At 42.2% G+C, this 72,089-nt stretch overlaps 1 protein-coding gene across 1 annotated transcript; it reads right to left on the bottom strand.

Moving 5' to 3' along the window:
- Nucleotides 1-28,562: 28,562 nt before the first annotated feature.
- SNCA (synuclein alpha) lies at nt 28,563-71,523 on the bottom strand. Its single transcript, XM_083179111.1, has 6 exons — nt 71,124-71,523; nt 69,840-69,985; nt 59,862-59,903; nt 56,772-56,917; nt 36,567-36,641; nt 28,563-32,201 (listed from the first exon to the last, which is right to left on the bottom strand). The coding sequence occupies exons 2-6, from the start codon at nt 69,958-69,960 to the stop codon at nt 32,172-32,174; spliced, it is 414 nt and encodes a 137-aa protein (XP_083035237.1). The 5' UTR covers nt 69,961-69,985; nt 71,124-71,523; the 3' UTR covers nt 28,563-32,171.
- Between the last annotated feature and the right edge of the window lie 566 nt (nt 71,524-72,089).

Raw genomic sequence — 72,089 nt, 5'->3', positions numbered from 1 at the left:
ATCCCCTTATCCCTGCCCCCTTTTCCGGGTTGGCAGTGCCATTGCCACAGCAGGTCCTGATTTGAAGATTGGCAAAGTTGGGAGGTATGCTATGTTGCTATGTTACATACTGTATGTAATAGGATCCATCTCCCTAGACAAACTTATTCTGCAATAGAGATAGCTATATTTATTTATTTAATATAAAGTATATATTCTTCAGGCTAAGTAACATTTTACATAAAATGTGGCTGTAGGAAGTATACTGTATGTCATAGCAATACAAATGAAGAACAGGTTGAGGAAAGGAAAGATTCTTGTACACTCAGGGTTATAAAAATAATAGGCGCAGTAGATGTCATTGCCATGGGGCCTGGAGGTTTAGGGCGCCCATCTCCAGTACACTCAACAGATGTATGCAAATTTGCAAAATGAATCTGTTCCTGACATGTATACGGCTGCAGGCGGCGTACGCTGCATTTTAGAAGACATATTACCGATCAGCTATTGTTGGTAGCTGAAAGATAACATACTGTCTATATTCACTATTCAGTCAGGAATACATGTCTTCATTCCTCTTTCTTAACTGTTACTTGTCTGCACTAATCTAGTCTGGCTTTTGTCTGCATAAGGCACACATTTCCTTCATAGAGTGGGGAGAAGCGGTATATGAGAAGATGATACTGCTAATACTGTACCTACCTATGGCCGTATTAAGGGCCTAATTGCCCTGGAGCTGGAAACGTTCAAGGGCCTATTATGAGAAGGGAAGGAAGTGAGGCCAATGTCATGTAGGCATGTAGAACCAGGGCCCTTGAGGGGGGTGGGGCTCGGGTTTGCTGGAGGGGCCCAGGTCCTCTCTCCCCAGCTCAGCACATGCTGTTCAGTACCGTGTGCTGAGCTGAAGAGAGAGAACTGCCGCAGCAGCTTGTCATCTCTATCTCTCTTGTTTATTTATTTTTTTCATGGGGACATAGCCATGCTCCTTCTGGAGGCTGCACCCCCATGGTAGCCATACCTCCTCCTTAATTTACTGGGGCCCAGCCAAACTGCTCGTCCCCCAGTGTAGAATCCATACACTATATGCCCCAAATGTCTATATATATATATATATATATATATATTGTCAATACCTAATTTCTCCCAGCATTTAATTTCCATAAATCATGATTATAATCATGCCCACTAAATTAATATAGTCTGAGATAAATATTATTCATATCTCATAAGTAAGGAAAAGATCGAATATTAGTTTACATATTTTTAGATATCACATAATGTCATGTTTGGACTCAAAATGTGCGAAATTATAATAACTGTCAGATGACAGTTATTAGAATTCCATATGATATTGCACACACATGTTATTACAAATCATAAGTTCACATAAGATTTAAAATACAGTAACAGAGGGGCGTGTCTATAAGCTAATGAAAGGAGGTGAATGAATGGTTCTCTGGAAAGCAGCTAAGCCAGTCATCAGATACTGTAAACAAAAGCTAGTGATACCAGGGGGAAGACAATAGGATCAACCCCTCCCCCTAGAAAGTTTTCTTGAGGAGTAAAAATACAGCTTTAGTTAGTTGTTTTTGGAACCTGAGCTAGACAAGATGCAGTGCAACAGTCCTGGAGAAAGATTGGACACATGGCTTTGAGTAACGTATAAACTTGTAGGACTTGATTGTATTGTGTACTAGGACCCCGGTTACGTAATATGGATTATGCTAGAGAGTTATATAATAGTTAACTTCCATTTTTAGTTGTCCATAGAGATAAACACATGTGCATAGGCCCAGCGTATGTTTACCGATGGTTTGGACAAAGAAAGCTTCTGTCTGTAGTTAAGAATGATTCATGGATTGTATTGTGGTTCACAATAGCTATATAGCAGCAGCAGTCGGTAGATATACATATGGGTATGTGTAGCTGTTATGATTTGTGAGCAAGGATATGTTTAAATTGGTAGAGATAGCTGTGTACGTTTACATGTGGACAAAGTGTAGGCCTAGAATCAATTGTAGACATGTGCTCAGGCTCAGGCCTGCAGTGTGGCTTTTGTGTAGTTAATCGGTTAACATTGATGTGTGGACTGGCCCTTGTGTGTCCTAGTTTTGATTGCAAAGGAGTTTTGTAGTATATTGTATGGACTATATTGTATGAAAGGCAGTGAGGTGTTCTCAAAGGGACGCAGGAATCTGAACGCATGTGTAAGGCTATGCGTGAGCAAGTATAGACTCTTTGTATTGAAGCGTGTGAATGCTTTGTGTGTGTTGTATAGCATGATGCTCGGATGGTGTGTGTGTATCGACATGTGATGTGAGTATGATATAACAAGGCCATAGATTGTATAGCGCCTGTTAGGTGTTCTGTACAGAGAAGTACATTGTAGCTTAAATGATATTCAATTGTGTATGCTGCAGGTAAAGTGTGTTTGGTGGAAGTGCAAGTTATATGATAGTTGTGAGTATTGCATGATGCAAGCTAGAGGTTAAATTTGGAATAAATGTTGTGGAAAGGAATTATGAACATACAGTCAGTACATGTGATTGCCAGGCGGAAGTTATTAGTCTTTTGTTAAGGTTTCCTTTGTGTGCCATGTAGTGGAAGCTAAGATGGCCGACAGTTACCATAAGATGTTTGAATGCCATGCGGCGGTATTCTAAAATGGCGGACACAAAGACTTGGTATCACAAAATGGCTGCTTCTTCATAAGCCACGCCCCCTCCCAGCACTGTAATACACATACACATTATTTAACACTGAGGTTAGCTTTAATTAAGGATGCTGGAATATATAAACGTTATCATGTATAAATACCTGTATTGTTATATTTTGTAATCCATGATACAGTTTCATCAGTTTACATTCATAAATAATATTCGTTGGTTATAAATCTGGACATTCAATTATTGGTTGCGTGCGAAATGAATAAATTAGATAGACTTTGCATATATAAATAAATGTACTTCAATAGATGGGGCCTCAGTCCGGGGATTAAGCATTTGACGATGTGCAGATATGCGCAGGGTTGCGAATATCGGCAGGTGTGGGATCATCTACCAGAAAGGAAGAAAAAGTTTTTTTTTATTTTTTTTCTGGTGCATTTTGTGTGTTTCCATATTACTGCCGGTTAGGGGCCTGTGTTGGATCTGTAGTATTACAAAGCTCTAATTTGAACTTTGGGACAAAAGGAAAAACATTTATTTATATTTAAATATCAAGATGCAATTCTATAAGTAAATATGTTTTAATAATTTGTTTTTTTTCTCATGTGATGGTATCTCCCTTTGATGTTTATCTTTTAAATAATAGTCAGATATGATTGGCAAGGGCTGTTTCAGGTTGAATTGTTTTTTTTTTTAAATTTGAATTGTTTTATAAGCAGTGCAAATTTTAAATAAATGCACATCTTTTATGAGTGCAGCAGAAGCGGATTATAAGGGAATAATGTATAGCCATAAATTGCAGGTATTTTACTGCAGACCATCTCAACCTGATAAAGCCATTGTATAATTGTATGTTGCAAAGAATTCTGGGTAAAACTGCTATTTCTACTAAATAAATTTATTTTATTTTTAGTATACCTTTCAACATATGGTAATGAGAATAATAGGACAGTGTTAAGAGTGTTTAATGGTAAACTTTCATTCCCATAATTGATAGGATTGAGTCTAAAGTATTTTAACTTTAGAAAGATAAAAGCAGAGAGAGATAAAATACCAGTCAATAGAAAAATCAGGTACAGTTAAAAAAAAAAAATCGACAAATTCCAAGCAGTATGAAATTTGAATGTTACTCTAAGGTATTAAAGTTGAAAATGAAACTAATGGTTATCAAGTATGATATATAACATTTTTCTTTTTTTATTTCAGGCTAAAAGACAGATTTTCTCCTAAGCATAATAACCTGCAAAGAAAGATTCCTTAAACTTTTAAAAGTGCCAGCCAGTGGGTATTTAGATGTAAATTAAGGTGTTGAGACAATAGATTGAACCTGGAAACCTAGACAAAGAACTTCTTTTAGAAAGGGGGCATTTTGAATAGAATTGATTTATTTGTTTTTTTTTTCTCTCAGCAGCAACTGTAGTATTGAATAGGCTCAATAGACAGAATATATCTTTTTGTAACTGTTATGATCTGTTACCCCAAATGCATAAGTGCATGAAAATTGGTAAGAGGTATTGTACTGTGTGGAGTTTGTACCTGTTAAGAGTAAAATTGCATTTGTTTTCCCATGTGAATATGAGATATCTACAGTATTGTAAGAGGTGTTAAATTCATAGTGCCATATCCGTGCTAACCACAAATGTTATAGAAAGAGTGTGCTATTGGGATTTCTTGAAGAGTTAAGTTAAATAGAAGTGCAAATAGGTTTGCAAAGTATACAAAAGAAGGCGAGACTCGGACACATGGGTGTCAACGTCTGCCGCTCATTGAGACACTGTTTACGTGACGGACGCATGTGCGGGCACATGTGATTGCCTAGGTACGCTGTACAGGTAAATGCCCAAGGATGGGTAGTGATACTTAATCGAGTGATAATTATAAATTCATACATATTGAGTAAGACTCCTGTTGAGTTACAAACAGGATTCTTTTACTATTGTTCAAAATTCAAGAAATTCAAATAGTATTGATTAAATTCCCATTGATAGTGAAGGGAACACTCGTGTGACATCCAGTAAGAAAGCTAACAGCCTAGGAAGATTTTCTGTACAGAAATATTTCAAGTTTAAGCATAAGACCGTAAGATGTATAGCGCCCAGTGTGAAACATAACTGAGGCGGACGGGTGTGGGATGGACACGACCCAAGCGCAGTGTAGTCCAGTGTAGGACAGGTCCAGTTAGGACAGAGTGTACGTGCCGACGTACACATAGGAACTGCCCCTTCAGTGGAATTGATTCCGCTAGGAGGGTACAAGAAGATATATCGGAACGCACTTGTTTCCGATTAGCTACTTTAGAAATCCGATTTTTGGGGGTATAGGAAAACAAGTTTGTTATACCCTGGAAAAATTGTGCCGCATCAAGCAAGTTGGCTAGAAGTTCGCTGCTAGTTGAGAGCTTGGTGATTGAGTATAATGCCTCGTATCCTTCGCACCTGCTTGACTGTGGGATGTTCTAGGAAGCTGTAGAAGTGAGTGTTTGGGGAGCTCTCAGATAAGTAATAACCCACCGATATCTATTAAGCTGTGAACGTTTATTCCTGTAATTATGGGTAATAACGGGTCACGCTGTGATAACGTGCATGTTAGGGAGGAAGCAAGCCAGCCAAAAGGAATGGCTGCTTTTATTAAGTGCTGTGGGCACGGTGAACGAGCAGTTGTTTGCCAAATGAAAAAGGAATACACAGGCAGCAAGTTTAGAATTTCCCAGTGTTGATAGCTTCGAACCGGATGAATTACACAATAAGAAGTGAAAAATAATGTCTGCTCTCATCAACGCGAGGTAAGAGGAGGCATAGTGTTTGTTTAAAACTGTGGTATAGGAAAATGTCAATAGGAAAAGTGATGACAAAGATGCAATTAGACTGTTAATGCGGAATAGCAATATACCCCCCATTCGTATATAATGGGACCAGTTATTTTAAAGTGTCTGATCTAATTGTGAAACCGACTAACCTATACCCTGTGTCAACTCCTTGTTAAGGATTAGTAAGTGTCGACGTAATGTTCCAGACAGCTGTCATCTCCGAGACGAGAGAAGTCAAATGTAAGGCGGAGTCAAACAGCCAGAGAGGATGAGGTTTGTTTTTCCCAAGTGGTAAGAGAAGGTACAGTTGACGCCAAATTGACAGCTGGAGAAGTAGGTATACTGGTTTCACACTGACTCAGGTAATAAGTATTAAGGTAACAAGATAATTTGAGAATGCCAAAAATTGTTTTTGTAATTAATTACATCCCCAGGTTAATAACTGCTGTAGGTATAGAGAAGCAGAGATGTCGCACAAATGAAGAACGGTAACTAGGAAGACGCCTAAACTTTCTTTCTCCCCTTTTAGCAAATAGATTAAAGATTTAAACGTAGTACACAATATGACAGCAAACACATGAAGGTTTAGACTATGGTAAGACATACAGGTATAGAACACGAGGAAAGGTAGAGAACAAGATAACATGTTCTACTCAAAGGAGTACTGCATACGATCCGCCCTCGGTACCAGGGTAACGACGTATAAGGAAATTTGGTTTTGAAACATGCTTGTTCATTACATGACATATAGTTCCCATGACACATATGTATGTAAACACATAGATATAGAGAAGTGGTAAAAGGTTAATAGCCACCTAGTGGTGACTTGTATGTGGTGTAATTGTCAGTCCAGGTTCTTAGGAATCAGGTAAGGAGATAAGGAAAAATGGAAGTTAATGGATAGTTTATACGTACTCTCTTTTGTTTGTTTGATTGTCATTGTTTGTTTTGATGGTTCGCAGAATCAGACATGTGTCGTGTAAGATGTCTAACGACTTGTTTTTCTTTGTGTTGTTTAGCTAAGCCAGAAAGAGCTGTGATTGGACCCGGTCAAATGTGACGCATTGAATTTGGAAACCCCTGTTGCTCCTAATTGCATGGAGAGCGTATGGACCTAACATTGAAAAAGTTTCATCCCCTAGACAACGATATATATATATTAGTGTTTTTAAATGAGATTTATAAATCTCCAGATATTGATAGTGTTAGGTCCAGATGTCAAGTAACTGATAGTCCCTAGTGATTAGACAGAAAAGAGGAAAAATGAGAGATTGAATATTCTGAATATCTCAGATTTCCTCTAGTCACATTTTTCCGAAGAAGAACACAGATTATTTGGCTCAGACAAGTGTATTTGTAATATATGGAGTGGTATAGAGGTTAAATTGAAAGAGGTTTGGTAGTACAGGGTAGAAATACCCTTAAATAAATTAGAGCGCCACCTAGTGTCAAAAGACAGTAAGGCGAGGGTTAAACTATAGCACTCTAGAGTGTAGAAGCTTCGCAGATGTGGGAGGCGGGATGTTTTTTCTAACGCTTGGGAAGTTCTTTCTGTTTATGTCTCTGCAGGGAAACAAGTCGACGACAGAACTATCGGAAGTCTACGAGTGGATCGGATGAAATACAAGAAGCCAAGGATGGTAGGGAAAATAGGTGAAAATGCAAAAGTATTGATACTTCTTTTTCCTACAGATGCAATGGAGAAGGAGAGATGAGCCCAGCCGTAGACAGACGATGGTCCTCGAGATGACGACTTGGATACCGACAGATGACTAGACAGGAACCCAGCTAGAAAGCCCCAAGAGCCGACGAAATACACAAACCGACCAAGAGAATGATGAACCCCAGACGACCCCACGTCGTGATGAGCAGAAGACCTACTAGAGACTTTCTTTGGCCCTTAGTTTTAATGTCAAGAGACACTAGGAATGACCCAAAAGGGCGTAGAAGGTTTTTTACCCTGGGACCCTATTCAGGTTTTTTAATCCCCTACTGCCCAAGGAGAAATGACTGTTCTCCACTCTTTCAGGAAATCTTTATAATACTCTGTTAAATTGTTTTTTGTTATGTTGTTCATCCATGTTTACCCAGCATCCTTTGTAGGACATATGAAGGTTGTACAACCCTGTACACCCTGCGGTAGGTTACACAACACCTATGCAGGAACACTACACCCACCTAAACAGCTACACATACACTCCCCAAATGTATCATTCAGTCGTGTGTGTCTGGGCGATGGCCCTGCAACTATTGTGAGGTCATAGACTGGACATGCCGGCGTTAAGTAAATGCTCTCCCCCATTTATTATTAATCTCGGATTAAGCCATTGCGCAAAAATGATACATCCCCTTCTTTCTACACATACACATAAGTTCCACCCTTTAAAAATCTTTTTTTTTATCAATGAAAAATAATTTTTATGAAAAATATTGAAATTTTATGAATTATGAAAATGAATGCGGAAATTATGCATTATTAGTGTGACAGTTATTATAATCTGTCAAATGGGCGACTGTCAATACCTAATTTCTCCCAGCATTTAATTTCCATAAATCATGATTATAATCATGCCCACTAAATTAATATAGTCTGAGATAAATATTATTCATATCTCATAAGTAAGGAAAAGATCGAATATTAGTTTACATATTTTTAGATATCACATAATGTCATGTTTGGACTCAAAATGTGCGAAATTATAATAACTGTCAGATGACAGTTATTAGAATTCCATATGATATTGCACACACATGTTATTACAAATCATAAGTTCACATAAGATTTAAAATACAGTAACAGAGGGGCGTGTCTATAAGCTAATGAAAGGAGGTGAATGAATGGTTCTCTGGAAAGCAGCTAAGCCAGTCATCAGATACTGTAAACAAAAGCTAGTGATACCAGGGGGAAGACAATAGGATCAACCCCTCCCCCTAGAAAGTTTTCTTGAGGAGTAAAAATACAGCTTTAGTTAGTTGTTTTTGGAACCTGAGCTAGACAAGATGCAGTGCAACAGTCCTGGAGAAAGATTGGACACATGGCTTTGAGTAACGTATAAACTTGTAGGACTTGATTGTATTGTGTACTAGGACCCCGGTTACGTAATATGGATTATGCTAGAGAGTTATATAATAGTTAACTTCCATTTTTAGTTGTCCATAGAGATAAACACATGTGCATAGGCCCAGCGTATGTTTACCGATGGTTTGGACAAAGAAAGCTTCTGTCTGTAGTTAAGAATGATTCATGGATTGTATTGTGGTTCACAATAGCTATATAGCAGCAGCAGTCGGTAGATATACATATGGGTATGTGTAGCTGTTATGATTTGTGAGCAAGGATATGTTTAAATTGGTAGAGATAGCTGTGTACGTTTACATGTGGACAAAGTGTAGGCCTAGAATCAATTGTAGACATGTGCTCAGGCTCAGGCCTGCAGTGTGGCTTTTGTGTAGTTAATCGGTTAACATTGATGTGTGGACTGGCCCTTGTGTGTCCTAGTTTTGATTGCAAAGGAGTTTTGTAGTATATTGTATGGACTATATTGTATGAAAGGCAGTGAGGTGTTCTCAAAGGGACGCAGGAATCTGAACGCATGTGTAAGGCTATGCGTGAGCAAGTATAGACTCTTTGTATTGAAGCGTGTGAATGCTTTGTGTGTGTTGTATAGCATGATGCTCGGATGGTGTGTGTGTATCGACATGTGATGTGAGTATGATATAACAAGGCCATAGATTGTATAGCGCCTGTTAGGTGTTCTGTACAGAGAAGTACATTGTAGCTTAAATGATATTCAATTGTGTATGCTGCAGGTAAAGTGTGTTTGGTGGAAGTGCAAGTTATATGATAGTTGTGAGTATTGCATGATGCAAGCTAGAGGTTAAATTTGGAATAAATGTTGTGGAAAGGAATTATGAACATACAGTCAGTACATGTGATTGCCAGGCGGAAGTTATTAGTCTTTTGTTAAGGTTTCCTTTGTGTGCCATGTAGTGGAAGCTAAGATGGCCGACAGTTACCATAAGATGTTTGAATGCCATGCGGCGGTATTCTAAAATGGCGGACACAAAGACTTGGTATCACAAAATGGCTGCTTCTTCATAAGCCACGCCCCCTCCCAGCACTGTAATACACATACACATTATTTAACACTGAGGTTAGCTTTAATTAAGGATGCTGGAATATATAAACGTTATCATGTATAAATACCTGTATTGTTATATTTTGTAATCCATGATACAGTTTCATCAGTTTACATTCATAAATAATATTCGTTGGTTATAAATCTGGACATTCAATTATTGGTTGCGTGCGAAATGAATAAATTAGATAGACTTTGCATATATAAATAAATGTACTTCAATAATATATATATATATATATATATATATATATATATGTGTGTACAAAAATTGCATAAATGTGTAAAACAGGAATGCAGTTTTAATACTTCTGATGTATGGCCAACCATGTGGGCAGCTGGTGTCTTTTCCGGTGATCATCATTCTGTCATGATGATGGGCCTATTTTAATGTGGAGGCCTGGAGCTGAAGCCCCATCCACCCCATTGTTAATCTGGCCCTGCATCTACCCCTACGCATATTGCCAGACTTACTTTAATAATAGCAGATAAAAGTAAGAGGTTACTATAAAAGTGCTTCAGCCATTAGTTAAACAAGGGCTCAATTGGGAAGGTGGGTTGGTTGGCCTAGATGTTGGGGTGGAAGCATCAGCAGGGGAGTCTCTATCAGAGCAAGGATTAGATTCATAATGTAAATCATTCTCTATGCAGCCGTTTCCACTTACACATTCACAGACCATGAACCATTGGAATGTGTGACCAGTTAATGAGCAAAAAGAAGCCAGCAGACTCCAAGAAGGAAATTTACTAAGATGGGAGTACTATTTCACATGAAAAATTACTATGAGCAACTGAAATTTTGGGGTGTGGCCTGCTAGAAAGGGGTCATGGCTGACAATTTGCATCATTGCACTATGACATGCCCCTGTTTTGCCGCTGTGGGGGCATGGCCCAGAGGCTCGTGAGCTTCTAGCCATGCCCCCAGCCCCTCTGGCTGTGTGAATAGACAGCGTCTATACACCGCTGCTCACCGGGTGACAGGGGGGACTCTCAACTGCTCCACCCACGCCGCAGGATGCGGTAATGTTCCCAAATACTGGGACATACCCGCAGAAAGTGGGACAGTTTGGAGGTATGAATAAGTCGTTTCTGATTGGTTGCCCATTGCAACATCCCACGTGAAATAGAACTCCCATTTTAGTATATCCTCCCCCCCTCCAACCTCTTCCTGTGACTCCACTCTTAAATCAATCACATGAAATTAAATGAAATAAGAAACCACAACTCAGGTAATGTTCTCCTCTAGGAGTAGTTTTATTTCAAATTTGCCATTATTCCATTATTCCAAATTTGTCTTATATTTATGGTCTTTCCCCTTCTGTATCTAAAAAGAAAGAGAAAAAAGTATGTCCCTTGGTGTGGTGCACCTGAATTTAATTAAGAATTAACTTTTATTAGATAATGATAAAATAGGCTGCGAAATATAAAAGGAGAAGAGAAACACATTAAACATCGAACATCGAGTGAAGTAATGACAAAGACAACGGTGTTTTAAAATAAGGTGGCAAGCAGGTGGTACACTGTGATAACCACTATTAATTCCCAATGTTTTATCAGTTGTGAGTGTGTTTCACTGTGAGATTTGTTTTTCAGACGTGTTCCCTTTAATAAAGGCTATGTAGCCTGGGATTTGTCTGTGTAGCTTTGAAACTTTATTTTGTTTCTTTTTCGCTACTGAGGAGATTGGATACACATTTATTGTAAGTGCTAGATTGCCACACTTTATGTATTAATTGGGTAATGATGAATTTACTCCAACTGGTACTTTAAATGCAGAGGGGTAAATAGGTTATAGCAAATAGAATTCCCTTTTTTCCCTTGGCTTAACCCACTATTGACACCAGGCTGCAATATGAAATGTAGCCAAAGGGGTAGCTTAGATTGTGCTTCCAAAACTTGCAAAACACTTGCAGAGTGGACATTGTGAACCCTATCATATGTTAAAATTGTAAATTATTGTGATTGATGTGTTATTTGAGATAGAAACTCTACAGAGGAGAATAGGCACGGGATACGAGTGGCTAACGCCGCATCTAGTGCGAGCGTGTAGCACCATGCAGAGTGAGAGAGGGAGGGAGACAGCGTGCTAACAGCGCTGAGAACTGTGTCTCAAACACATCGTGCCTGGACTCAGTTACCGGCTGCAAGACTGCTCATTAGATCACGGCTTGCAATCATCCCGGTATTAAGACACTGAACAGTGAAAGGATTATACTTCACTAACCAGGAAAATCACTGTGATTAATAACTTAAATAAGGATTGATATTTACCTGTTAAATACTATGCGCTACCTGTCTGCCAATTACTTGGTAATAAATCCCCACAAAAAAACCCTTACAGACGGCTAACGCCACAACTACTGGGATCTCTCACTGAATGAGATGCCCTATATTACTCTTAGCCACTAACTGTGATGTGTGGCAGTTTTGGTAGCACAATCTAAGCTACCCCTTTGGCTACATTTCATATTGCAGCCTGGTGTCAATAGTGGGTTAAGCCAAGGGAAAAAGGGAATTTTTTTTGCTATAACCTATTTACCCATCTGCATTTAAAGTACCAGTTGGAGTAAAGTGTGGCAATCTAGCACTTACAATAAATGTGTATCCAATCTCCTCAGTAGCGAAAAAGAAACAAAATAAAAAGTTTCAAAGTTACACAGATAAATCCCAGGCTACATAGCCTTTATTAAAAGGAACACGTCTGAAAAACAAATCTCACAGTGAAACACACTCACAACTGATAAAACATTGGGAATTAATAGTGGTTATCACAGTGTACCACCTGCTCGCCACCTTATTTTAAAACACCGTTGTCTTTGTCATTACTTCACTCGATGTTCGATGTTTAATGTGTTTCTCTTCTCCTTTTATATTTCGCAGCCTATTTTATCATTATCTAATAAAAGTTAATTCTTAATTAAATTCAGGTGCACCACACCAAGGGACATACTTTTTTCTCTTTCTTTTTGTATCAAATATCATATGTCCAGAGGTTGCACACCTTCGTAAAAGATAGACATTTTGTCATATTCTAATAAGAGGGTCCATCTTTTTGTCATTATCATCATTTAATATTTTGGGTCCTGTGCGATTGGCAAAATACCCCCTCCCCTCCCCCCCCCTTTTTTGTCGCCCTTCTGTATCTAACCTCATATTACTTACGTATTTACCTGAGTTTCACGGCCCTTGTCTGTTTCTGTCATATACATGCAAACTATAGTCAACAGGTCTGGATGGAGGCATAGTGGTTAGTAAAAATATACTGTATGCTGTAGCTGTGCTTTGGGATAAAATTGACTACAGTATTTGTATGCTGGAGAGTTTAGGCTTTAAGTTACACAGGGCAGTGATTCATTATCCTACGCAAAGAGCTTTATAACGTGTAGGCAGGGGCGAATTTAGGGGTCAGGCCGCCCCTAGGCACAACATTTTTGTCCGTCCCCCCTCCTATTTTAATGTAATCATATATGTATATACAATGTTATTTATATATTTCATTAAAATTTAACTGTAGCCCACCTTAATATTTTTTTAAGCACTCTGGACTGCTCACAATGGGACCCGGAGGGAGGGAGGCACTTATTAGTACATTGTTTTACAGCACAGTGTTTCTCACTCTCCGTCAGTCTCTCTCACACTGTGACTGACTGAGCGCAGGGAGGATCTGCGCGCAGCTCAGCTGCTGGATACACAGCAGCCAATAGACTGTGTGTGTGTAGAGTAGCCAATGGGCGGGCGCCGGCAGGAATGAGTCTGAGACATTTACGGATGCACAGGGGGACCGTCGGACCAAGCCACTAAGTGGTGATGTAATGTGCATGGCACAGCGGGTGGGCAGTGGCGGGTGACAAGCGGCGTTGCCGCCTACACATGATAATTCATGTCTGCGGCGGCGGCGCTCGTCACTTGCTGCTACCCACCCGCTGTGCCATGCTGCTATTTAACAGAATGTCAGCCTGCCTGCCGCCCTTAATTGGTGCCGCCCTGAGGCCGGTGCCTCACGTGCCTAGGCACAAATCCGGCCCTGCGTGTAGGCACTGTATACTGTACATGAAGGTTAATATGGTTATGTTAGTACTATGTAATAGAACTTAGCATGTATTTAACTATTTGGGAAATTGGACAAGAAATGATGACCAGGCTTCTGGAAAACATTTCCTTTGTATTCACAGTGGAAAGGAAGAGGAAAGGGAGAAATAAACTGATTTACTGCAGCATATAACTGGAAAAATAAATCAGACAGGTGTTTGTGATGTGGGGAACTCTGGCCTTGTGTCTCCTGAATATTAGAACATACTGTTACAACTCATGTTTTCACTGAAGCTGAACTATTGTACGGACTGAATGCTTTCACAGAGGAAAAGCAGTGTTCTTGTGTGCTATCTGTATGATGATAGATGAGCCTGCTATCAGCAAAGTGACTCATTTCTCTTTTCAGTTGTCCTTTTCTATTCCATGGTTGATCCAGATAACAATTATTCCATTCAGTCATTGGTTAGCTATTTATTCAAATGATACTGTTTTTCTTATACTGTACATAGCAGTAATTAGTTACTAAAATACTGTTAATGTTTTATTTGTTTTATTCATTTTTGAATAAAAAAAAACAAAATGTATTTGTCATTATATATTAATTGTGCACATCTTTGCATCACCCATACTTCCATGCGTTCAGCAGCTCTGCAGCATATGCGTAATGTGGATTTACTGCATACATTTACTAACATGGGAGTTCTATTGAAGATGGGATGTTGCCCATAGCAACCAATCAGATTCTACTTCTTATTAATTTAGCACCTTCTAGAAAATAATAAATTTAATCTGGTTGTTATGGGAAACATCTCGTATTCATTAGATATCCTTGGGTGACATTTAATAGAATTCGAGTTTTTCGCAATATTTAAAATCGCACCATATCGCCACACATCGCACTTTTTTTTCGCATTTTTCCCTGGTAATCCGCATATTTAATGAAATGCGAGTTAGTGGGGAAAAATTACAACATGGTGCGATTTGTGGCGATTTTAAGTCATGAAAATGTGCACATTTCAAAACGTGCGATTTTTGGTAAAAAATAAAAATAAAAAACGGGGGGATAAAATGACTAGGGGTCCCCCATATTTTAAGAACCAGCCCCAGGCCCAACCAGCCAGCTGGGTAATGCCGCAGCCGGGGGGAGACTTTTTATACAGGTCCCCGGCTAAAGCATTCATCCCTACCGACCAGTCAGCCTGGCCAGGGGTCCTGGGGAAGTGGGGACCCCCCCAATAAAGGGGTTCCCCCCTCCAGGACTTACCTGGCCAGGCTGAAGCCCAGGCTGTCCTAGATGCCCCTGGGCGGTGGACATTGAGCTGACTAAAGTGTAAAAAAAAATAGAATAAAAAAAATAAAAAAAATATTGTCTTATACTGTGGAACTATGAGTCCCAGCAAGCCTCTCCCACATGCTGGGACTTGGAGAACCACAAGTCCCAGCATGTGGGGCATTAAAGGGCCCACTGGCACTTGTAGTTCCACAGTAAAAGAAATAGTTAAATAAACACACACTGACACACATGAAAAATAAAGGTTTAATACATAAATTACACATACACACTGATACTTACCTTTCTTGAGCCCATCGGTAGGTCCCTGGATCCATGGTCCAGGCTCCTGGGTCCAGGGTCCAGGATCCGAAGAAATCCATTTGGGGACATGTGGAAGGAAATCCTACTCACCAAGGTCCTCCGGCAAAGATCACATCCTCTTTGTTCCGACATAGAGCCTTATTCTAGTTCACTCTTTCTGACAAAATCCTTCTTAGATGGACAAAACCATGTGCACTACAGGTGGGGCAGATGTAACTTGTGCAGAGAGAATTAGATTTGGGTGGGGTTTTACTTCAAAGTGAGATCTATATTGCAGTGTAAATTAAAGCAGTCAGTATTTACCCTGCACAGAAACAAAATAACTCACCCAAATCTAAATCTCTCTGCACATGTTGCATCTGCCCCCCTGCAGTGCACATGGTTTTGTCCATCTAAGAATGATTTTGTCAGAAAGACTGAACTAGAATAAGGCACATAGTTCAGGTCTTCTGAAAATAAAAAATGCATAGGCATAGTAAATGCCAAACATAAGAATACACCCAAAACAATTGTATTTTAGTATGAAAATACGATTTTTTTTTTACGAATGTATCTTAGTAAATTTGGATTTGTAGCAAATTGCCAATCCAGCTAATTTTTGCTAGCCATGCTAAGCAATTCACAGGCTTGCACGTGGTTAGATTTCACTCTGGCAGGACAGACATACCTTATCACTAATTTACATAAAGTCCCAGAATGCCCTTTAATGCCCCAGATACAGGGACTTGCAGAGGAGGCTTTCTGGGACTTGATCAACAGCAGATCCCAATATAATTTTTTTTTAACTCTTTCTTTCTCTGTCGACATTCAGGACAAAAAACAGTGAAAAACCCTATGTCGACCTTTTGACTGTCAACCTAGAGCATTTCAACCTGTTTTGCTGTTTCTTAACATTGCTGGATTTAAACACATTGGGCCTGATTTAGACATGATCACTGCTGAGCGAATCAGCAGTGACCGGATATCAGATAGATGCCACCTAACTGTGCAGCATTTGTAACTTCTCCCCATGATTGTGTGGGATTTCTATGGGTTTACTCCCACAATCCAAAAATATACTGGTAGGTTATTTGGCTCCCAACAAAATTAACCCAAGAGTGAATGTGTGTGCATTTATATGTGGTAGGAAATATAGATTGTAAGCTCCACTGGGGCAGCGACTGATGTGAATGTTCAATTATTCTCTGTAAAGTGCTGCAGAATATGTGTGCGCTATATAAGAAAATGTTAATAAATAATAAATACAGCCATATCCGGCCAAGAGCAGATGTCAGACACCCTCCCCGAAAGCGCTTGGGCACTCCTGTGTTTTCCTAAGCATGCCGTGCACTCCCACTGTATACCCCCAGATGCCTACTTCCTGTTAATCACCTTGTGAAAGGCACACGCATTCCGCCCATACGAATGCAGTTCATGAATAATCGTCCACTGTGTGAATTCATTCTGCAGCAATCAGGTATGTACGGGCCCATTGCTCCCCTATTGTATTACTGTATCATTATTAGATGCTCAGTTGCCTACCCTTGTGGTAACAACTGACAAAGAAGGGCGAGCAGTGACAGTGGTAAAAACAAAAACAAAAAAAAACTAATTTTAATGCACAGACACCGTTAACATTTAATGTTTTTTTTCCCCACTCACCACATGTTTTTAAAGTTACTTAATCAATTGTCCTACTTTAGCTGCCTCATTGTACTGTTGCAATGTCTACCATACAGTACTTTCTGAAAGCCTTTGCCACTGGAGACATTGGTCTTCTTATTAACTTGCTTTAAAAAAATATTTTGATATGTTAAATAGAATATAATTCAAATGCAATATAAATGTATGTTTATTCGTCTAAATTGGATTTTGTTACGTTTATATGGTGGTGTGCAATTAAAAGCTCATCTACAGAATACATTTGTTGCTTGCAGTAGTCAACCCTCTGAAGACCCATGACAAGTGTTTTGTGTACAGTGATACTATAGTAGGGATGAAGAAAACAAAGTTAAAGAAATGTTCCCAGAATGAGTCATAAGCAATTTGATACTAACAAAATTGGCTACAATAAATTAGATGTTTCCTATCTGAGAACTAAAATATATAAATGACACATAAAAAGCAATTTGTATGCCATAATAACAATGCAATATGTTTGATAATAAAAAAAAAAAAGGTACTTGTTTCCTAGCACGGCGTCCACGATTTTCATTGTATGGCATCTTATGCATTGTATCGCATCGCGTGCCATTTAGCCGCATGCGATGCGATTTTGGCCCCCCTATACAATTTTTGGTACTTGTGTATTTTGGCGGCGCCCATCGCATCGCATACCATAACGCATGTGATGGTATGCGATGCGACGCGATTTCGTTGGTTAGTGTACGATGGCATACAATTTTCAAATTGTATGCCATTGTACATGGCATACAATGCCATACGATGCGATGCGATGCGATTAAACATTGTATAAGCACCCTAATGGGTGCTTATACAATGTTAAGCACCCTAATGGGTGCTTACAATGTTAAATACACCCCCACGCCACCCCCCCACTATAAACGTGAACCCGAAGCGTGGCGAGCGCAGCGGTACGCGTCCTACGACCTTTTCATACCCCCACTATCCACGTCGGCGTGGAGTTGAGTATAGATTAGTGTGGCGAGCGCAGCGGATACCTGTGAAGCCCGCGAAGGTACGCGTTTACCTGTCAAGGTATCCGCGTCCGCTCGCCATGCTTCGGGCTCGGTGGCTCGCTGTGCTCGCCACACTAATCTATTCTCAACTCCACGCCAACGTGGATAGTGGGGGTATGAAAAGGTTGTAGGACGGGTACCGACGCCCCTCGCGGGCTCGCTGCGCTCGCCGCGCTTCGGGTTCACGTTTATAGTGGGGGGGTGGCGTGGGGGTGCATTTAACATTGTAAGCACCCATTAGGGTGCTTATACGATTTTTAATCGTATAGGGGGTCAAAATCGCATCGCATCGCATGCCATACATGGCATGCGATGCGATACATTCATCGTACGATGCAGAAATCGGGCGCCGCCAAAATACACAAGTACCCAATTTTTAATTGTATAAGCACCGTAATGGGTGCTTACAATGTTAAATGCACCCCCACACCACCCCCACTATGAACGCCAACCCGAAGTGTGGCAAGAGCAGCGAGCCCGCGAGGGGTGGCGGTACGCATCCTCCCACCTTTTCATACCCCTACTATCCACGTCAGCATGGAGTTGAATTTAGATAGTGTGGCGAGCGCAGCGAGCCACCGAGTCCGAAGCGTGGCGAGCGGAAGCGTATTACTTTACATGTATTCCGCGACCCCTCGCGGGGCTCGCTGGGCTCGCCATACTTCGGGCTCGGCAGCACGCCACACTATCTAAGACCAACTCCATGCCGACGTGGATAGTGGTGGTATGAAAAGGTCGGAGGACGTGTACCGCTGCGCTCGCCACGCTTCGGGTTGCCGTTGATACTGGGGGTGGCGTGGGGGTGCTTTTAACATTGTAAGCACCCATTACAGTGCTTATACAATTTATAATCTTATAGGGGGGCCATTTAACATTGAAAACACCCATTTTAGGGTGCTTATACAATTTAAAATCGTATACCATTGTATATGGCATACAATGGCATACAATGCGATGGTATACGATTTTAAATTGTATAACATCGGGTGCCATCGCACAACATCGCATCGCATCACATACCATTGTAAGGCTTATGGTATGCAATGTGATGGTGCCGTGCTAGGAAACAAGTACCAAAAAATAAATAAATAACGGTGAAAGTTTGTACTGTCATGTTACCATTGATTATCTTACTTTGATGCTGCACATAAAGGTCCTGATTCAGAGTTGCTCACTAAGCAGCGCATGTGGCCGAAGGGAAATGAAATCATTCAATGGTCGCCGACCATTGAATTATTTCTCTTTCCTTCGGGAATAAAAGTCAGTAAAAACTGACTTTTATTTCTGCCACTATCGGAAGAAGACTGGGCGGGAGCTGATGTCATGTGCTGCGCTATAAAAGAAACTGTAAATAAGGGGAACGCCCAGCATTTTCATGTGGACGCCCATAAAATGCTGGCTGTTCCCCTCCAGCACCCCTCCCCTACCCATGTGAACACCTTGGCGAGTGTGATACTCACTGAAGGCGTTCGCATAGGGGGTCTGCACATGTGCCAAGCAGAATGAACCCCAAAGTTCCTGATTTATGGGTAAATGTAATAGCGTTCATGCAATGTAAATGGTTACAGCTTTAACAGAGTTGGTCCAGCATCAGGCACTATTACATATGTCCCTAGGGTACGAAGTACATCTGACTGCTGATGTGCTATAAAATGTGACTGGATTATGTGTTCTATGTAGCTTCTGCTTGCAATCCCCTAGGCCTGAGAGATGGATTGGGGGTATATTAGGCACAAGCCATGTTTCCGAGAGACATGTTCATATTCCTTGAGGTTTAACATAATGAGAATAGACTCATAAGGCCTTGAGTAAATACTTGCTACTGACGCATATGCGGAGACTCTTTATTCTGTAAACTTACCCCTTGCTTAATGCTACTGAGGCAGCATGGGGTATAAACGTCTTCTTGGACAGTGGGCTACAGTGTATTCGATTAAAGTAAAAGGATTGTTTTTGTGAAACTTCGAGATCCAGGAGACTCTGTTAAATATTTTCTGCTCATGTGGTATTATATGTCAAAATTCTTAATGTCCATATGGACATAATGCTAACAGCATTGACCATGTTGACATTTCTTGTATCAGGACTCATGAACTGTCAACATATCATCCCTGGTGGCCAAGTGGTGACTTACCTGCTCCTGATGACGGCAGCTTCTCCATCTGTGCATTACCGTTCCTGGCAGTCATATGATTTGGTGGAGTCATATGACAGAGCATTCCGGTGAGTGCACTGATATGCCTAATGCTTGTCATAACCATGCGTCTATTGCTTAATCCTACTTCATTCTCCATTGTAAACATGTCAACATTCTGAGGTTGTTGACATTTTGTCTGTTGACATTATACATATGTCACCATTGTAACTGTTAAAATTGTGGTGTTGGCACGAATGTTGATATTGTTTTGCTGAGCTACATTATATTGTCAGAATCGGATACCAATATGATAATTAGTGAAGTTTCAGACAATTCAGATTCAACATTAAAAAAAGACAAATCAATGTGCATCCAAGCTGTAATAGCAGCTATGCTGTACTAGAAGCCTGATTGTCATGGTGTTATTGGTGACTAGCTTTAACTATACAGTGCTTAGGAACAAGAAGTGAAAATCAAAGTTGTTGTGTTAAAATGCACAAGAGAGAAAAATGATGATTATATCACTAAAATAACCTTATTATAATAAAACACACTCAAACACACTAAAAAAAACCTCAAATTTTGATGAAAAAATGTATACAAAAAGTTGTTCCTCCAGGATTAGGGGCCCTGTGTTAGGAGCTGCACGGGCAGCGCCTCCGCTCGCCCGGCAGTCTCCTCCATTGTCGTCCCGGCGGTTGCCGGGTTACTACGACGCCGTCGCGTCACCGGCCGGGAGCTTCCGGCGGACGCTGACAGGCGTCAGGCAGCCTGGGGGCAACCTCTTCCTCCCCTGCCGCAGCGGTTGCCAAGGCGACGGGGGACGCCTGGCGGCCGCAGGGAGGAAGGGGTGTGCATGACGCCGCACGCAGCGTCAGGGTAGCGCATGGCGCGCTATTTAAACAGCCTGGCCGGGACACTCAGATGCCGGCTATAGTTCTTGCTTTGGTGTCTTGAGTGTTCCCGGTCCCAGGCTCCTACTCAGCGTTGGTTCCTGTACCCAGTGGCCTGTTCCTAGCTGCCTCCTAGGATCCTTGTCTGCTCCTGCACAGATTCCTTCGTGGTTCAGATAAGTGGGGAGATTCTCTCTCTCCCTGTCCCCTTACTCGTGATTTCTTTATTGTCTCAGCATATTGTGTATTGTTACACCTGTCAGCATTTTGTATTGGGTCCATCTTGTGTATTGTTACACCCGTCAGCATTTTCTCATTGTGTCAACATACTGTGTATTGTTACACCCGTCAGCATTTTCTCATTGTGTCAACATTCTGTGTATTGTTACACCCGTCAGCATTTTCTCATTGTGTCAAAATACTGTGTATTGTTACACTTGTCAGTTTGGTTTGTTAGATCAGCTTTGCTGTATTGTTACACCCGTTTGGTAACAGCATTTGCCTAGGGGGTTCCAGTTTAGAGTGCTATCCACTGGCACCCTCCTCCATAGGGCAGGGAAGTTCTCGCCTCTTGTTTGTAGCCAGCTTTCCCCTTGTTTACCTCTGGCCTTGGCGGCTGCGTTGTCACTAGTAAGACCAGGTGGCATCGGGGTGGGAGCCTGACTAACGGGCTCCCACGAACGCGGCTATTATTGGTGAAGGTTAGCTTAGCACGCGGCCGCCAACTCCAATAGGTGACAACGGAGTTAGGGGTGGCGAGATCTCCCGTGTTCCTAACATTATAGCCGGCCCATACTTCACCTAACTTTCAGTCTGCTGTCATGGATCCGGCCCAGCAGGCAGCTAGTCACGCTTTGGCGGGACAGATGCATACCCTGACACAAGAGCTCCAGAAATTGACCCTCCGGGTGAACTCACAAGAGGAACGGGTACAGGGGGTCTTATCCTCATCCAGAAACCCTGAACCCAAGTTGAGTCTCCCAGACCGGTTTTCCGGGGAGCGTTCCCAGTTTTTTAATTTTAGGGAGTCATGTAAGCTTTACTTCAAACTCCGCCCGGCCTCCTCCGGCTTGGAATCCCAGCGGGTGGGAATGGTTATCTCCCTGTTACAGGGGGACCCACAGACCTGGGCTTTCGGCCTTCCCGCAGGGTCCGAGGCCCTTACCTCTGTGAATGCCTTTTTCTCTGCCATGGGGTTGCTGTACGACGACCCGGACCGTGCTGCCTCAGCCAAAGCCAACCTGAGGGCACTACGGCAGGGTCAGGGTAATGCAGAGGCTTATTGTACCCAATTTAGGAGGTGGGCCATTGATTCAGGTTGGAATGACCCAGCACTCCGCAGCCAGTTTAGGATTGGTCTATCCGAAACCTTAAAGGATGCATTGGTTCACTATCCTACCCCGACCTCCCTTGATGAAATTATGGAATTAGCCATTAAGGTAGATCGGAGGTTCCGGGAACGCCAGAGGGAGAGGGAGAGGGAGTCCGGGATATTCCCCTCATCTTCACTGGGGGAAACCCCGGAGGTTGCTTGCGACGAACCCATGCAGATTGGGGCTACGCGTCTGTCAGCCACAGAAAAGAATCGCAGGAGACTGAAGGGTCTCTGTTTGTATTGTGGAGGTCAGGGCCACCGTGCGGTTGTCTGCCCGTTGAAGGCGGGAAAAGACAGGGCCTCAGTTTGTTTGGGGAGACTCACTTGGGCCTATCTTGTTTTACTCCCCTAGACTCGATAATTATTCAGGTTTCTGTCTCCTGTAATAACTGCACTGTCGATACCACTGCCTTTGTCGATTGCGGCGCGGCCGGCAATTTTATTGACAAGGGTCTGGCTCATTCGTTGGGGCTCGAGCCCATTCCCTTGGTCAATTCCTTGTCGGTTTGTGGCCTTGATGGTCAGTCACTCTCCAACGGCAGTGTTACCGCATGCACTCCTTCTCTTCAGCTTTCGGTGGGGGCTCTTCATTTGGAAGAGATTTCCTTCCTTTTGTTTCACTGTCCTCTCACGCCACTCGTCTTGGGGTTACCATGGCTTAGGAAGCACAATCCCAGTATTGATTGGACCACAGGAGAAATCACACGTTGGGGCTCCTCCTGTTCTGACCGTTGTCTCTCTCTTCCTCTTCGTCTTGTTCTTCCCGTTTTTTCTTCCATACCCGTACCCTACAGAGACTTTGCCGACGTGTTTTCCAAGAAGGAAGCAGATACGTTGCCCCCTCACCGTCCCTTTGATTGTGCCATAGACCTAGTCCCCCATGCCAGATTGCCCAAGGGTCGCCTATATGCCCTCTCAGCACCTGAATCCCAGGCCATGGATTCATACATAAGTGAGAGTCTTGAAAAAGGATTCATTCGTCCCTCTAAGTCTCCTGTAGGCGCAGGGTTTTTTTTTGTAGAAAAAAAAGATGGATCTTTACGTCCCTGTATAGACTATTGGGCCTTGAACAAGATTACCATAAAAAATTCCTACCCGTTACCACTCATCTCTGTTTTATTCGACCAAATCCGGGAGGCGATAGTCTTTTCCAAGATCGATCTCAGAGGAGCTTATAACCTCATCAGGATTAGAAAAGGAGATGAGTGGAAGACTGCCTTTAATACGCACTCAGGCCACTACGAGTATCTTGTAATGCCGTTTGGCTTAGCCAATGCTCCTGCAGTCTTTCAGGACTTTATCAATGAGGTTCTCCGACCTTACCTGGGGGTATTTGCTGTGGTTTACTTAGACGACATTTTGATTTTTTCCAAGTCACTTTCTGAACATCGGCAACACGTCCGCCTGATCCTTCAGAAGTTGCGTGAGAATCAACTATACGCCAAACTCGAAAAGTGCGAATTCGAAATTTCTCAAGTCTCATTTCTGGGCTATGTCATCTCTCCCAAGGGTTTTTCCATGGACCCCAGTAAGGTTCAGGCCATCATGTCTTGGGCTCGCCCTACCAACCTTAAAGCTATTCAAAGATTTTTAGGATTCTCTAATTATTATCGGAGATTCATCCGGTCTTTCTCGGACATTGTTGCCCCCATTGTAGAGTTGACTCGCAAAGGAGCTAATCCGGAAGTTTGGTCCCCACAGGCCATCGAATCCTTTTATAATCTAAAGAAAGCCTTTTGTTCAGCTCCCGTCTTACATCACCCGGACCCCAGAATTCCTTTTCTTGTGGAGGTTGACGCCTCAGATGTAGGGGCTGGAGCTGTCCTTTCCCAGAAGAACACTCAGGATCAGAAGATTCATCCTTGCGCCTTCTTCTCCCGCAAGTTCTCCACAGCCGAAAGGAACTATGATGTCGGGAATCGCGAATTGTTGGCCATTAAGTGGGCTTTCGAGGAGTGGCGTCACTGGCTTGAGGGGGCCAAACACGTCATCACCGTGATCACTGACCATAAAAACTTAGCCTACATCGAGTCGGCCAAACGGCTAAACCCACGACAAGCCCGGTGGGCATTGTTCTTTACCAGGTTCCAGTTTATTATTACATTCAGACCCGGCCCTAAAAATGTCAAAGCTGATGCGTTATCTCGCAGTTTCCAGACTTGTCAGAGCGCTGAACTGGAGGATGCACCCATTGTCCCGTCTTCTGTCATTTTTGCGGGTCTGACTCAGGACTTGGCCTCCCGTGTTCTGGCTTCTCAGCCTTCAGCCCCTCAGGGGACTCCACATAATCGCCTGTTTATCCCTAAACATCTTAGAGAATTGGTCCTCAAGGACTTCCATGCCAGTAGGGTCACGGGACATCCTGGCGTTACCAAGACCCTTGAGCACTTGTCCAGAGCGGTTTGGTGGCCCACCATGAAACAAGATGTCACTCAGTTTATCTCGTCTTGTCCTGTTTGTGCCCGACATAAGTCTTCCAGATTATCACCAGTGGGAACGCTACTGCCATTGTCCATTCCTGAAAGGCCGTGGTCCCATATTTCTATGGACTTTATTGTCGACCTTCCTCCATCTACTCGTTTTACCACCATTTGGGTCACGGTCGACCGCTTTAGCAAGATGGCTCATTTTACACCCTTGCGTAAACTTCCTACTGCCAAGGAATTGGCACAGCTCTTCATCTCTCATATTTTCAGACTCCATGGCCTTCCCTTGGATATAGTTTCAGACAGAGGATCTCAGTTTGTGGCCAGGTTCTGGAGAAGTTTTTGTTCTGGGTTAGGAATACAGGTCAGTCTTTCTTCCGGGTATCACCCACAGTCCAACGGACAGACCGAAAGGGTCAATCAGGCCCTGGAACAATATTTACGCTGCTTTGTCTCCAAATGTCAGAGCAATTGGGCTGAGCTGGTACCTCTGGCCGAGTTTGCTTATAACAACTCCTATCATGTGGCTTCCAAGAGCTCGCCTTTTCTGTGTAATTTCGGGTTCCATCCCAAATGCAACTCCTTTTCTGTTCCCAGGGATTCCTCTCAGCCACCTGTCTCCACGGTTTCCCTCCTTAGGAAGTCATGGCAGAAGGTTCATTTAGCTCTGAGACAGTCTTCTGCACGTTCTAAGATTTTTTTCGACAAGCATAGGAGACCATGTTTATTCCGAGTGGGGCAAAAGGTGTGGTTGTCAACTCGCCACATCAAGCTTCGCCAGAGATGCCAAAAATTAGGACCCAGGTTCATCGGTCCATTCCTGATCACGGCTCAGGTCAACCCGGTGGCGTTTAGGTTGCAGCTTCCCAGAGCACTGCGTATTAATAATGTCTTTCATTGTTCTCTTCTCAAGCCAGCCTCGATGGCTCCCCAATCAGGGCGTGCTCCGAACCGTAGACCAGTCCTCGTTCAAGGGCACAAAGAATTCGTAGTAGAGCAGATATTAGATTCCAAGGTCGTTCGGGGGCAACTTAAATTTTTGGTCCATTGGAAGGGGTTCGGAGAGGAGGAGAGGTCTTGGGTACCTGAGCGATTTTTACACGCGCCCAGACTCAAAGCAGAGTTCTTTAAGACCTTCCCGTTTAAACCTGGGTCTAAGGGTTCGGTGACCCCTCCTCAAGGGGGGGGTACTGTTAGGAGCTGCACGGGCAGCGCCTCCGCTCGCCCGGCAGTCTCCTCCATTGTCGTCCCGGCGGTTGCCGGGTTACTACGACGCCGTCGCGTCACCGGCCGGGAGCTTCCGGCGGACGCTGACAGGCGTCAGGCAGCCTGGGGGCAACCTCTTCCTCCCCTGCCGCAGCGGTTGCCAAGGCGACGGGGGACGCCTGGCGGCCGCAGGGAGGAAGGGGTGTGCATGACGCCGCACGCAGCGTCAGGGTAGCGCATGGCGCGCTATTTAAACAGCCTGGCCGGGACACTCAGATGCCGGCTATAGTTCTTGCTTTGGTGTCTTGAGTGTTCCCGGTCCCAGGCTCCTACTCAGCGTTGGTTCCTGTACCCAGTGGCCTGTTCCTAGCTGCCTCCTAGGATCCTTGTCTGCTCCTGCTACAGATTCCTTCGTGGTTCAGATAAGTGGGGAGATTCTCTCTCTCCCTGTCCCCTTACTCGTGATTTCTTTATTGTCTCAGCATATTGTGTATTGTTACACCTGTCAGCATTTTGTATTGGGTCCATCTTGTGTATTGTTACACCCGTCAGCATTTTCTCATTGTGTCAACATACTGTGTATTGTTACACCCGTCAGCATTTTCTCATTGTGTCAACATTCTGTGTATTGTTACACCCGTCAGCATTTTCTCATTGTGTCAACATACTGTGTATTGTTACACTTGTCAGTTTGGTTTGTTAGATCAGCTTTGCTGTATTGTTACACCCGTTTGGTAACAGCATTTGCCTAGGGGGTTCCAGTTTAGAGTGCTATCCACTGGCACCCTCCTCCATAGGGCAGGGAAGTTCTCGCCTCTTGTTTGTAGCCAGCTTTCCCCTTGTTTACCTCTGGCCTTGGCGGCTGCGTTGTCACTAGTAAGACCAGGTGGCATCGGGGTGGGAGCCTGACTAACGGGCTCCCACGAACGCGGCTATTATTGGTGAAGGTTAGCTTAGCACGCGGCCGCCAACTCCAATAGGTGACAACGGAGTTAGGGGTGGCGAGATCTCCCGTGTTCCTAACACCCTGATGCTAAAGCTTCATTAGTTTCATAGTAGATCTAACCATGCCTGCTGAGTTAGGTTCCATAAATTCCGGAAATGGACCTGTGGAATAATCAGCTTCAATGTTTGAGGACAATGAGAGCTAAACTACATTAACTTAAGCTTTGTTTAATCTCCAGCAGAGGGGAAGTCTAATATGGCCTATACATGTAGAGATAGATTTAGCAGTGCGTAACTACCTAATTTGTGCCCCCCCACCCACAAATTTTTGGGGCCTTAACAGGACCTTCTAACTTCCATCCAGACCCAATTTCCCCACCACCATCACCATAACAATTTACTGACCATTTGTCCCCTCCCCACTGGGCACCATAAAGTGTCACCTCAAGTCATGTGCTTCACGTTCCTAATGAGCAATCCACCACTTGTAACACGTTGCACAATGCATATGTCACTAATACCTCTTTCACATCGCAAATGCTGGGCCGCCCCTGGGATTTGGACCCCGTTCCAGCCTGGGAGCAAGCCGACATTTGCGATAAAGCATGCCCTGTCTGCACCCAACATATTGCATCACAGCGACGTGTCATACGGGGCAGGGGAGGAGGAGGAGTAGGCAGCACTGATGCTGCTTCCTCCATAGCAGTGAATAGGATTTGGGTCGCTCGACCTGGGATTCCTGTTCAGACTGCCAAGCAACCCAGTGTAAAACACAGCTATTTCCCGGCTTGGATTTCCGGGTTGCTGGACCCGGGGTATTGAAGATGGCTCTTTCGCACCACACACTCACCCAGGTGGACTGGGTCCACCCCGGATATTTGTGCGGTGTGTAAGGGGTATAATTCCCAACCATTTGCACTTAGTGTTCCCCAACCTGGAGCTTCCTGCATTCTACTTCATTATGTACCGTAAGTAAAGTCCCACATGGCATTATTAAAATAGCTGCTGTAACCTTAAATAATAGCAATGATATGTTCAGCTGTATATTGTAAGTGAACATCTCCTAGATTCCACTGTATAATAATATCCACACCACAGTGCACATTTCCCTGGCAGTACTATCAGATACATGGTGAGATAAGTAGGGGGTGGCTATTATGTAGGCAGGGGGCAGAGTTAAGTCTTTGCCCAAGGTGACAGAAAGCCTAGCTTCACCTCTGGATGTACAGGACAATGACAACTGAAACATTTTATTCATTAAATAAAATAATAAAACATTCCATGTGTTTTTTTTCATTATGAGGCTGTGGCTGGCTTTGCATTATGACAGGGTGACCACAGGTAATAGTCTAGTATCTTTATAAGAAAGGTGTGGCAGTCATAATGCATGCTGCTGCATGTGTACAGTACAGTATTTCAGTGTACAGTATATTAGTATTATATGATATATACCTGGATACCTGCAAGTACAAACACAGCAAGCTGCCAAGGACACAATTTTACATTTCCTTTTGGGATTTAAAATTACAGCCTACTGTGCAATGGATGAGACTCAAAATGCTGTCACAAAGATATATTGTAAAATACAACAATTTGCCTATTGTGTGAAATACTGGTGGTAACGTCTCACCTGCTTTACACATACTGTATCTACAATGCTAGTTTGTAATGAATTTCAGAAACCAGTTGATGCAACCACACTCATGACATTTATTTCTTTATATACAATGAATTACATAAATTGGTAAATTACAATAATGTACAGTATGATAAAATTAGTAATGCTTTTTTTTTCTTCTAAAACTGCTGTTTTTTTAATACTATATATATATATAATTTGTACTTTCAAAAGGATTGTGGCCTTTTTCCCATAATTATCTACTTAAAAAATAAATGTACACAATTTATTTAGTTTTCAGCAGTTACTAAGGAGCATTCCACCGAATAGTCTTTTATTTCATCATCCATTAACTGTATAATTCGCAACTAGCCATTTCATTCATTCTATATGTTATTTCTATGAATTTACGGCATAAGTGCTTGGAGAATTCATCTCTATGCAGTAAATCATTGGTTCTAATTCACATTTGTGGGTCACTGGTACAATCAGGAAGGCTTAGTGGTACTCGAGCTTGAGAGGCACAGGGGGGTCATGATGAAGACAGAGGCTAGTTATGTTACAGAGGGGGTTAGTGATGATGGAGACATAGGGGTTGTTCATGAGACTGGAGATATATAGGGATATATAGGGCGGGATGTATTAATATACATCGCCGCCCTTCGCCTGACAGCCACCGCGATGCTGCCACATATGTACTAACATATGCGGCTAGCATCGGGTTGCGGTGACGGAGACCCCCGCAATACCTGTGATGTGGTCTGCGGGGGTCTCCGTCACATCCCGGCGGCTGCCAGTGTCCCCCTGCGTCTCCTCCTCCCCACTGCAGCCGGATGTCCTCCCGGCTGTGACACCTGCTGGGGGAGGAGGAGATCAAAGGAAGACGGGAGGGGGGGCGCGCGTACGGCGGGCGGCAATAGAAGCCCATAGGCTTCCATAGGGTATCGCCACCCTCTGGGTGGCGATACCCTGCCAGGCGAAAACGGGGCGGACGGGTAACGGTAAATAGGAAAATGCGGTAAAACCCCCATTTTACCGCATTTTCCCTTTAGTACATCCCGCCCATAGAGAGGTTATAAAGCTGTCAAGAACCTGGATGGCATTTGGCTGGGAGAGTTATAGGTTGGCATGATGCTATAGAGAGACTGGGGGTCTAGATGTTGGGGAATTAGCAGATTCTTATCTCCAGGTGCCTGGCACAGTGTCTGATTGTTATCAGTTTCACTTTCCATTAGCTGGTACACGGTGCACTGGTCACATACGTTTTCAACTTTTTAGTTCAAAACACAAATCGCTCTGTGTTTCTATATGACTTGCAATGCATGCTCTGTTTGCATATCTTATATCAAAGTACAAAAAGTATGTGCAGGCATCTAGTTCAAATCACATGCTGTGTTAGCGTATAACATGCAATTTAAACTAGATGCAATGCAATCTAGCACAAAACACACACAGCACATATCGCACTATGTGTGGGCACCTTAAGTTCCAGCATGTGAGATGTAGGGACTCGGGAGGGTTTATATTGGGTAGATTGTGAAGACAGTGACAGGTTTGTGGAGAGTCTCTAGAATAAGTCTGTGGAGAAGGTAGGGAGAGCTCTGTGGAGGGGGGGAATGTGCTATGTAGAATAAATGTCACAAATATTTACATATTTATAAACGCATACCTTCTGCAAAGTGGTATTGGACCCTTTTCCATAATCAAGATTTGGTACTTGCCAAAAAAGGTGACAATCCCTAGTATATATAAATATTTAGATCTGGATTAATGAGAATAGGAAGGGGACATAGTTTTAAGCCACAGAACATTTTGGTTGTCTTTCATTTAGGAATTGAATTGATCATACACAGAACCACAATATGTCGATTTGTTTCAAATCATAACAAATATTCACTTAAATACAGTAACTTTTTGTAGGAAGTGCAGTAATATAAAATGTAGCTCTTTAAATTGTCGATTAGCACTTTGCTTTTGAGTTAAAAAAATTGCTCAAACTTTCCATTTAAAATAATTAGTTAATAACAACCTTTTACATACTGTAAGTACACACTAGGAAGAGATGGTTGAAGAAGAAAATCCATGACAAAATAAATTTGTTATTTTAACATTAATGTGAAAAATGTTATGCTTGTCTTCTTAACTATATTGGGCGATCCAGCTGAGCATGTTACTTATTAATCCTTTGTGATCCCTTGTCCATTTAAATGGATATTATTAAAAAATATATTGTGCAGAAGGGGAAATTTACTAAGATGGAAGTTCTATTTCACATGGGATGTTGCAATGAGCAACCAATTAAAAACTACTTCTTATTTATTTAGAACCTTCTAGAAGATAACAGATAGTATCTGATTGGTTGCCCATGGCAACATCCTCATTTCAAAAATTACCAAACCAGTTTTTTTTGCGGGTTACCTTTTTGGAACCATCTACTTCACCAGTGTCATCGCATGCAGAGGGTCATAAAGGGTTAATATGGCAAGCAATATTTTCTCATTTTGTACACAAACCTGTGGGGAGAAAAATGAGTGCATATACATTGCTGGGGAGTGCCATTTGACCTTTCTGAAAAGGCTCCAATCACAAGTCAACGATTGTTGAATTTCCTTCATAGAAGGCAAAACTACAAACATTGATAGAAATCTCCACAGGACACATGTAAAAATGTAATGCAAAATCATTAACTGGCTTGTAGCCAAATCATTTGTTAATAACAAATATATTTTAAAAATGGAAAGTTTTGGCTATTTCTCTTATGTGTTGTGATTAACACATACATGTTTTGATGAGGGATATGCTGATTGATTAACGCATAAGCATGGAATTATTAGTGCATGTTGTGGTAAGCGCATCATTTGTCCTTTTGTACTGTATGTACCACCTCTCTGCTGTTATACCTGACTATTCATGGGTTTATTAACCTTCTTCATATATTCATCTATTTGTTATTATGCATGATTTTATTCATGTACTTGTGGCTTGTATTGCTGGGCATTATAAATTAAGGGAGATGATGCTGATAATAGATTAATTAAAACATAGATTAATAACATATAAAATTGTTTTTTCTATCACCCATGTGTAGACCACTATCATTCAGCTTTAATATAACTGGGAGAGAGTCAGCGTTGTAATTAAACTGTGTCATTCTTAAATGTAATTTATATTGTCTAAAATGATTAAGAAATACAAACCAAAGAAAAACATGCCAGATTTCTAAATTAGTCGGTTGCATATTTCATGCTTATATCAGAATTACTGGATAGTTATAAACAGATCTCACGATACATAAGAAAGTAAATAACATTAAAAACATACAAAAGTATAGGAAAATAGAAACAGTACTAAAGCACTCAAGCAAAAATACATGTAGAAAGTAGGACATTTATAGACACTTAGGTGTTTTTGTTTATTTTTGTATTTTATTTGAAGCCACAACATCCATTGCACAAAATACCCCACTCATTGTTGATCATTTCAGTGTGTTGGAATCAGATAACCTGAAACAGAATCATGGTCAGTGATCCTTTTTTGTGTTGTATCACTTATGGAAGACTTCCATATACAGTTAAAAAATTAAAAAGTAAATAAAATCTGAGAACTTGGTACAGAGTACATTGAAATGTATTATGATCAGTAGATTAGTCTATGTTGGTGCCACTTGCCCACAATCTTCATGCTTCGGGATCGTAGTCTTGGTATTCCTAAACAAATCATAAAAATTCAGTAATATTACGTTACGGACAATAAAATGTTTGTGTCTTCGGCATAAATTACTTGTACATTATAGTCCTTCACTTTCTTTTGTATAAAAAATGTTTTTCAGAAGACTATGCTGAACACCAGAAAAGTTAATTGCTGCTCCGGTGCCAAATCTCTCTTTCTCTCTCTCTCTCTCTCTCTCTCTCTCTCTCTCTCTCTCTCTCTCTCTCTCTATACATTTTGACAAGCTTTTAACAAATATATTATAAATAACCATGACACCATAAACACACAAGACATAAAAATTGGTAAGCAAAATTGGCCAGATGATCAGTGAAACCATATATCCACCACTAAATGAAAATCACAATGTCAAAATGACATTCAGCACACTACAAATAAAAACTTTGGGGTTTAAAGGCTATCCGGTTTACATCAACCTTACATTTTTCTTATCTGATATGCCTTTTATAGCTTATGTGGCTTTTTACTTTCCTCGGTACTTGTTTCCTATCTGGGCGCCCGCTAAGTTAATTGCGCACCATGCTATTCTCCGTAGAGAAATCTGATCGCATCGCATCGTACACACACACGATATTGAACGATGCGATGCGATGCGATCCGATTCGATTTCCCATAGGAAACAATGTTAAATGGATCAATTTACCCAAATCAGCATAGGGAAGAATGGTAAATGGGCCAGAAACCCCAAAAAAACCCACAGAGCAGTGTAATGTCCCCCCAAAAGTAGTTGGCGCCACCCCGCCATCAACGTGAACCCGAAGCGTGGCGAGGACAGCGAGCCCGCGAGGGGCGGCGGTACGCGTCCTCCGACCTTTTCATGCCCTACTATCCACTAGGGCGTGGAGTGAGAATAGAATAGTGTGGCGAGCACAGCGAGCCACCGAGCCCGAAGCGTGGTGAGCGCAGCGAGCCCCGCGAGGGGACGCGGATACCTTCACAGGTAAACGCGTCCCTTCGCGGGCTTCCCAGGTGTCCGCGTCGCCATGGACACCTGGGAAGCCCGCGAGGGGACGCGTATAACTGTGAAGGTATCCGCGTACCCTCGCGGGGCTCGCTGCGCTCGCCACGCTTCGGGCTCGGTGGCTCGCTGCGCTCGCCACACTATTCTATTCTCACTCCACGCCCTAGTGGATAGTAGGGCATGAAAAGGTCGGAGGACGCGTACCGCCGCCCTTCGCGGGCCCGCTGCGCTCGCCACGCTTCGGGTTCACGTTGATGGCGGGGTGGCGTCAACTACTTTTGGGGGGACATTTCAATGTTCAGGGGTGTTTTTGGCCCATTTACTATTGTTCCTATGATAATTTGGCTAAATTGAGCCATTTCACATTGTTTCCTATGGGAAATCGAATCAGATCGCATCGCATCGCATCGCATCGTTCAATATCGTGTATGTGTACGATGCGATGCGATCCGATTTCATTACGGTGCCGTACGTAGAAAACCTGGGCGCCCAGATAGGAAACAAGTACCCTTTCCTTAATATGGACCTAAGGATCAGGGGTGCCGAGAGAGGGGGGGAGCAGGTACAATTTACCCGGGCCTGTCAGGGGGGGCCTGGTCTGGACACACAGGTTTTTTTTTTAATTTGGTGGCAAGTACCCCCAACATGACCCATTCCATTAGGTACAAAATGAGGTTGCGCTCCAGCACAGTCCAAAATTCAAAGAGGGGCAGTCACATCAACTGCCAGTGAGTCCAGGACAGTGATGCTTGGGGTGGCAGTATATGTGACCCCCCCCTTTTGAATATTGGACTGTGCTGCTGGCTTACATCTGTAATTGCCACTGGCAGGGAAGTCCAGGAACAGAGCATTTTGTACCTAATGAAATGGGCCATGTTGGAGGGTATGTGTAAATCCTTTGCAAAGAGCATGTAACCCCTGGCAGAGCATGTTAACCCCTGGCAGAGCATGTAAATCAGGGCAGACAGGTTAATCCCTGGCACAGAATGTTAACCCCTGGCAGAGCATGTTAACCCCTGGTAGAGCATGTTAACTTCTTAATATGCAATGAGCATTACGGTGTGTGGTATAACGTGTAATGAGCATTATGGCATGTGGTATAATATGTAATGGGTGTGTGACATGTGTAATAGACATTACAGTGTAAATTTTTGTACGTGTATCCACCTTGGAAGCAGTGGCGTAAAACCGGGTCCGCAGAGTGTGCGGGGATCTCCGTCCGTGGGTGCCCCAGGAAGTTGTTGTGTTGGCCCAGGATTTCTCTTGGCGGCCCTGCTAAGGATATATGGTTTGCCGTCGCTGGGTAAACAATATCTAGGTCTAGGCCAGTAATGGTCGACAGTGACTAGGTCAATACCTTGAAATGGTTGACATGGTTGAAATGGTTGACATAACCAAGGTCGACATTGACAAAAGGTTGACATGCATTATTCACATTTTTTACCACCCAAAAAGGCGGTCTTTCATATTTTACTATCCAACTGGGCATAGAAAGGGAATATAATAGTGTGCCAAGCACAGCGAGGCACTGTGCCTGAAGCATGGCGAGCGCACATGTCACACATTCATATATGGTGTCTATGATGACATACATTGACAGACACAAAACACCACAAAGAACTAATGTCGACCTTATATATGTCGACCACATCTATGTTGACCATAAGATTGTGTCATCCTTTTGTCAATTTTGACTTTGAGTATGTCGACCATTTCAAGGTGCTGACCTAGTCACTGTTGACTATTAGTGGTAGTCCTAGTGACTGTTGACCTAGACATTGTCTACCCAGTGACCGCAAACCGTATATCCTTAGGTCAGTATTGAGGAAAGAGATGTGCATTGTTGGCTCAACATTTTTGTCAGGAAATGACTCTGGGCATAATTCAGAGGTGTACATGTTGCCCATGTGTGACATATTGGAGCAATGTCTTGTTATTGCACTTGTGTCGAAGGGCCAGATGTATCAAGCTTCAAAAGTGATAACATGGAGAGTGATAAACAGCCAGCCAATCCTACCTGACATTTTTCAAACCCAGCCTGTAACATGACAGGTCGGAGCTGATTGGCTGACTATTTATCATTCTCTATTTTATCACTTTTTAAGTCACACCAAGCATGCATCCCAACTATGTCTACACAGAGTAACAGTTGCAATTTGATGTGATCTAATGATTGTAGACCTAGACATTGTCTACCATATATACCTTAACCAGGATATACATATCAAGTATTGTTTTAAATCTGTAATGGAAAGCATTAGTTGGCTTGTTAAAGCTGGCTTTTAAATTTTTGCAAAGAATTATGAATATCCTTTATTGAAGAACTAAATATTAACCAACTTGATTGCTATTAAAAATTGAATATTTTGCTTATAACCAATTTTTAATAAGGGTATATTTAGTTATCTAATAATTCAAAAGTCTGTCAGTAGAACAGTTTAGATAATGGTACATCTCCCTGGTGATCTCATTCTCTGAAATACTAGTTGTTGCCCATAATCAAATTCTATTATCTTCTAAAAGGTGTTACTGTATAAAAATAAGAAGTACTGTAGGTTCTGATTGGTTGCTATCACCAACATACCATCTTTAATAGAACTTCCATCTTAGTAAGTTTATCACATAATATGTTTGGAGTATGATTACTTGTGAAGAGAGCCAGTACCTTTCCACACAGAAATTGCCAGGATTAGAGGATCAGGAGTTTTAAACATGTTTAATGTCTCATATTCCAAGATGCAACCATCAGGGGAGGAGAGGATTGCCCCAATACATTGTAGATGCATGGGCCCCTTTAGGCTCAGAGTCAGAATTACAGTTCATGGTCTAAGCTCCCTTCTTGGATGTACAGTAGGTGAGTTGGCAGCAAGCAATTATTCTTATTGCTACAGTAGTGGCATTTATGACAACGGAAGGGAAAAAAATATTAGATCAAAAGCTGTAACCTGTTGAATATCAAACTGTTCTACTATTAAATGTCTAGGTCAGGGGTTCCCAAACTTTGTGGAATCATGGCACCCCAGAGTACTGTATCAGAAAGTTTTTCATGGCACCCTTGGACCAAAAATTTCTCATTAAGAAAGTCATAAAAAAAATATTAAGTTAATAGAATTGTGTTTATAGCTCATCCTTAGGGTCAATTATTTGGTAATTAACAATATTCACCTCTGTTTGTCCACAATTTGGCTATTAAGTTGGCCATAAACAACTTAAATTTGATCATGGACCACCAATCCAGGGCACCCCTGCAAGTCCTCCAAAGCACCCCAGGGTGCCACGGCACACAGTTTAGGAACCACTGGTCTAGTTGTTAGTTCTTCTGCATAGGAATTATCATGGATTATTTAAAACATGCAAGTAATATATAATATAAAACAGTTACCTGAGGGGGCATTTCATACGTCTCATCTGGATTCATATTGTCTGTATTTTCCTCTTGCCCATATCCTTCCTCATTCTGAATTAAAGATACAGAAAATGAAAATCAGTACTGCAACTAGTATAATCATTACAATGCAATCAGCAAATAAAAAGTGCTCAGAAGGGATCAGCAACACATTAGGGCTCATAAAGAGTATGATACACTTGCACATCATAAGTAAAATAGGAAAATACATCCAACTCAAAAAGAGAAGTATTTGCGGGAGACGTCAGGTATGACAGTCATACAAGTGTCTATACCATTACCTACACCCTTAAATTTTGTAGCAATGTGGCTTGAAAGTATAAGTAGTAAGTAGTAAATGTTAAAGATGCATTACTGATTTGTGTACAATTTAATAATGTAATAAGTGATACATAAACGCAAAAGACATGGTCTTGGCAGTTATTAACAAATGAATAAATAAATAAATAAAATTAAATGCACCTCCCCTTCAGTTGTGTCTTCTTTAAAGATTAATGGAAATTGAGAAGTTCAAAAGTATATAGTCATGTATACAGGATAACTGTAACGTAATAGAATATAGCTGCAACTCCAAATATGCAGAGGGTTAAATATGCAATCAGCCAATGTAAAGCAGCTGGATAGACACCAGTATAATTGCATATCATTGTACCAAACCTGCAAGACATAATCCTCCTAAATGAGGAATCCACAGATGCAAACACACTTGTTTATGTGGCAGGTATGTAAACATACACACATTGTAATTAAGTGCCTGCAGAGATGCACCCCTGGTCTTCCTCTTCAGTTAGAAGAAAGGAGATAGAAAGGCACTCCCTTTTTGTTGGGGCATGCTTGTAAAGAAAGTAGCAGAATATAAAATATATCTTTTATTATTCTAGGATAAAAATCATAAGGACCGTCACGCGTATCAAAAACGTTACAATGCACAAAAGCAAAAAAATTTTTTTTTTAAAAAGTCACATAAATAGAAGTATCAACATGGAGAAACACACAAAAGTTCACATAAGTCTGCTCCCACATGTAAGGAGACAATTCACTGGTCACTGGTCAGTTAAGGTGTAAGGTGGATCATAACCACCTTCGACTTAGTGATAAAAGAGCCGGCAACATATACAATAAATTATATGTCTCTGGAGAAAGCAATCAACATAATTTGCCTGTAAGTCAAAATGGTCAAAGTGGTTGATTGTACAGTTATACTGTATACCTGGCCTATAGCAATAAGACAACGAAAAAGACAAATACAAAATTGTCTACATTTTATTACTGTGACACATAGTGCCCGCAAAAAATACAATAATTGATTTACTCTTAGGTGTCTAAGGCAATCAATATAAATAACTTAGTGTAGGTAAGATAATCAGAGTTCAAGTTTATGCAAGTCGATAGATTGATAAGTGACATACAGCACCCACATGGGCTCTACGATGGCCGTTTGGTTGGGTTGCCTAAACTAGATTGAAGTATGAATTTGTTTCAGTGAATACAATAACAGGCATTACCATTAGTGCTGCAAGTATATCGCTCTGTTTTGTTCACCACAACTTTACTAAAGGTAATAGATGGTGGCATGGATACAGGAGGGCGGTGTGGACCCAGGGAGGTGCGCTGTACGCTACATAAGTTCCGTAGCATAATCGGTGGCCGCAAAGATGAAGAAGTTCCGTTAAAATCTATTTCTGCTTTGATCTGGAAGATCAAAGGCAATTCCATGCTGTTCTATGCAGCATTCCCCCTCCCTCCCCCCTCGTGCTGTCCGTCTCTCCCTCCCTCTTCTTTGATGCCGGCACCCGCCGGGTCCCAGCGGCCGTCAATATTGACGGCCGTCACATTGAAGCATCTGTTCGCCCCAATAGGGCTGGTATGCTGCTGATTTCCATGTGTTGTTATAAACATTGATGGGGAATGAGTGATAGTTCCCTGGAAGAGATAGCACTGATATGAGAGGGCTTACCACGAGCCATGTGGTTCCTAGGGGAATAGCCCAGAGGTAGAGAAAAGAATGGAGAGCTGCAAGGTGTGAGTAGTCCTGCTGTGCACAGCAGAGACACCAGATAGATTTCGCCTGTCGGCTTCCTCAGTATCTGTCCCCCCCAGTTGTAAGTTTTTCATGTTAACGATCCAGAAAAATCAGCTGAATGCATAAATCTGGATGCACAGAAATGTGAATGAATACACAAAGAGATTAGCTTATTCCCAATTCTATAGAGGTCCATTATGTTATGTTTCTTACACAGCACAATATTAGGGTAGAAGAGGTTTTTCGTGGCTGCAAAGAATATATTGGAGTTCAACAGAAATAAAAATATCCGAATCCTTTGATGTATATTTCAGTTCTCACATAGAGTATAGAAAGCAGGATTGTACATGTCAAGAATTCAGTAACTGCATTATACAGGATGGATTTGCAGTTAAAATATACATTTCCATATTCACACAATGTATTCATTGGATAAAGGAGATGGATAAATATTGAGTCAGTTGTATTATGTTCATTATTATTGGTCTTTATACATAGTAGGGTTTTTTTGTTGGGGTGGTAAAGCATGGCAAGCAGTGGCCATGGCAACAGATTTGTGTGCATTTAACAGTACTATGTGTAGTGATATAACTATTTCAGATGTATTAAATGAGGACAGACACCAAATTCTAGTTCCAAGTAGCCATGTTGTACAAGAACAGTTGAAACCAGGAAACCACAACCCCAACTCCCATGGCAGCACTGGGTGTGGGCAAATACATAAGATTGACATTACACAAACAGTAACCCACATACAGGTAGGTTAATTATTGAATGCACCAAACACTGACACTACTATCATATACTGTACTCCTTGATATTGGCATTTTGCTTACAATTAACACTCCTATTAGAGTGTCTCCCAATCAGCGCCGGGGATCACCAGAATGCCCCTGCTGGCTATTGGCAATGGAGAGACCCTCCACCTGACTGCGTGTGTCCCAGTTTATTGGCGGTGGGGTAAGGAAACCATGCCTTTCTCCTCTTCAGGGAGATTTGCAGGGTTGGGGGGGGGGGCTTTGGGCACTGATGGGGGAGCAGTGTGGAAGCAGCGGAGGGCAGCGATGGGCTCCGTCAGAAGGGGATGCACGAGCATCCCCTTTCGGTGGCTGGCGGTTGCCAATCCAACCACCTGACCCCCGCTCCATCTGTAACTTTGCATTCTTCTGCATTGCTTGTTTGTAGCTCAAGATCAAACATTGAGGGTCATCCAATTTCCAGTGGGAAATTACCTACCTAAAGTAATTGTCTCAAGTGGGGCTATCATTTAGCCCTGATAAACATTATTGCAACCAAAACATCACCAGTAAACTTCACTTCTGATGGCATTGCTAAATATTCTTGCAACAGTAGTATGCAGTATAACATCTGTACATGCAGCACAAGGAACCATAAAGTGGATGAACTACAGCAGCAGAAGGCCAAACCGGTCAGCTAAGAATATTAAACGAGGCTACATTGGGCACAGGATCACGAAAGCTAGACAGTTGTACCAATCCTCTATTGGCTAATTAAAGCAACACTTTAATAACAAAGCATATACTGTATCATTTAAAGCTGGTTACATAACCAGGACAATGAGTATAGTGCATGCCAATGGCTTCCAGTCCATATCTCAATTCAATGGAGAATTTGGTGAATTGGGAGATTGGCAGCATAAATGTGCAGCTAACAAACATTATATCAATATGGGCCTGATTCAGAGTGGCATGCATGTATAGTCCGCAGATGTGGCTGCATTTAATGCTTAGAAATAGATGTCGATCTTCATTGCTGTTCCGAGTTGGCTTTATCTGTGCAGCTGCACCTCCCTAAAGTAGACGTCAACACTTACCCTATACCTGCTGCAAGAGATCCATCTGAAATCAGACACATCTCTGTGCATGCTCACTTCTGAACAGCAATCCAATCCCAGCCCAATATGCAGTCACATGACAGCCCTCCAATCAGCTGCCACTGAGGGGGAAAAAAGGCCTGCTCAAGAGCTTGAATAATTGTCCTCCTCCTGAGAGAAATCCCAGTACCTTACAGTCCACCATCTTTTTATATATTTTATCCATTTGTGTATAAAATGTTTGGAATAAAAGAGAAAAATCAAGGAAACCTTTACATATCTGAAACTTTGTTTACCACCGTGAGTAAGGGTACACCACCCTATTGTGAAAAGAAACCTTGATATGCTTGTATAATCATTTTAATAGTGAGTCTTGGTACACCATCAGCAGATTCATCTTTATGAAATATTGAGATTGATAAAACCTTCCTACACATTTTGCCTTCTCTTTCTCACCCTATGAAATCCTGAGTGAGGAATGAGAAGAGACCTGATATCTACTAGTGAAGATCCATGACCTTTATCCAATGAAAGGGGAGTACTTTTAAAGGGGAGCACCCTATTTTAGATTATATTTACCTCTTGTATATGTTTAAAAAATGTACTTAGAGCAGGCTGGCTGGCAGGGCTGGGATGGGCAGGGCATGCCAGGTCAGGGCAGCTGGCAGCAGGAGACTGAAAGGAGGCAGCCCATTGCAGTTTACACTCACTGGGCACTCGGGTCCGACAGCGACGCCAGCGGCAGGCGGGTGGCGGCCTGCAGAGCAGACATTTGCAAGATGACATCATCATCTCACGAGCACGTCAGGGCATCTCCGCAGCGGCGGCGGTAAACGGGCTGGACCTAAGCCTTTTTAAGACACCCGGATTCTGGGAGAATCCCGGAATCCGGGAGACTGGAAAAGTCTCCGGGAGGGTTGCCACCACAAACGGGAGAATCCCGGAAATCCGGGAGAGGTGGCAACCCTATATATCCCCGGTTCATCTGTCACCTGCCTAACATTCTCTGCTAATACCTTCTCCAGATTTATCATTGGCTTCCTGGGTACAGCACAGGATACCTTAAACCATCAGTTCTCAGACCAAACTCTAAACTATCGATTCCCAGACCAAACCCTGAACCATCGGTTCCCAGTCCAAACCCTGATTCATTGGTTCCCAGACTGGCCCCATAACTATTGCTGCCCAGACCGTTAGCTGTACCATTACTTGCACCATCGGTTCTCCGACGTCACCACAATCATCGGCCTCTGACCAAAGCCGGAGACTATGGTTTATTTGCACAACCATCGATACAAAAAAGTCCCAGGATCAGCTGGGTAAACAGTGACTCTAACAGAGCGCCATGACCTGCTCATCATTTGCAGCAAAACCCATATCTCTTTGCAGGGGTACCTGGAGAAGACCACCAGTGGGTTTAGACTGTGTACAGAGTCTCCGCCAACACTCTCCCTAGCTGTGTTCTCAGTTTTCCAGTATCAAACATATGTGCCATTGCTACATCAAGCCCCCAATTTCAATTCCCAGAATCCTCCACTGGCCCACTGTTGACACAGCCAGGATCACCAGATACCCTAGCCCTGACACAGCCCAGATGTGTACAATTCTGAATCATTTGCAGAATTGTCGCTAATTCTCCTCAAAATGAACTTGCATGTACAGTATTTCTTATAGAGCCCCATTTATATTTTAAAAGCATAAAGCAAATATTCAATATATTTATTGCAACTAATGAGTGTTGGGACACTGGAAGTGACTGGACAACACAGACTTTTTTACAGACTTCATTCAGACCTGTTCACTAGGCTGCCTATACTCAACGAAGCGGTTCACTTCTGGGGTTTGCACATGCACATAAGTGCACATGTGCAAACCCCCCACGGACATGTGGCCAAATTCGCTACGAGCGGGTCTGAATCGGACCCTTTATTTCTTCCAAGACAGATGATAAAAGGTTTATGGAGTGTAAAAAGTTTAGAGCAAGGTCTAAAGTTGTTTGCACTTAAGCAGTTTCCTTATACTTGAACTTCATACTACTCAGTATACAAATAGAACCAGTATATACTGTATAATATTCTTAAAATAATATCACACATTTTTTCAAAAGATACGGTTTCAGTAGATATTTTATAGCATTTTGCGTGGATGCCTGTGTTTTGGTTTGGTTTTTACTTTTTAAGCATAAAAATAAACACCATTTAACAATTGCTAAAATCAATTATCAATGTTAGAGTTTAAATACACAATGATTATTAGTTTGGTGAATCAATTTGTTAGTGGTGGTCAAGGTTTTAAAATTATGCAATAAATTAACCCGTTAATTTTGGCTTAATTATGAGTTTCAGTTTTAAAAAAGCTGCTCAGATTTTTAGGCTGCATTCAGGAGCAGGCGGTATTTTCCCCTGCATTCATAAAAATGAATGCATTTACCCTCTTGCATGCAACATAGTGTATTCTCTAATTTCAATTATTTTGCTCCTGATTCAGACTCTCAGGGGTTTATTTAATAAGATGGGAGTTTTATTTAAGATGGGATGTTGCCAATAGAAACCAATATGAATCTACTTCTTATTTATTTAGCACCTTCTAGAACAGTGATTTTAAACCATTTTCAACTCACAGCACACCATACAAGATTTTAAAATTGCCAAGGCACACCATCAGACCCCCACAGGGAAAAACACTTTGGCCTACGCAGAAGAAAAAACAACTCATTGTCCTCCATATAAAAGAAAACAATCACACTGGTCCTCACAGGTAACTAAAATAAAATACATTGACCCTCATATGAAACCAAGAGACCAGTGAATAACATTTGAACTGGTGGTGGTGGAAATCTCTAGATCTGACGGCACACTTGGGAACAGCTCTTCACTGGCTCCCCATTCCTTTCCGAGTTCTCTTTAAACTCATCACCACCACCTACAAGGCTCTCTCCTCCTCCACCGCTCCTTACCTCTCTTCACTGATCTCTATCCACACTCCCTCCCATCCTCGTCGTTCCGCTGCCGACCGCCGCCTGACCTCTCACCTAATCACCTCCTCCCACTCCCGTGTCCAAGACTTCTCTCGTGCTGCCCTACTGCACTGGAACAACCTCCAGCCACCCATCAGGCTTTCTGATTCCCTTAGCTCCTTCAAGCGCTCCCTCAAAACCCACTTCTTCCAACTAGCCTATCCCTCCTCCTCATAACCTCTTTCGCTCCTCCTACCCCTCCATCCGTTCCCATCCGTTTCTACTTATCCTACTGTTTTTCGTTCGTCCACCCACCTCCTTTTAGTCTGTTAACTCTTATGAGTAGGGCCCTCCTTCCTCATGTACGGTACTCACCCTACCTCTTTACTTCACCAGTGCTCCTGCCCTGTTCTTCCCTTCCTCTACTTCATCTGCAGTCTCCTCGACAATTTCGACACCTACTTCAGAACTGATGCTGATCTTAGATCTACCAGCCATACCCCTATTTATGCTGTATTTTATCAACTCCCTGTACGTTTCCTTGTAACTTGTTTTTTGTTTGCTATGTACGGCGCTGCAGACACTTTGTGGCACCTTATAAATAAACAAACTCCTACTACTACTAAGGCACACTAGTGTACCACGGTACAGTGCTTAAAAAATATATTTTGAGGCAATAGATAAGATCTGATTGATTGCTATGGGCAACATCACATCTTCTCGGACCATAGGTAAGGAGATTTGCGGGTCCCGGCGGCGGCACATTTCAAGGGTAAGGAAGGCATGATTGGGGGGCAGATTGCTTTAGGGGGGGGGGGCATTTTGGTAATTTCTGGCAGGGGGGGGGGGGGTGCATGGCCACTGAACTACCCATCTTAGTAAATAAACCCTTCAGACTTAATCTATTACATAACTAAGCAGATAATATGCATCCTTTTGGAATTTGCACCTTAGATTATTTTTGAAAATTCTATCATTAATACGGCAACACATATTCCAGCCTAATTAATTGAATAGAGCAGGTGTCATCAGAATGTCACAGTCCATAAATGTCATAGTACAGAGACCTACAGAACCTTTTAATGTTTTCTCCATTGACCTTGTGAAATTAATAGCTGAAGGGAGTAAGATCCACCATATTAATTAGTCCTGGGATAAAGCAGGTAGGAGGGAGTAATAATTTATGCCAAACACTTGTCTACTTAATTACCCCAGCACTGGATATCTGCCAAGATAACAGGCGTCTTACATCCATAAACTGTTCATTTTTTGATAAGTAATTGGATTACCCTTTGAAGAAACAATAAAAAAAAGGCAAATGTAATGGTTCTTTGAAAATGCTTAAAAAATCTAGCTATCAAACATGAATGTGTCACTATTAATGTATACACTAACCAAAGATAATGCTGTATTGGACAATTAAAACATATGTATTTTTAATATGAACCTTTACTAATATCCTATTGTTGATGGCTCCATACTTTTAATTCGTAACCTGAAATGTATTGGTGCAATCTATGCAGTGCACATGAGCTAATGACTGATGGGGCAGCTTGCAGTTAGTGATAGGCTGAAATTCTGGTGTTGCAGTCACCTCATTACTAAACACCCAGCAAGGCTCACCCTATTAGCCACATGCACTACTCTGTTGCAGGAATTCTAGTTTGTCTACTATCTATGTGATATTAGCAGCTCAGAAGAGGACCTGGATGGGGACTCCAGCATTTCTAACCACAACTCTTTGTTTAGGGTAAGTAGTATGTTGAGTGTGGATTGGGTGAATAGGGCATGGAGGATGACATGATCTTTGGTAATAAGGGAGAAATGAAAGGCGAGGAGGCTGATTAATAACATATAATAAAAAGCAGTGACATGCAGTCAAGGTAGGCATGGGAGGCAAAGCCTCACCAGGCATACTCCAGTTTACTGCGGATTTTTGACTTTAAACATTATTAGAATAATACAAAGAATATATTTATAACTTTTTTAAATATCATCTTTGTATTATTTTAATGTTTTCATTTAAAACTCACCATATTTGGAGCCCTCTGCTGGATATACAGGAACTGTCTGGGGGGGCGAGATGTATTATGCCTGGAAAAGTTATAAAATGGAGGGTGATAACGCACCAGCCAATCAGCTACTACCTGTCATTTTTCAAACATACCTTGTGGCATGGAAGTTAGTATCTAATTGGCTGGTGGCTTATCACTCTCCATTTTATCACTTTTCAAGTGATGTTTTCCTTAGGTCCACTTATGTGGTGAGAAACATGATTCACTTCTGTTTACCCACATATTCTTAATTGGAAGCCACAAGCACTGATTTTGCCTATTGCATTGACCATAAATGACTTGAATTGATTCTGGACCACCAACCTGAGGCCCCCCTGCAAGTGCTCCAAGGCACCCCAGGGAGCCTAGGCGCACAGTTTGGGAACCACTGTCCTAGCCATTGACCTCACCACACATCACTGGAAAACTGAACATCATTCCCATATGGGCTTCTTAAATATCTCATTCCAGAACCAAGACTATTGCAGTTGACTTCCCTTTGAAGAATGAAGATTTGCATCCATACAGCCTTGAGGAGATGCAGTCAGCATCCTGGCTGTGAGGATTCCAGTGTTCAGAATATGGATGACTGCATCCTGACTCCCGCCGGAATTAAAACATCAATTAGCATGCTGGCGCCGGAATTCCGACTAATGTGCAGCTAGGGAAGGCGAAGCTAGTTTTAGGCACTAGTGGGGGGATTTAATGTCAGGCTGCATGGAGGGACTGGTAGGGTTAGGCACTTAGAGGCGATGGTTAGCGATAGGCTGCCGAGAGGGGGCAGTTAGGTTTAGGCAGCAGGGTAGAGGGATTAGGGTGAGGCTTAGGAGAGAAAACATTTGAGGGGCAAGGGGAAGGTAAGTATACTTACCTGACCCCTGTTGGAATTACCTCTTTCAGGATGCCGGTATCGGTTTTCTGACTGCTATCATCCTGACTTATAGACATCCATATGTATCCCACCATAAGTGCTTAATGAGTTTAGGCACAAATGATGATATACAGATGGAGCCGGTCTCATCTTTGCAGGGGCTGGTATTTCTACCGCCAGCCCCCGTCAGCCGTCAGAATGATACAGTGAGAGCAGTGAGCATGCTCTATGCAGAAGATTGACACAAGCAGAAGGCCAACATGGAAAAGGTCACCATGAGTTTTTCACATTTTTTTATTTTTTTATTTTATAAAGGACATGTGTTGAGCACATTGAGGCACCGTGCCCGAAGCATGGACAAGGAGAGGAAAGAATGGTGTGCCGATCGTATCCAGGCACCAAGTGGACCCAGTACACTTAAACAGTGTCCATGTCAACCTATGTCAACAGACACCCAAATTTAAAAACAAACCTAACCGACCTTTTTCATGTCGGCCATTTGCATGTCGACCCTTTTCATGTGTCGATCTACTGGGTGTCGATATAATGACTGTTGAACTAAATATTGTTGACCTAACGATCCATACACGTTAAAACATCAGTCTATGGAATACAGTATATCAAAACCATTTTCTAGATTTCTTTATCACTGGCTGTAGAATATCTTAGTAAATAGCTGAGCAGATTTGGATTGATGCAATGATGACATTTCCCAACTATGTAGGAGGTGAAGAGAGACTGAGAAATGAGTGTTAATGCCTTGTTAGTACTTGGCACAGCTTATTCTCTCATGTGATGCTTTCCCAATAACAAGCAGGATGAAGAGAGTATTGTCTCTGCATACAGGCTAATTTGCCGCCATATGTCAGTACAGCACAAATGGAACATAGTAAGCTGTGACAGAGGCATTTTTCTACAAACAACATATTTCTCTAGAAAGCCACATCTGAAACGGGAGCTTTGTAATAGAGTTAAGTGAGTCTACTGTAAGATACTACTAACAAACAGTATATAAGGTATATTATACTGTACATATATTTCATACTGTACAAAAATCGTATTATTAAGTAGCAATAATCATACCATGATCCAATAGCCTTACGTAGGGCCTGATGCAGCGATGGACACAATGCTGATGTTCTATGCTGTGCAGCCATTTTTTGTCACTGCACATGTGTATAAGTCACACATCCCATATGCCGAGATGGACATGTAATGGTGGGAGCAGTTAGGATTCATTGTCAATCACCTTGGGTATGGCCAGCAATAAAAATGAAAAACAATTATGTGCTGGATTTCATCAAACGATGGACTCTCGCATGCGTGCCATGAACTGTACGCATTCGCAGTCATTCAGTTATCAGTTGGATTAGGTCTGAATAATCCCCTCAAACACAAGTGTGTTACCAAAGCGACACAGCTTGTAACTGTTATCAGGTATGCATTTACAATGGCCGTGGCGTCTTAATGCTGATGGCCGTGCTCTATGACCATTTGGTTACTTAGAAGGACGATTATTAACTGATGTTTGTGCAATGTCTGCATCTGTATACAAAGGGCCTGATTCAGAGTCGGTTGCACTTTTGACGTCACACAGCCTCTGCGGCCCTCTGCCTGAGCAGTCCGGACATGCCTGCGTTGTCCAGACTGATTCCAACATAATGTTCGCCACCCGCCCAACAGCCCGTCACAACACCCACCACATCGTCACTGCCCCTGACGCAACTTAAACTGAGGTCACGGCAAGATCACAGTTAAAGTGCTCGCTTATATGCGCACATACTCAGTAGTTTTTGAATAGCAATTTCTACAATTCTGCGCCCATCTCTAAATCAGGTTCAAAAGCAGCTGATATCCTCCCACGCCTCCAGTGGGCATCTCAGTACAGACCCTGGTAGCTGTGACATTTGCATATTTCCGCACAGCAGCAACATACAGTACTAATGGGTCTATGTCTAAGCCTTGGAGGAAGATAAAGTCAAAGGAGATAAATGACCAACCATTCAGCTCCTGTCATTTATCAAATGCAGCCTGTAACATGGCAGTTAGGAGCTGGATGGCTGGTGTATTAGCTCTCACTTTATAACTCTGTAAGGCTTAGTACATAAATTCCTAATTTACAGCGGCAATGGCACTTGTGAACATCACTGAATCAGGCACACTGTGCATGATTGAAACCTGATTGCTGTGCTACAAATCTTTGGAGCCCCGCGATCAGGTAATTCACACCCAGAATATGTCCGCAGCTGTGCACACAGGGGGGAAACCATTTGCACTCACTCACCATCAAATGGTTTTCTCCCTGCCTAGACATACCCAGTGCTGTGATGGATGTAGGGAGATGCAGGCCGCTGCTGACGTCAGTGGCCCTCCCTCCCCACGTCCAGGCCCACCTGCATTTCTAGGTGGCACTCCCAGAAAACACTGGGGTGCCGCCTACAAACACCCCCAGCTAGCGATTACTGGCTTAATTTGCATACCGTGCACATGCGCGATCATTCGATAATACGATCATTTGAATTGGGCCCACAGTTCCTCTGCAAATTGCATCTAGGTAATGTGAGGATTCTACTATATAGTAACCTTCTCTTTCCTTCTCTGTTCAAGCATGCATTTATTATTACCATTCTAAAAAAAGCTCTGTCTTCCGTGCTTATCCCAAGCTTAACTCAAATCTGTAACCTCTCTCTCTCTCTCTACTGGTATCTTTCCTTCTCTGTTCAAGCATGCAGTGATTACTCCCATTCTATAAAAAAAAAAAACAATTCTGATCCAAACTGTCTCTCTAACTACCGTCCTATCTCTCAGCACCCATGACTCTCCAAGCAACTTAAGAGACTTGCCTACACTTTCTTAACTCCTACATTTTATTGGACCCACTACAGTCAGGCTTTCACTCTCAACACTCTACAAATACAGTGACTTAAAGTAGTAAATGATTTGGCCACTGCTAAATCAAGAGGCCATTTCTCACTTCTTCTTCTTCTTCTTCTAGGACTTCTGCTGCCTTTGATACTGTTGACCACTCTCTACTCATACAAACACTACAATCCCTAGGTCTTCAGAACACAGCCTTTCTTGGTTCTCATCCAACCTATAATATCTAATCACTCTTTATGTGTTCTCTGATTCTACCTCTTCTTCACTACCTCTATCAGTTGGAGTACCACAAGGCTCTGTCTTAGATCCTCTGCTTTTTCTCAAACTATACCTCCTCTCTTGGCAAACTGATCAACTCGAATTTCAGTATCATATGTACGCTGATGATACTCAAATCTGTCTATCCTCCCCTGAATTGTCATCATCATTATTGCTCCGTGTAGCTGAATGTCTTTCTGCCATTTCATCTGGACGTCATCTCGCCTCCTCACACTCAACATTTCCAAATCAGAATTAATTATATTCCCACCAGCCAATAGTAGTTACCAGCCTGATATATATATATATATATATATATATATATATATATATATATATATATATATATATATATCACTGTTGAAACACTACAATCACACTACCCCACAAGCTCACTGCCTAGGTGTCATCCTTGACTCTGAAATATCCCCTATTCCTCACATTCAATATGTCTCTAAATCGTGTCACATTATACATCCAAAAAATATATACTAAAAATATATACTAAATTTGACCTTATCTCACATAAGACACTGCAAAAACTCTATCTCACACATATTTAGTATTGAAATAGTCCCTTACCAGCTTTCCTAAGAAAAGACTCTCCAATACAATTTTGAATACAGCTTCAAGGATATTATCCTAGCTAGACGTTCAACTGTTCTGCTGATCTGCTCTGTCAGTCCTCCTCTGGTTGCCTATATTCTATCATATTCAATATAAAATGCTTCTACTCACATACAGCTCGTTACACATCTCAGAATATATCCCCAGCCGACCCCTCTGCTCTGCACAAAATCTGTGTTGCTCATATACACTCATTAAGGGCGGGATGTATTAATATACATCGCCGCCCCTCACCTGCCAGCCGTCGCGATGCTACCGCATATGTACTAACATATGCGGCTAGCATCGGGTTGCGGTGACGGAGACCCCCGCGATACCTGTAATGTGGTGTGCGGGGTCTCCGTCACATCTCGGCGGCTGTCAGTGTCCACCTGCGTCTCCTCCTCCCCCTGCAGCCGGATGTCCTCCCGGCTGTGACACTTGCTGGGGGAGGAGATCGATGGATGACGGGAGGGAGGGTCGTGCGGGCGGCGATAGAAGCCCATAGGCTTCTATAGGGTATCTCCACCCAGAGGGTGGCGATACCCTGCCAGGCGGAGGGGGGGCGGACGGGTAATGGTACATTGGAAAATGCGGTAAAACCCCTGTTTTACCGCATTTTCCCTTTAGTACATCCCGCCCCTAATTGCTCTAATGCATGATTGCAGGACATCCGTCGGACATCACCCACCCCATGGAATGTGCAGGGCTGCTGTGTGGTGCCCACACACACGCACACACACAAACACCACCTTATATAAATATATTATATATAAATAAATATATGTATGTATATATGTATGTATATATGTGTATGTGTTATATATTATTCAGAACACAGACTGTATAGACACAATATGTGACACTTGCATAAATTATGTTTAGAATAAAAAGAGTGTGGTGACTATTGTCCTGCTCGGATGGGGAGTCAGCCACAGAAGAGATATTAATGCTTTTTAATTAACTGATTCAAACTTGCAGGGGAGGAGAGGTGTTCTGTTCTGCCTCTTATGCTGGGTACACACCAGGACGACTAGGGCCCGATCCCCTCAATCTAGATCCAATCCTGACCAATTGGATGTAGATTGTGTGGTGATTGGGCCCTTTTCTGTCCTGGTGTGGACCGATATCGATCCGATGCGCGGTCCCGCGGGTCGGTCGGTCGTTATTGAGATCCTACCTGCTGCAGGTAGGATCTCAATGACGACCATACAGCCGGGTGCGGGTCGCCATCGGATCGGACCCACTCACGGTGCACATCGTGAGCGGGTCGTGTTCCCCCGCGTCACCGTGAGCGGGTCGGACGAGACACTGACGACCCGCTCACGATGTGCATCGTGAGCGGGTCGTCCTGGTGTGTACCCTACATTAGAGTTACACCACTGCCTCCTACTATCACTTAAGGTTAAAATTGCACCTGTAGAGGGGATATCCAATTAGCACCAGAAAATTAATAGGAGTGGGAAAAATAAATTTTCACTGATATTTTTTTCAGGTAATCCTATTAGGATGCCTGGAAAAAAATTATTAAAATACGTAGTTTTAGTGAAACGTGTGTTTGTGTGGTCTAATCCCCATTTTTCCATAAAAACTGGGAACTTTCCAGGCATTTGTTTGTCTGCTTTTTGGGGACAACGGCCTGAAAAAGTGAAAAAAATGGAGAGTGATAAACCACCAACCAAAAAAACCTTAAAGACAGTTTTTGCTATATAAATATAAAAATTAGGCCCACGCTGAAGGATTTTTGTGGGTGACAAAGTAAAATATATCACATCATTCATTACATCAATAATTCACTACATGACTAATTATTTCATTAGTGACATCACACAGAATAGTCCAAATATTATTTCTGTAACAACCGGATACACTGTCAGTGATTTTATAGCAGTGTCTGTTTTTAATGATTCTATAAAATTAACTGTAACAGTCACAGCACAGATGGTAAGCACTGAATAAAAGTTTGACCCACAGATTAAAATATCACTTAAAAACACATCTATTAAATTGCTGTTACATTTCCTGGTCCCTGAGCTAGGACACATGCTTAATTTATTCGCTATCATGATTCAGTGTTGCAGAATCCTGGCAGTACACTTTCTAGAATCCCTTATAATTGCCATTCAGTGCACAATTGGCAGACATGAAAAACGCATGCCAGCAGTTGGTAGAATCATGCTTCAAATGTGCGTAGTCAGCAAAGATTAAACATTCAGGTTCTCAAAACAAAACCATGAGCATTTACTTACTGTAACTTAATTAAGACCCAGGGATGATTTACAAAAACTTTTCAATATAGCACACAGTATTATATATATTATTATTATTCATTAAACTTGCTGTATCTGTTCAGAGTAATCCCATCAGTATCACCATGTGATATTTCACAAGGCCAAATGGTAGGCTTCTGTTGTTTCTACTGCTAAAAATGGTGGTGTTACTAATGTTTCAGCGCTGTTCATCTGCTCTGGTGTCAGTAACAATCTGGATGTGAAAGGCTTGCTATTGATGTGCCAGCAGTATAACCTTCCTATGTCTCACACCAGACATTTTCATTTGAATCCCTAGAAAATGTGCTATTTCTTTCAACATGCTTTTATCTCCTGACAGCTTAAGAAGAAAATGTCCTAGTATTCTTTTCAAATAGTTGTGGTCTTTAAAACTTTTTCTACATATATTCTTTTTAAAAGGTAGTAACTGTAAAAAGTAATATAAAGCAAACACAGTACTTATGTATTATCTGGGCTCCCATGTTAAATGCACCCCATTTTTTCATACCCCTACTATCCAACTACGGAGTTGATTTTAAATAGTGTGGCGAGCGCAGCGAGCCACCGTGCCCAAAGCGTGGCAAGCGCAGCGAGCCCCAGAGGGGACGCGGTCTCATAAGAAAAACGGGAGCCCAGATATTACATAAGTACCGCAAACACTTAAGGCCTACATACATTACTGCGACTTCTCCAATGGGAGAAGTCACAGACGATCCCCCCTGAGCCACCCGGAACCTTCCTGGGCAGAAGGATCGCATGCGATATATTATAAGCGGTCCTTTTGCATGCTATATATCAAATGTGATCCCATTCCGCGCTGCTTAGAGGCTGTCTGAGTCGGAGGTCAGACCTGTAGCTGGTCAAAACGGGAAAGCGCAACCGATTCAATGTCAAACACATGTGATTTGGCCACTTTTCATCCAATTGGGAATCGGCTGAAAAGTGGTCAAATTGCATGAGTATATGGCCAGCATTACTGTAATAAATCAAAACTATTGATATGACATGCTATATAAAGAGGCATCATAATAACCTACTAAAGCATGTTAAGGAGAGTGTGCAGGTGGCACCTGTAAGCCCAGACATGTACTGCTACTGTACATCTGAGAGGGGTGTCATATAATGACTTACTGTAAATAAGCCCCAAAGCATTTAGCAACATTTACAACTATTGTACTTGCAGAAGAAAAGACACTGATGTATGCTAGGTCTTGTTCATGTATTGTATTTTACATGTGGTTCCATAAAGGTGGCCACGAGAAACCTTATTTAAAATGCATGTAGCCATATGGATAAATGTGCCCTAAAGCCAGTGTCGGGAAAGGACATTGAATGTATTGATTCTGATTTATTTTTCACTCCAAAATGTAACAGCTGTATAATACAGTATATGTGAAATCAGGGAGATTCCTAGACTCTTCAGGGAGTGTAAGCAATGAGATGTAGGGATCTATTTATTATGCTACAATATATGTTTGTGCGGACTTTCAGCTCAAAGTTGCCCAGTGTGTATGGGCCTTAACATCAATACACCAATCTAACTAACCTCTTTGAGATATACAGGATACCGTAAAGCAATTTCAAATGTCAAAGACAACAGAGAGAAAGAAAATTACAAATCATGTGTCAAGCTTAAACAATTTGAAGTGGATACCACTGCCTGTGTTGAAGTAATAAAGTAGACACAAGGACTACCATGTGTTAAACAGCATGGAGTAGGAGGAACCAAATATAACCAGAAACTAAAATTTGGAGTACAATTCTGGGCTCCTCACTACCAAAAGGACATTATAGAATTGGAAAGAGTCTAGAGAAGGGCAACCAAGCTGATAAAAGGGTATGAGTAATTAAACTATGTGGACAAATTAGGAATGATTATGCTGGAAAAGAGACGATTAAGAGGAGACATGCTTCACATGTACAAATATATCAGGGGACAATACAACGAGCTGTCAGACCTATTTACTTTGAGGTCAGAGGCTTTTCTACCAATAGTGCAGGAAAAGTACGGAACTCTCTTCCAATGGTGTTGATGCAATAAATACATTTAAATTAAGGTTGGACAAGCATTTATTGAATAAAAACATCCATGGGTACAACCCATAATCATAATTTAGATCAAAATGGAAATGAAGTAAAAAATTTAAAATGGGATATGACATCTAGAAAACACCCTCTATCATGCAAAAGGTTAAACTTGATGGAGGGAAGTCTTGTTTCAACCTAAACTACGATATACTGTAACAATGTAACTTGAAAAAGCAGTCAGAAATCATCAAGAATACAGAGGGGGGGGGGGGGGGTATGAAGAGAAGAGAAGGGATGCCAAGAAGATAAGGTGGGATACTGGAGGAGTAAAGGTGCCCATACACTTATCCAATTTGGGCTGATTTCGCCTGATTCCGACGGACACAAATCGGATGTGTTTGACATCCCATCTGACCCAATGGTCCCGTGCGCATCGGGTTGGACCCTACAGATTGAACCTGCTGCAGGTACAATCGGTCAGATCGGACCCATCAACTGCACATCGTGAGTGCTTTTTAGCGCCCACAATGTGTTTGTCCGATCCGTATGTGTGTGCCAGCGGTGAAGCACCGCAGGCACACACCTATGTGAAGGGGGCTGGCAGCACTAAACACCCTGGTTCAGCAGCAGGACGTGCAGTCCACATGAAAAAAAAAAATGGGGCAGCGTGGGGTCTGGGCTTCGGGAAGCGCCTGGGGGCTGTGGGTGCAGCGGTGCAGTGGCAGTCCGCAGTGTCCAGGAAGCACTGAGTGTCCAATCAGTGGCCAAGAATCATAAAGTGAGAGATTTCGGGAGAATTTTTTTTAAAGCGGAAAATCATTTCCAGGACAAAATCAACCTGGTGTCTCCCACTTTCTGATTCTCACTCCCTGGGGGGGGGGGGGGATTCAGCAAGGCTCGGTAAGCTGCATACATTTGCAGCTTACCGAGCAATCAGACGTTGTCCGCCATAGAACTGTACAGCCCCCTTCCCTGTACGTTCGCTTGCATTTGCATGTGAATGGATGTGCACGCTCATGAGTGTACGGGTGAACAATCATTGGATGGTCGCCGACCATCGAATGATTGTGCCTCCTCGTTTGCAAATATGTCAGCCAGGATTGACATATTTACAAGTGTCTGGGACACAGACATGGCGGGTGCTGATGTTATGTGTTGTCAGCTGCCCGCCCCGGCAGGCTTAAGCTCACCTGCATTGGCAGGGGGACATCCAACGTTTTCCTGGGCACAACCACTATTTTGTGGGCATGCCCAGGAAACACTGGGTGTCCCCATGCACCTGCCCCCTATAAACCCCCTGCCCACTCAATGATAGCTCATTGGGTGCTGCACATGCTCATAACAGCGCATCCGCAGTCCCTGAAACATTGGAATGGGGCCAAACTCGCAACATTGAGAGTCAAGATGAATCCCTATTACATTTGGCCCCAAATAGTGTAGAATTTAAAAGGCAAATTGTGATGTATAACATTTTCCTGGACTGAACTTAGACAATATATCTAAATATTTCCCAGCTGGTCAGGACAGTTGTGGCATATGTTCTATTTCAAACCGATAAATTCGAGTTTTCGGTGGAGGGTAAGGGTATTGTGACAGCCCGATGCTTTGGAAGTGTTGGGTGAATGGAGAGTGCCAGGCCCAGATGTGTGCTGCCATTGAAGGAGGAGAAATGATGGTTTTCTATATTACAATTACTGTAGCTTCACCTAATAATATGGCTGTATCATTAACATTATATTACTGCATGAAACTAAAATTGTACAATAGCCAAGGAGCATACTGTATGTCAAATTCATCCAACAGCTTCCACCATATAGAAACATAGAATTTGACGGCAGATAAGAACCACTTGGCCCATCTAGTCTGTCCCTTTTTTAAACATGTTACCTCAAACCATATTTGATCCTTATTTTTTTGTAAGGATATCAATATGCTTATCCCAAGCATGTTTAAATTGTACTACTGTATTTGCGTCTACCACCTCTGATGGGAGGCTATTCCACTTATCTACTACTTTTTCTGTGAAAAAATTCTTCCTCACATTTCCCCTGAATCTTCCTCCCTCTAGTTTCAGTGCATGTCCTCGTGTTCTGTTGCTCCTCTTCCTGTGAAGAATGTCTCCCACCTGTACCTTGTTAAAGGTACAGGTGGGAGACATTCTTCACATGAAGAGGAATATGTGCCAGCAACTTCCAGCACATATAAACAGCAGTATCCATCATATATGACTCAATAGCCTCTAACAGGTTGGATCCAATTGCAGCCAAAACACCAGACTCACTAGCATCCAAAATGTCTGACCCAGTAGTGACAGGCCTAGTACAACTACAACAAAGCTAAATAAATCACCCTTTACAGCATTCTTCAGCTCTCGTTTCACAACCTATTTTTATGACCGTACCTGTTTACCCAGTTGATCCTTCTTCATGAGCCCTGTGGCAGCAGCAATATTCCCAGCACCCTCTACTGTCTTGTGTGCAACGGCCGTCACTCCTGTAACAACTGCACCACTCACGTGAGAAACTTGTTCTTTGGTTTTTTCAGCCACTAGAGTGAATACATATTACCAACAATTTTATATTTGCATGCAGTTTGTTAGAAATCATTGCAACATACATCTATGCATTCATCATAACCATATATTATTTGTCTCATTAAATGGGTACAACAAGCAAGAAGAAGGGCCCTGCATCCGGTGCCATCACCAGGTGCAGTGTCCTGAGGTGGCATGACCACTGTCCCAGCCTGCTTTCTCAGCTAACCCAGCACCAAAATCCCTATAGCAGACTGCATGGCATAGTCTGCTACTGTAGCAGTGCTTTCTTCTCCCTGAACACTCATCAGGCTTTGCCTTCCCGACTCTGCAGGGAGAGATGTTATTACATGTCCCATAGTGTGAAGAGCTGTGGCTTTATATAAAGTGTGAAGTGTTTATATAGGCATTCAATAAATATGGAGGTGATGGCCATGCAATGTATAAGGGGGTAATAGGCATACAATATATCCAGGAGTGATAGCCATAGAATCTATAAGAGGAGTAATGAACATACTGCATATAAGAGGTGGGGGAAGTAATTTGCAAATTTTTTTTTTTTTTTTTTTATGTCTATGTTGTTATGCTCTTTTCCATGCCTATGTTTGCTATGTATTGTCTACAGTATGTTGATATTTTATGGATGTAACTTTATTTTTTTGTATACTATCACGTGTGTGTGTGTGTAAAATTGTGATACTGTATGTAGAGCTAAAAATGAGGTAATATTTGATGTGGGAAATTGTGTAATAATATCAAAATATTGCATGGGGGCACCAATGCTCTTTCTCAACCCAATATTCCGAAAGGTCCAACTACAGGAGAGGGATTTGGGAAGTGTATATGCTGGAAATTGTTCTTGAATGGTTAATAAATTGCCATTCAAGAACGTTAGCTCTCAGGCAAGGCCCTCATTCACCCTGTTCTTCCCTTGCACTATCGTTTTCACCCGAGCTTGTTTTTTGTCTTCTCCCCTGCAGTGACTGTGATACTCCATACCCTCCAACGTGACCCATTCCTTTAGGTACAAAATGCTCTGTTGCTGGACTTCCCTGCCAGTGACAGTTGCAGATGTGAGCCTGCAGCACAGTCCAATATTCAAAAAGGGGAGCCACACCAAACATCACTGTCCTGGACTCATTGACAGTTGATGTGACCCCCCTCTTTGAATTTTGGACTTTGCTGGAGTCCAACCTCTGTAACTGCCACTGGCAGGGAAGTCCAGGAACAGAGCATTTTGTACCTAATGGAATGGGTCATGTTGGAGGGTATGATACTATGCTCTCTCATACAATCGGCACAGGGTGTTTTGCCTTCCCTTGTGACTCACCACTGCCCGTTGACTCTAGGGGTTATTCTGATTCACTCGGAAAGGCAAAATCACTCACTAATGGGCAAAACCATATGTACTGCAGGTGGGGCTGATATAACATGTGCAGAGAGAGTTAGATTTAGGTGTTTTATTGTTTCTGTGCAGGGTAAATACTGGCTTCTTTATTTTAACACTGCAATATACATGTAGATATCAGTTTGAAGTGCCCCGCCACCCAAATCTAACTCTCTCTGCACATGTTACTTCAGCCCCACCTACAGTGCATATGGGTTTCGGTTCACCGGGTGCACCCATGATGGCAGGGGGGGAAGAGATGGGCGGGGGGTGCCGGGCTGCCCCATTACCATACGGGAACGCCCAGCGTTCCATGGGCGTTTCCATGAGAACGCTGGGCGTTCTCATGGTAATGAGGCAGTGACGCGGGTGTGGGGGGCGGGTAGCTGACATCACCGGATGTCAGCTGCCCGCCCATATCCACGCCAGCGTGCACGCAAATGTAAGTAACTAAAAAGTCACTTTTATAGGCGTGCACGCTAAACATCATTCGATGGTCAGTGACCATCTAAAGATGTGGGCGGTTACCCAAGCCATGCGAATGGATGTTTATGCAAAACATCCATTCGCAGCTGTTCGGGCAAAGCCGCACTTTGAGGAGGCGGCGGGGGGGGGGGGGTCGTTCGCCGGGCGGGGTTTGGTGGACTCGCAAGGCTGCGAATTCGCAAATTCGCAGCCTTGCGAATCAACCAGAATAACCCCTATGTTTTCTAGGTTTTCACAGAATCATAAGTGAAATAATTAGCTCCACCGTGGATCTTTTTAAATGTGTCAGTGAATGAGTGCACCTCACCTGCCAGGTGACCTGGAAAATGTGAACTGTTTGGAGTACTTGAGCTTGGGAACAAATGATTTAGATAAGACAGTTGTCCTGTACTTGTCACTCCATATCTGCGGTTTACTGCAGCCGGCCAATAGAATCATCCGGAGGAAAGGCGCGGAAGATGAAAATCTCTTTGCCTCTTCAGTCCGAAAGCGGGTACCACAGCAGCCGGGAGCAGCGCGTCTGCCGGAGAGGATGCCGATGTCGTCGCCGGGGACCAGGTGAGTAGGATTTCCTTCCTCAGGTACCCCTGTGGACTTCATCGGATCCTGGACCCCGGAACAGCCCCAGAACCCCAGGACAAGCCCCGGAACCAGGACCAAGGCCCCGGAACCAGACTCTTCAGCCCTGGAGCCCCGGAGCCCGGACCCAGGATCCAGGGACCGACCTACGGGCTCAAGGTAGGTAAGTATCATTATGTGTGTGTTATGTGTGTATTAAACTTTTATTTTACAGGGTGTCAGTGTGTTTTTGTTAACTATTTTTTGTACTGTAGAACTACAAGTGCCAGCGGGCCCTTTAATGCCCCGCATGCTGGGGCTTGTGGTTCTCCAAGTCCCAAGTCATTAAATATGCGAATTCGCGGCAAAAATTTGATTTTAAAAAATGGCAATATAGGGCGATTTGAGAAAAAAATTGCATTTTCTCAAAAACGGTAAACCCACTAAATCTCGCCCACAGAGTCTATACCACAAAATATATTGAAGAAAGAACATGCCAAACCACTAACAGAGGATATGCTCCTTACCTGTTGTTACTCCATGTACAACACCATCTCTTGTTTTAGAACCTGTAAAATATGAAGGAATCAGAATTTAAGATAAGATTTATAATTAGTAAAATGTTTTTTATTTAGTAGTAATGAATTGTCTGAAGATTAACAAAAATGGCAAGCATTACAGTTTATCCAAATCCTTTCACACACACACAATGGGTAAATTTTAATAGAATGAGAGATTCAGAAAGTGAGAGATTTGGTAAGAAATCTCCATTTTTTTTAAAGCGGCAATCATTTACACTGCAACATCAAACTGGAGATTTCTTACCAAATCTCTCACTTTCTGATTCTCTCATCCTATTAAATTTCCCCTCTTATTTTGTTGTCCAAGTACAGGTATTAGTTTTGTAGATATTTGAACTCGTTGAGGGTACATTTACTAAAACTTTAACAAATGAAAAGATGTGGTGTTGCCCTCAACATCCAATCAGATTCTGTCTCTGTTCATTCACCTCTGTTCATTTTTAGACGCTTTAGTAAATTTACCCTGTTGCGTCTTATAGGAGGACATGAAAGTCGTTTGGGGGTTCAGTAATAAAAATTGTATATAATTGCATGTGTTGTTAAGTTAAGCTGCAGGTGCAAATAGCCCAAACCAGTAAACTTATGGGGCCTACACACGGGGCGATTACAGAGATAACTAGCTCGCTTAGAAAATGCCCCTACATCAATCCATGTATAGCGATAGTGATGCGTGCCCCCAAGCATCGCTATTACCCAGCAATTAATATCCAGCATGCTGGATAAATCTAGTTATATTGCCAGGCAGGGCCAGTGTTCTCACCGGAGAATACTGGACCTCACCTGACAGATCGCTCATCACACATCGCTGACACATTGCTGTGTGCGGAGTCATCTTGCCGAGCATTCTGAGCGATCTAGCATTGCGCAGAACGCTCAGCACATCTCCCCGTGTGTAGGCCCCTTTAGGTGATTAAAGTAAATTGGATTGTTACAAATAATTCACACACTTTAAGTTATTTTCTTTTTATTTGATGGAAATATTTTCAAAGCCAGTGTTGTATAATGCAAAATCTTGAGTTTCTGGGGAAAATGATATCTTTATCATGCCCTCACTACTCATCTTGACATCTAAAATTCTTTATTAGCTCTCAGTATCACACTTCACATCTCATTTTATGACTCATTTGTCATTCTCACTTTCATACAGAATCAGATTAACAAGTACAACTGCCGTCCATCTGTGGTGTTAGAATTGCACCCTACTGAATACCAGCTTTCTGGCAGGCTTCCATTTCAGAAGAAATCCTCATTTAAAAAAAAAAGAAATTGTGTCATTGATGTCAAGATATGTTATAACAAACTAATTGCATAAAAGCATAAAGGTTATAATTTGCACCTTGAAAAACTTCACAAAGCAAGTGGTGTAAATGCAACCAAAAACTGCTCAGACCTAGTTATTTTATGATTGGGGTTTAGGGTAGTGCTGCTTTGTAAAGAGGTAGCCAGCCTAACAATGGTGAACGAGATATAATAAAAAATGCTCAAACCTTAAAATGATGTGGTCAGCGGCATAGCTTTGTTTGGGGCGCCCCCCCGCCGTTAATGGGGGGGGCGCCCCCCTCCCCGCCCGCCCGCTCGTCCATCCATCCAGCCCCCGTGCCGCCTCCCCCCATTGCCGCATACCTGTCTGCGCGTCCCGGCTCCCCTCCTGGCTTCAATAAATTCTATGCAGATGGACCACGATAAAATGGCTGCCCCCATACCGCAGACAGTTTCAGAGAACAGTCTGCTTTATGGGGCGGCCATTTTATCGTGGTCCGTCTCCATAGCATTGATTGAAGGCAGGAGGGGAGCCGGGACGCGCGGACAGGTAAGCATTACTATAGCACCGCAGCCCCCCCGGCGCCCCCATATGCACAGCGCCCCCCGCGACCGCGGGGGCTGCGGTGCTATAGTTACGCCACTGGATGTGGTGTATATTACTAATCAGTTCTAATCTATATAATAAGTTGAAGAGTGTGTGCGTGTATGTGTGTGTGCGTGTCTGTCGCATTGCGGACACACCGTGACACTCAGAGCCACCAAGGTACCTCTGGACCCAGTGGTGTGCACCTCAAAGCCGTTTTTGGGAAATTTCACTTAGAAATTTTAAAAACACCAAGGTTTAATTTGCCTTCATTGATCATCAGGGAAAAGGATTAACGATCTGGGAAACCGATGACTAAAGAACAATCACACACGCCTGATTTCATTGCTGTCATTGAGTATGAATGACACATTCTAACATTATGGTAGAGGCTTTAAACAATTACGAATAATTGAGGATATACATATACCACACATCACACACACGTACACATTTTACTCACACTCACACATAGTACGCACCATATATACGTAGCTCACCTCACACACTTACACATTGGACAAATACACACAACAAAACACAAACACACACATAACACACTGAACGGGGCCAGCGCATGTGCAGTAACTTCATACATACTGCGCATGCTCTGGCCCAATCCTCCATGGGCTGCCTTTGCAGGGTCCGGCGCATGTGTAGTATCGTCTACGGTACTGCGCATGCGCAGAACCCATTTTGGCGGCCACATTTGATATCAGAGAGGCATCCCGGAGAGAGGGAACACCTCCCAATAGGACTGCCTTGGGTGACTGGCAGGTCAGACTTCCAATAGGAAGTCACTGCCAGTCACATTGAAGCCAGAGCAATCTCTCAGACTGCATATGGCTTCACTTAGGCAGAGACAGTGGCGGATTTTACCTGGGGGGAGGCTGCAGCTCTGCAGCCCATAGGTATAAACCACCACTGACTACAACACACACCCAAAAAGAGTACAATACACAGAACACACACACTTAAATATTGCCAGGATACACACAACACACACACACATAACACACCACTCACAGTACAACACACACCCACATTCACTACAGCACACACCCAAAAACAGAACAACACACACAAAACACATACTTAAACATTGCACAGATACATAATGACACAACACACACATAGACATACTGTATATATATATATATATATATATATATATATATATATATATATATATATATGTAGCGCACCTCACACACTTACGCATTGGACAGATACACACAACACAACACACACACATACACTACAACACACACACAAAAACAGTACAACACACACAGAACACGTAAAAAATAATTGCATCATAGCATACCCTCCAACTGTAATGATATTTGCCCTTTTTTTTTAACAGTCTGTACTGGCAAATAAAAACTGTACCGAATATACAGTTTTTTCTTTTTTTTTTCATCGCCGTCTCTCCAGTCCTCCAGGCTGTTACTGCGCTCCCTGGCCGGTGGCACTGGGAAATCTTTGTCCTGGCCAATGCACCCATTGATCAATAAAAAGTGGGTACATTGCACTCACCCTATTAGTTGGATGTTAGGCGCTGCTCTGCCTTAAGGGTGTCCCAGAACCTTTTGGTTCATAGATAATGTTTGGTTGATGGGCATGAGCACTGCCTGTATTTGTTTGAATGTTATGAGTGTAAGAAGTTGAAGAATAAGACTAAGAAGAGATAGATTTGTCACAATAAAGTGTACAATTTACTCAATTAATCATGAAAAAGCTAGGTGCACATAGAAATACAATCAAGAAATGAAAGTAGGATTAAAAAATAAGTTCTGATTCAAAATGATTATTGTTTGGATGGTGGTGGGTTGCAAATCAAATCTATAGGTGAGGGGATATGGATATTGTGGGCTTAATTGGTGACACTGTAGTGAAAATTTCCCATCAATTGGGGACCCCCTGTGGGTATGGCAGACACCAATTAAGCCCACAATATCCACACCCCCCAAAACAAATCTATAGATTTGTTTCGCAAACCCACCCCATCCCAAAAATTATCAGGTACTTGTGTATTATCACGGCGCCCATCGCGTCGCATCACATACCACTAATTCAGGTATGCGATGGCATAAGATGGGACCCAATTTCAGCCTTTCCCCGGGATGAGTGTACAATTTTAATATCGCATCACATCGCATGCCATTATAATGGCATGCGATGCGATGTGACACGATTTCCATGTTAAATGCCCACCCAGACCCGATTTTTAATTGTATCCCCACCCTGATGGGTAATGACTATGTAAAATGCCCCCCCATTGTTAATGCCACCCCACTATCAACGCCAACCCGAAGCGTGTCGAGCACAGCAAGCCCGTGAGGGGCGGCGGTACGCGTCCTCCGACCTTTTCATACCCCCACTATCCACGTCGGCGTGGAGTTGATTCTATATAGTGTGGTGAGCGCAGGGAGCCACCTAGCCCGAAGCGTGGCGAGGGGCCGCGCATTACTTCACAAGTATTACGCGTCGGCTCACCACGCTTCGGGCTCGGTGGCTCGCTGCGCTCGCCACACTATATAGAAACAACTTTACGCTGACGTGGATAGTGGGGGTATGAAAAGGTCGGAGGATGCGTACCGCCGCCCCTCGCGGGCTCGCTGTGCTCGCCACGTTTCGGGTTGGCAATGATAGTGGGGTGGCGTTAACAATGGGGGGCATTGTACATAGTCATTACCCATCAGGGTGGGTGTACAATCTAAAATCGGGTCTGGGGGGGCATTTAACATAGGAATCAGGCATCTGTGTGCCTGTACAATTAAAAATCTGGGACAATCGCGTTGCATCACATCGCATGAAATCATATCACATGCGATTGAAACGCGATTTTGTGGTTGTACAATGCCCTGCGATGGAAATCGGGGGCGCCGTGATTATACATAAGTACCAATTATCAATTTGAATCAGAACTTATTTTTAATCCTACTTTCATTTCTTGATTGTATTTCTAAGTACACTAGGAAAAAGGTTTTTGGGGGAAGCTGCACTAGGTGATCAGAAAAGAATTAGAAAAAGATTAGTCTTAGTATCAGTTGAATGTATTGGAGATATAACTGACTAATAATGCCAAGGTTAATCCAATGTTAACATCACACCCCAGCCTCAACCATGTGGCTATTGCTTGGTGTGTGTGATGGTTAGTGATGCACCCCCAAGTTATAACACGTTTAATTAGGAAGAAAAAAGAAAAATTAACTTTTTCTTTTTTCTTCTTTTTTCTTCCTTGTATTTCTATGTACAGTACACCTAGATTTTTTTCATGATTTATTGATTAAATTGTACACTTTAACTAGGCAAATCTTCATCTCAGTCATATTCTTCAACTTCTTACACTCATAACATCAAACAAACACAGGCAGCGCTCATGACCATCGACCAAACATTATCAATGCAGCCGTTGATGCTTGCAATGACTGGATCAGTGGATTGGTCCGGTGGGTGTAGGGAAGACTTTGGCCCATTGCACCCTTTCCCAATGGTCCGGGTAGCATGCGTCGCGTCATGACATCATGTGGCCGGGCCCGCAGATCTACTCCCGCACTCAGGGGCTGCCCCACTCTATGGTAGAGAAGCCAGACGTCAGAGACTGCTGCAGCAACTCTGTGGCGGGAGCGATGAGGGGAGCAGCAGTGGCAGGGAGCAGTGAATTTTTTATTAATTATGTAGTGTTAAGTAATGCCCACCCTGGTCTCCATGCACTCAGCGCCTGTAATTACACACCCTAGAAACTGTACCATTGAAAGTATAGAAATGGAGGTGTGGCCACGTCCCCTTTTTCCATGGCCATGCTCATTTCTGATTTTATACCGATTTCTGACCTCAGATGTTGGAGGGTATGTCATAGGTGCTAAATCTCAGGAGTGAATGTGGAATTCGTCAACACACACAAGCTATCAAGTCAGGAGGGATGTGTTTTAAACAACAACACCACACCTGATTTCATTGCTGTCATTGAGTATCAATGCAAACACATTCTAACATTATGGTGGAGGCTTTAAGAAATTACAAACTTAGTTCTTTGGCACAGCATAAGATGAAATTTTACAGCAATTTTGGAAAAAAAAATATTCAAGTTTTCCCCCGGGCAACGGGGTCAGCTAGTTGTAAATAAATAAACACTTAGCATGGGGCATCTGTCCTTAAAATGCTAGATGGCTTATTTGGGCTGATTCCAACTCTGGGGGTTAGTGTTAGCTGTGAGCATTTGTTGTGTTGATCCTCAGCCAGGTGCTCTGGTTACACAGCCACTTCTGGGTACTAGCTATCGCGTTGTTTGCAGGTACCAGCCTGTGATGCCTTTTCTGGGTCCCAGCTATGGTATTGTTAGCCAGTGCTGGTCACACCAATGGACAGCTTGTGATACCGCTTCCTGCTCAATGCCAGGGGGATTCCAGTACACCACCACAACGATCACAATTTTGTTATCAATATTTTTGTCATCCAGTTTAGGTCAAAAGGTTGCACCAAGCTAGCGGCTTGACTGAGCTAATTGACAACAGTGGGCGGCACACACACGGCAATTAAACTTCAAACATGGCACATCTAGGAAACCGTGGCACTGCAGGGGCAGTTTAATAAACTATATGACCCCATAGAATGTAACTAAGTATGTTTTCATGAATCAAGAACTTGATCAGAAGGAAGGAAAGAAGGAAGGATTGATTTGGATGTTAATTTAATTCTTAATTTAATTTGGGGCAAGGTATGCAAAAATGCTGGATTGCCATACTGCCCATATAAATTACAAGCTTTATGAGCTTAAGGTAAAAAGATTAATCATCATTCTAGTAGAAAAAAAACTAGAAGAGAACCCCAAGTTCTTGAGGTCTGGTTGAAATTGTCACTGGCAAACCCACTTGCTGGAAAGCTTCTTCAGCTATCCTCCCCTTGGACACTTTGCCTTGCATGACAAGAGACCAATTGGTGCACTTGGTGTCATCAAAGCAGTTGAGAGGAAGGCTGCAGGGAATGGCAGTCACAAAATGTGCTCATAAGGCTAACTGCATGTACTGTCATCTAGCCCAGACAATATTAACACTACAGTAAGTAGCACTAGAGGAGTATATGGACACAGCGAACACAGATAAGTCAGGTCAGCTCAGCCACTAGAGTGTATGGACAGAGTGGACACAGATATATAGGACAGATTTGTCCTTTTATATTGTGTATGCTTCGTGGCAGTGGTGTAACTAGATATTGCCTAGGTTGGAGATAGCCTAGCTCCATATTTATCTGCACACATTGCCCTAGCACTTGTTACATAGGGCATACCACACTGCATCCTGTGTTAAACATGTGGTTCACATGTAGGCAACGTTTATAGAGGGCACGTAGAGGAGATTGCAGGCAATGCAGAGATGTGATGTGTGATTATACCTCCAATTAAACAGCACCAGAGGCAGATTAAAACCTCATAGGGACCTTGGCAAAATACTGGTTTTGGGCCCTCTTCCCTCTGACAATCCATAGTACTATATTTTTGCTGCTGATTGAGTACCTTGGTACGTGCACAGTCTACCAATAAGGGGACCTTAACTAAGGCGGAGCTAGGGGGTCAGATGCCCCGAGTACATCGCACTGGAGGAACCTTGCATCAATGTCCCATTCTCTTTGGGAACCGGGAAGAAGTGAGGAGTTGTGTTCCAGGCTGCACAGAGTCAGCCCTAGGCATAGGCAGACTAGGCAATTGCCTGGGGCATTGGCCTATGCCTAGGGGCCAACTCCTATAAAATTGGGGGAAAGCAAATATGCATCTTTGGCAATAACGCAGCAGTCGTGTCCCACTTCTATACAAATTTGTGTCAACATCTATATGTGTGAATGTGTGGTAGCCAATACTAGCCATTCAGAAAAATAGCATAGAATTGTAGCATAATTTGGTTGTGATGTGTGTTTTCTCAGTATAACCCTAGTATTCCAAAGTGCAACGGAATCTGCTGCGCTATATAAGAAACTGTAAATAAATAATAAAATAAATAAATGTTTAAATAGCCCCACCTCTCCCTACCATGTGGATCCCCTCTAACAACTCATTTTCAAGCTTATCAGTGTAACATTGACATTTAATTTAGTGCCTTAAATACATTATGGCTTTTCATGTTCCAGCAGGAACACTGATTGGCAAAAGGTACTAAAGATTAGTTTGAAGAAAGTGTTTACTATTGTGATGAGGGAGTACCATCATTTGTCAGTCATGCACCTTGTCCCCCACATTATTGTAAAGGATACAGTTCTTACACTGTTTTCCTGATCCATGCTTATATTCAATGTGCCCTTTACAGTCATTATACTGTAGTACATATGAACCAGTTCTGTAATGGACATACTAGAAGTAATGAAATATAAAATATTGTACATTGCTACTAGTATTGTTATGTATAAGCATGCATTGTGTGATGTTTTTCTATGTGTGAACATGCTGTATTTCATGTTCAGTTGTTTTATGGTTATGTGTGTGTGTGAAATATATTCCCTTGCACTGTTTATAATGTACGATAGTAGTGATTCAACTGTGGAATGCTTTGTACTTATATATATGGTATTTACTCATATTGGGGCAGATATACTAAGCACAGTGTGCATCATCAGGTGTCATTAGGGTAGGTGACAACCATGTAATTGACCCATACAGTACACTCCAACAGGTACAAAATGCTAGGCTCCTGGCCTTCCCTCTTACCCTTCTCATCAATGAACTAGTTCAACACTGGTGACGCCAATCCTAAATTAAGAGGGAAGTCCAGGGTCAGAGCATTTTGAACCTAATGGAATGGGTCATCATGTTAGAGGGTTTGTTGACCATTACATGTAGTGAATTGTGAAAACAACTTATCAGGTGGTTATTATTTTGCTAGTAGAATCCTGATGAACACTAGCATGGTTCAGTCTAGATGCTCTTATATGAAATAATCCTCTTAGCTACTTCCTGTGGAGATTTGCGGTTTTTGACAAGCTTGGAGAATTGCTTTTTAGTTTCTATTATGATATAATTAATCCCTCATTGACAAATTGCTATCTGACTGGAGCTCACAGTTTTACCTGTGGCTATCAACTGTCTGCAGATTATAGTGACATACTGTATATACATACATAAATCTAAGATTTGCGGTTCTTTTCTCTACCCATGGGCTATACAGTTGACAAGAGATCTTTGCAACCCCACAGATTATAACCAAGGACAGTGCACTGAGGTAATTGTAAGTCTGAGTGGGTTCTCATCCCTCACTATTTTCTAGGTAAGTGGACCAATAGAGCCAATCTTGCAGTTAGCAGTATGCCTAATGTTCAGAGAGTAGTTGAGGTCAGCAGCCATTTTAACTTCACTATGGTGTTGACTAAACTCCACATAAGTTTGAAAGATAGCTCCTTTTGTGGTACGTTAAGAAATAGTTTAATATGCACTGAATCATATCAATGAGCCCCTATACTATACCCAGATTTAAACACACACACACACACACACACACACACACACACACACACAAGCACTACAGATATACTATGGTATGGATATATTCATTAGATCAATACACAGTCTGTTTTAATGGAAGACTAGGCAGCATATAAATCAGTTTCCCTGACAGGTCTTTGATGATCTAGTACATGGGCTACTACTCACATAAACAATAATTTCCATTACCTGTGGGTGGGTAATTTGACAAATCAATGGTGACCTTTTATTTCATTGTTACCTTTTGTTGTTGTTTTTTTTGGTAAATAATTTGTATAAATGGATAACCATCTGATTTTACTTTTAATCTTATGGTACAGTATGCTGTAATTCTATTTTCCTTATTCCATGGCTTTTTAAGCTACAGTAGCTCTAAATAGTTGTATTTGATTAGGATTCTTAGCCAACATTGGTTCCTATTTATCCACTGATGAAATGTGAAATCAGAAGCTCATCCAATAAGATGCCTGTATTATCAATTGTAAACTTCTCTCAAACTGTCCAAGAGGAACGGAATTCAAACTGTGCTCTGAAGATATGTCAAACCTCCAGTGGAATTAAGATCCTAATTTAACAGCTGGCAGTTTATTGATCAGTTTTTACCTACCCACGTAAAGGACGCCCTCTTTTGTCTTTCCTGCTGCCTCCACCACACCCTGCTTGGTTTTTTCTGCAGCTGCTACGACTCCTTCTTTAGCTTTAGAAAGCCCTTTCATGAATACATCCATAGCTAGCAACTGTGATTTTGAAGTGCTGTAAAACATATGAGATCCATGTCAAAAGATATGCAGTTTCCTTTCCAGTATTATGAACTCATGATTCCAACTGTCGGGTATAATGCAAACCTTAATCCATCAGCATTTTTTTTTTTTTTTTTACTATGTTTAGTTTGAATCTCATAATGTTTACCTGTCAGAGGCAACCTGCATTTGGACTTAGATAAATGACTATACTGGACCTTCAATCTCTATTCAGAAATGTATGACGTTAAACATCAACAATAGATATAGAACATTTGCAGTGAATTTACAAGGACAATCTCATATCACATATATAATCTTGAACAACTGTCACTATTTTTGTTTGATTGAAATATGCAGCAGAACACAATAATTGAACATAAAATTTACATAATTAAAACCATGACTTATATATGAATACTATATATTGTATATTATATATATGATTTATAAGTTAAATGAACATTTAGATAGAAGATATATATATATATATATAGATAGATAGATAGATAGATAGATAGATAGATAGATAGATAGATAGATAGATAGATAGATAGATATGAGATCAACAGGTTGATAAATAAATTCTGTAAATAAATGCATACATAATTAAATAGAACAATAGATAAGTACATATAACATAATAGATAAATAGATATTACATCAATTGGTAGATAGATAGATAGATAGATAGATAGATAGATAGATAGATAGATATGAGAGCAATAGATAGATAGATATATAGATAGATAGATAGATAGATATGAGAGCAATCGATAGATAGTAGATATGAGAGCGATAGATAGATAGATAGATAGATAGATAGATGGAAAATCAATGGAAATATATGAGATCAACAGATATGTGAATAGCTAGATTTAAGATAAACATAATATATAGATACATAGATATGACATCAACAGGTAGATAGATAGATAAATATGAGATAGATAGATAAATACCCCCCCAATCCTTATGTCACTAAGGGCACAGGTAATGTACTTTAGCACAGGTGAGATTAATCCACCTATGTTCTCATTGCGGAATATGAGAACTCTATACATTTTCCAGCAATTAATTATTAACCTAAAAAGGTACCGTACAAATTATTAGCTATACATTATTTGTAACATCTATATAGTTATACTTACATAAACCTTTGGTTCCTGTGAGCTGACCAAGAGGAATGCTATCTGGTCTTCAGTAAGAAATTAAGTAAAGATCAGCACATTTCGGCTAAATAAATCCCACGTTTGTTCCAACACCGTATGAACTATACTGTACAACATTCAAATCTAGTAGCAGGCACTCGTTGAGCATAACATATGAACCCTCTTAAATAAAAAAAATGGGTACAAAAAATGGGTAAGCGTTCACTTTTACTCTACAATAGCAGCTCCTTCGTGTGACTAGTATTCTCTTCTTCCCAACACCCTCTCCATCTCCCTCCTCCTTTCTTTCCTCTCCACATGCCTGATTTGTCAGTGTGAAAACTGAAAAATCGCAGACAGCCTCCCTACGCTGGACCACTTGTAAACTCACTGCTCCTCTGGCAAACAATGAGAACCATTATCAGCATGATTCCTCTATCGTAACACAAAATATTGCTTGTATCGTTGGTTCATGTTACAGTAGTTAACCATGCAGATGCCGAGTGGCTGCAATTACGTGTCTGCAAATAGGACTTGTCAATGCATAGAAATGGCTTATTCCCAACGGCAGTGCTTTAGTAACACTTTGCTGAATTATTCATCGGTAAATATCGGTGATTGCACAATAAATTAACCACAAACCCTCTGTCACTTGTCACTGGCAGCTCAGCATCAGTTTAAGACAATTAGTAGTTTCATTTTATAATGACCTCCAATGCCACATTATAAACATATTGTAGTACACATAACACATCCCCTGTCATTAACAAGCAATTATAGCTTATGCAGTTATAGTATATGGAAACACATTTATTTCATGCTTCAGATAGCAATGTAAGTAAGTAAAAATGGTGTAACATACTTCATATCTGAAATGAAACAACCAAAAACTATTATAGGTTGTGAGTCAGGGGTGGACGCATTGTCTATTGCGAATGCAGCGTAGAAAGGTTTTTTACTTCTGCA

This window comes from Crinia signifera, chromosome 1, assembly GCF_055691185.1.
Source record: "Crinia signifera chromosome 1, ASM5569118v1, whole genome shotgun sequence".
NCBI lineage: Eukaryota > Metazoa > Chordata > Amphibia > Anura > Myobatrachidae > Crinia > Crinia signifera.
The sequence above is the reverse complement of the archived record's forward strand: the minus strand, read 5'-3'. Positions and strand labels throughout refer to the sequence as shown.

Coding starts and splice junctions, on each gene's coding strand:
- SNCA (XM_083179111.1), bottom strand. CDS start 69,960: ATGGATGTATTCATGAAAGGGCTTTCTAAAGCTAAAGAAGGAGTCGTA. Junction 59,904..69,839: donor AGAGGGCGTCCTTTACGTGG/GTAGGTAAAAAC, acceptor CATATTTTACAG/GTTCTAAAACAAGAGATGGT. Junction 32,202..36,566: donor CGTATGAAATGCCCCCTCAG/GTAACTGTTTTA, acceptor TGATTTGTTTAG/GAATACCAAGACTACGATCC.